At 48.6% G+C, this 68,990-nt stretch overlaps 5 protein-coding genes across 9 annotated transcripts in view; 4 read left to right on the forward strand and 1 right to left on the reverse strand.

The window, feature by feature from the left end:
• The window catches only part of si:ch211-225b11.4 (tRNA (32-2'-O)-methyltransferase regulator THADA), a 14,360-nt gene extending 11,421 nt beyond the window's left edge, over window positions 1-2,939 (forward strand). The window contains exons 25-26 of the mRNA XM_062451790.1: window positions 1-2,444; window positions 2,848-2,939. The exon at window positions 1-2,444 is cut by the window's left edge and continues 1,314 nt beyond it. The gene's annotated coding sequence lies outside the window, so the exon portion shown is untranslated. The remainder of the gene's footprint in view (window positions 2,445-2,847) is intronic.
• On the forward strand, window positions 2,381-12,080 carry pik3ip1 (phosphoinositide-3-kinase interacting protein 1). The gene is made up of 6 exons (XM_062451053.1): window positions 2,381-2,444; window positions 2,848-2,976; window positions 3,581-3,697; window positions 5,106-5,327; window positions 5,447-5,525; window positions 11,864-12,080. The coding sequence occupies exons 1-6, from the start codon at window positions 2,381-2,383 to the stop codon at window positions 12,078-12,080; spliced, it is 828 nt and encodes a 275-aa protein (XP_062307037.1).
• A 1,944-nt stretch (window positions 12,081-14,024) lies between these two features.
• limk2 (LIM domain kinase 2) lies at window positions 14,025-30,781 on the reverse strand. Its single transcript, XM_062451954.1, has 16 exons — window positions 30,374-30,781; window positions 29,769-29,865; window positions 24,565-24,700; window positions 22,232-22,341; window positions 21,824-22,012; window positions 21,488-21,593; window positions 20,672-20,886; window positions 20,349-20,535; window positions 20,046-20,132; window positions 19,613-19,744; window positions 19,009-19,065; window positions 18,459-18,524; window positions 17,759-17,943; window positions 16,659-16,707; window positions 16,394-16,551; window positions 14,025-15,645 (listed from the first exon to the last, which is right to left on the reverse strand). The coding sequence occupies exons 1-16, from the start codon at window positions 30,387-30,389 to the stop codon at window positions 15,456-15,458; spliced, it is 1,980 nt and encodes a 659-aa protein (XP_062307938.1). The 5' UTR covers window positions 30,390-30,781; the 3' UTR covers window positions 14,025-15,455.
• Window positions 30,782-31,137: 356 nt separating this feature from the next.
• LOC134012172 (putative nuclease HARBI1) lies at window positions 31,138-34,829 on the forward strand. 3 transcript variants are annotated; one of them, XM_062451900.1, is made up of 12 exons: window positions 31,138-31,516; window positions 31,796-31,866; window positions 31,954-32,130; window positions 32,221-32,282; window positions 32,365-32,451; window positions 32,539-32,580; window positions 32,649-32,822; window positions 32,902-32,937; window positions 33,036-33,590; window positions 33,660-33,775; window positions 33,872-33,983; window positions 34,078-34,829. In XM_062451900.1, exons 9-12 carry the CDS (start codon window positions 33,119-33,121, stop codon window positions 34,446-34,448), a joined length of 1,071 nt encoding a protein of 356 aa, XP_062307884.1. In that variant the 5' UTR covers window positions 31,138-31,516; window positions 31,796-31,866; window positions 31,954-32,130; window positions 32,221-32,282; window positions 32,365-32,451; window positions 32,539-32,580; window positions 32,649-32,822; window positions 32,902-32,937; window positions 33,036-33,118; the 3' UTR covers window positions 34,449-34,829. The 3 variants fall into 3 exon arrangements, with proteins under 3 accessions (XP_062307884.1, XP_062307887.1, XP_062307886.1); XM_062451903.1 differs by lacking the exon at window positions 33,660-33,775; XM_062451902.1 differs by lacking the exons at window positions 32,902-32,937; window positions 33,036-33,590; window positions 33,660-33,775; window positions 33,872-33,983; window positions 34,078-34,829 and having other exon boundaries at window positions 32,649-32,893.
• Window positions 34,830-36,071: 1,242 nt separating this feature from the next.
• Window positions 36,072-51,032, forward strand: si:ch211-225b11.1 (uncharacterized protein LOC561694 homolog). Of its 3 annotated transcripts, none has more exons than XM_062451835.1 (13): window positions 36,078-36,814; window positions 38,851-38,985; window positions 43,365-43,575; window positions 43,945-44,077; window positions 44,543-44,677; window positions 45,053-45,156; window positions 45,698-45,822; window positions 47,246-47,358; window positions 47,954-48,094; window positions 48,282-48,381; window positions 48,608-48,708; window positions 49,131-49,301; window positions 50,151-51,032. In XM_062451835.1, exons 1-13 carry the CDS (start codon window positions 36,559-36,561, stop codon window positions 50,256-50,258), a joined length of 1,833 nt encoding a protein of 610 aa, XP_062307819.1. In that variant the 5' UTR covers window positions 36,078-36,558; the 3' UTR covers window positions 50,259-51,032. The 3 variants fall into 3 exon arrangements, 2 of the variants coding, with proteins under 2 accessions (XP_062307819.1, XP_062307820.1); XM_062451836.1 differs by lacking the exon at window positions 36,078-36,814 and adding an exon at window positions 41,447-41,569 and having other exon boundaries at window positions 38,852-38,985; XR_009928532.1 differs by lacking the exons at window positions 49,131-49,301; window positions 50,151-51,032 and adding an exon at window positions 48,958-49,106 and having other exon boundaries at window positions 36,072-36,814; window positions 48,608-48,890.
• The last annotated feature ends 17,958 nt before the right edge of the window (window positions 51,033-68,990 follow it).

Consider the following 68,990-nt stretch of genomic DNA (forward strand, 5'->3'; position numbering starts at 1 on the left):
GACCCCACAGGGGGATTCTCCTGTTTCCTGTCACCAGCTCATTGTCTTTCCACTTTGTGAAATCACTTCCATGGTTTTTAATGTTGTTGTTCTTAAATGTAATTATGTTTGTAGACACTGGGCCTGTTTTGACTTACTATGTATTGAATAACATTTACATGATTTATATAATGAAACATGTCTTCTGTATTTTTACTTTTTAAATTTCTGGTGCTTTTCTACTCATAAATCGCCTTCAGGCATTTTATGCAACGCTTTATGATATAAGATTTGTATAAATGATTCATTAATAGGCTTACATGTTCCCGAAGACATGTTAGATATTGGCACAATACATAGGCAGAGATGGTGTCTAATCCTGACGGATTTAGACATGCCTTGAACTATAGCCTGTGCAAAACCTTTCTCTCAGGAGAGAATCGTGCACAAACAAAACCAGTCCAGCAACCATGTTCCGCCACATCCGATTACGTTGGAAGGTGTGCTTTGCAAACACAAGTAAACTTTTGTACAGATACAGTATTATCGTCAAAAACAACCAGTGATATCTTCTTTTGAAAATCGATGATTACTGACCTAAAAACTTAATCTGGAAGTGTTTCATTACTCCTATGATTTCTGTGTTTTTCATTTGCCTCTTAAGGCGTGCCAACATGTTTTTTTCCCCAGTGGAAACTTGGTAGATCATTAAGAGAGGAAAAGCTGGGCTGGTCCAGCGAGGGAACTGAGCTTCCTGAACTGTGGCCTGGTTTCCTGTGCTGACCATCTGGCCTGACGGGAGCGTTCGTTCCCATTCCCTGAGCATCCTCGGTTACCTGGAGACAACCGACAGGCTTTTAGTACTTCTGTGTCCAGCGAATGGAATGATTATCCACTGGGAAGAAGGCCAAGCTAGCAGCTAGCTGTTTACTCTATCTGAGCATGCCAAGCTAGGACCTAGCTGTTTACTCCATTAGGGAACAAAAGATGCTGCCTTTCCCCACTGATGTCAAAGCTGCTCAAAGCTGTTAAACTGGTGTGTAAGGGAAATGTTCTAAATAAAAGTGTTTGCTAAATGAATACGTTGTAAGTGGTTAGGAAAACTGATATGTAGAAACAGAAAACTTCAGTGGTTCGTCACATAATATTGTCTGACTATGTTATGGCAGCAGAATGTTATGTTTGCAGTGTAGAGATAATTGGAGTGTACTGCCTTGTACTTGTTGAGCTTGTATCACAAAGAAACAGGGAGCGTCGTGTGTCACGGGGCACAAAGCACCTGTGCTTTCAGAACAGGACAGAGAGTGCGAGAGGGAGAGGGTGTTTGTGTTAGGAATTTTCTGACAGCAGAGCAGCCATTTGTTTGAAAATCGTAAAGAGTTAACACCAAGTCATGCACCGCCCCGTGGGCCTGTGGCCCTCTGGGGTCAGCAGACAATGCCAGGGGCCTCTCCCCTGTAAGCAGCCAGCTGCCTGGGCCCACAGAGGGGCTTGTGATTAGCCACTGCCCTGGTCCCTCAGAGGCCTGCTCCATCAGGGATGTCAACATGGGTCCCTGACCAAGACCACGGGTGGATTTAGAAACGGTTGATGTGAGATGTTGATGAATATGAGAAGGCAAGGATGGGTGCGTTTGTTGTCAGTAACACACACCTGTGTCAAAATATTTGAGGGGTAATTATTTTGGCATATAAATAGGCTGTTAACTAGTTAGATAACAGGTTAGTGTTTGTACAGTGCTGTGAGGTTCAGTACTTGCCCTCGCATTCTCTAATGTTAAACTGTTGTTTTGAAAGGGAATGAAATGAGGGCAGTGTGGCAATTATTTTCGAGGAACGTGTTTCATGTTGGCATTTATGAGTCCAGTTAATTCTGGAACAAACGTGCAATTCCAGAATGTTCTTCAGTGTCACAGTCTTTTCAGCTTTTTCTTTTAATTTCATCATTGCTTTGTGGTGTGTGTTGTTAACAATTATGCTGTTTGAGGCTAGAGATCTTCATCAAAACAGACGGACAGCAAAATATCTTTTGTAGATTACAACAGAAAAGTAGGTGGTATATTGACCCCCAAAAAATGGGACAACATCTATATAGATGCGGCTCTATTTGCGTTCAGTCAGTAGTGAGGTGAGCGTGTTCTAGGACCTTGAAGACGGCGGCGACTCCGCTACTGCAGAGGGAGTTCCTTCTCAGAGAGAGGCTGTTTACGAAGAAAACTGGAATCGTTCTTCTCTTCGACAATAACAACGGCTGGACTTCAGCGAAGGGAGCAGTTTGACTGAACTATTCAGCATAGGCTCTTCTGTTTTTCAAAAAAATAGTCTATTTCTTTGAAGCATTTTTTAAAAATCGTTCGTGCACTATGTTTCGATTTGTTTCTTCACCCAGTAAACTTAGCAAGATGCTTTTCTCATTGCACTTTGTTTTGCTGAGCGTTGCAGTGGTGGTCGACAGCACAATTAAAGGTAATAAGATACGATACTGAGCATTAGCCTACTTTTATTTTTTTTACTTTTTCAAATCATATTTTTATTCGATAGGTCAAATGTTGTGAATAAAAACAGATGTTCATGTAGTTCGTGTTTCATCTCTATTGAATCAAATAACTGGATATAACCGGATATAACTTGACATGTTTTAGTTAAACTCCCAAAACATCCTAAAGAATATATTTTTTAAACAACTTGATCGACCTTTATTCATGAACCGCATCAGATCTGAATAAAAAAAGAAGTTTGCTTAAAAAATCATCAACTGTAGCTATATAAAACTATATTTCGTTTAAATATGTAGTAGTACAATTTGTGGTTATATTTGTATTTTCCATCGTGTGTTTTTCATTTCCCCGGGCCTGCTTTTCCTCTCCAGACTGCATCACCGCCAGCGGGGAGGACTACAGAGGCGAAAAAAGCAGCGCTTACACGGGACAAACCTGTCTGAACTGGACCAACACAACCAGAGACTATGATGTTACAAGCCGCTCTGACTATGAACATGGTAAACACATTGACACGGCTTTGAATTTGGATCAAGTCTTATTTGTCAAACAAGATGTGACTTATCTTAATATCTGTTCAGTTCGATCAAGTTGACGATTTTAATACAAAATCCAGACAATCTGTCCGTTAGCTTTAGGGACTTGAGTCGTGTCCTTGAGTCGTGTCCTGTTTTCATCTCTGTGAACCCGTCTGTTGGGTTAAACTTTTTTTTTTTTTTTTACATGTGCAACAAATAGTCTAGAACTCAAGGACATCATGAAAGAGAAGCTTTGAAAATACCAGACATGGTTTGAATGTGGCATTTAAATCCAATATAGAATTTGATTAACTGGTATGCATAATGAAAAATATTTGTGCACTGGATGGAATAACGCCCACACTACACAGATTAGATTTGAATCCATGTGGGTAAAAAACACATACATTCTACACATTTCCTTTGTGTGCATTGCTTCTTATCAATTCTACCGTGATAAAGCAGTGTAAAAGATTAATGAATCTGGTCCTGTGTACCCAGACACCAGGACAAACCAGACAGCCTTCCTCCATGACAGAAGAGTCACAGACACATTAATGTGTTTTTTTGTATTCTGTCTCTGCAGGTGTTGGAGACCATAACTACTGCCGTAACCCTGACGTGTCCAGTCAGCCCTGGTGTTACGTGTCCAGCCCGGACGCACAGATCCACAGACTCTCCTGTGCCCTCCAACCCTGCGAAGGTACAATTTAGCTTTCGCCTTCCCAGTCGCGCACAACAAACACAGACACATACACTGGAGAGACTTGAAGTGAGCGCAGGGCGAAGATGCTGCTGACAAAAATGTCAAAAATGTACTTAATTGCACATAAAATTTCCTCTTCCTGGGAGGGGGTCCCAGGACGGACTTTAGAAACAGTCGGTTGCTTCCTGGTGTTGGCTTTGCCCCAGGAGCTGCAAGCTCACTGCTGGGATTTGATCAATCTCAGGGCTTGGAGGCGACAAGTCCTGTAAATATTTGAAAGAGAGAGAGTCCGGGGAGGCGGTATGAAGGGAATGTCCTCTCAGACCAAGAGGCCATCTTGTCTTTCTCCTCTAAACTAGGTCTCAACTAGTCTGACATTTTGGATGTGTTCCGAGCACAGATATAGTCACATGGGAGTTTACAGTTATGCGTTATCCAAGACTATTTTCCGTCATAAAACTAAAACAACTTCCACATTCAGTTGAGAGTTCTGATAAAACATTCAGAAGATGCCCTCGTTGGAGGCTGGGGGAGCTGGAGGGGGGGGATCTAGGTCAGTTTCTCAGAGCTAATCTGCTGTGTTTCCTGGGGTTTTGACCTTTAGCTTCCTTATTGTCCGTGGAGACAGACCAAGTTGAACAACAACAAGGGCCTGGAATCTGGTTCCTGCAGGTGTGTAGGTTTAAAGAGCCATGTGCTGTTAGCAGCAGCCGGTGGTGGAGGTGAAGGCCCCACCCTTCACCTCCACCCATTGGTAGAGAGTCGCTCTCATGCCATGGAGACAGCCCGTGATTGGTTACCGCTGGTTATGAGCCACGCCCTTCAACTTGAACATACTTGGTAAACAACTTTTGTGTGGGGGAGGAGGGAGGCGTTGGTCTGGCTGCTTGTCTGAGCAGGAGCAGATGTGGACATCCTGTCTCGTGCGAACGACAGCTCACGTGCAATGCTGCTCCCCAATACTTTTAAACTTTTGATTAGATTTCGATTCGGTTTTCGATGATGACTGAGTGTAGCTTGTTCCCAGGGCTCTCTGTGTCTGCCGGCATGACCTCAGAGGCAGAGAGGGTGAACCTGACCACAGGAGAGACTGTCTGGAGACCATGTGCTCTGGAGACCATGTGGTCCGCTCCAACATGTCCTCTCCTCCTTACTTTCCTTTGTGTTTTCCCCCTCGAGTTGGATCAATGCATTGATTAGTCAGTCCATTTCAGCCGTATAATATAGTGCTTGTCATGGAACTTAAGCTCACTGTCCGCTGATGCAGAAATGATCACAGCAGTTGGCTCTGTGATAAAAAAAATAATAAGTGGTGAAGAAAACCTGATATTGGTTCCAGAAATAGTCAAGTCAATATTTGGATGCTGGATTTTCAATATCGGTTATGTTCTTCTTGTCCGTACAGAACAAGCAGTGCCTTCAAAGGCCGAGGCTGGTTCAGAGGCCGAGCCTGCCCCCAGCCAGCCTGCCCCCATCCAGCCTGCCCCCGGCCGGCCTGCCCCCGGCCGGCCTGCCCCCGGCCGGCCTGCCCCCGGCCAGGGAGAAGGGGCCGCTGTCCAGCCCGTCATGGGCATCAGCCAGCGCGTACGCACCGGACCAACGAAGAAGAAGGACCTCGGCACTCTGGGTACGTCCTGACCTCACTTCCTGGACCTCCTCACTTCCTGGACCTGCCGGCTTCCTGGACCTGCAGCACACACACGGGCCGCTCTCCCGGGATGGTCACTGTTTCCTTTTGCTCCTCAGGCTACGTGCTGGGCATCCTCATGATGGGCCTCATCATCGTGCTCGGGGTTGGCATCAGTGTGGGGTACTTCTATAAGAGGTACAGTACAGTGTGTGTGTGTCTGTGTGTGTTTTCATTTGAGCATATGCACATGTGTGTGGCGACTTCAAGGCATCAGGTGGCGTTCCTCCCCGGCCCCTCACGTGTGGTCAGGCAGCGTGTGACGCCCCCAGGGGGGGGGCGGGGGGGCGGGGGGGTGGGGGGGTGGGGGGGCGGGGGCGGGGGTGCAGACACACACCACAGCAGCAGCAGGGTTATTTTAGGATGCTCCTGGAAGGGGGCTGAGAGTGCAGGCGAGATAGCACATCCACTGCAGTAGTGTAGCAGAGAGAGAGAGAGAAAGACAAGGGATACAAAGAAAGGGGGATAGAGGGATGGAGAGAGAGAGAGACAGAGTCCCCCTCTCCAGGGGGATTCTGGCAGCAGGCCAGATGCCTCTGGGAATGAGATTTATTTTTGGCTATCAAATCTGATTAGCTGGGCCTGTTGATGTTACCTAACCTGAAGGAGCTCTTTGTTAATGAGCGCTGCAGCAGCTTGGGTTCCAGGCTGAAGGCCTGAAGTCCCGCCCTTTATTCCCTCATGCCCTCGTCCACAGCCCCTCCTGCGTGTAGAGGTCACTGGGGAGGCGTCTGCAGTGAAGGGGGGGGGGGGACCCACATCACAGTGCAGAGAATGTGGGATCATGCGGGGTGTAGCGGAGCGGAACAGAGTTGCGTAACATGCCGCATGGTAGCAGGCGGTTAGGGCAGGCAGGCAGGGAGGCAGGCCTACACAGGCAGGGAGGCAGGCAGGCAGGGAGGCAGGCAGGCACGCAGGCAGGGAGGCAGGCAGGCAGGCAGGCAGGCAGGCAGGCAGGCTGGCTGGCTGGCTGGCAGGCAGGCAGCCAGGCAGGCAGGCAGGCAGGCAGGGAGGCAGGCAGGCAGGCAGGCAGGCAGGCAGGCAGGCTGGCTGGCTGGCTGGCTGGCAGGCAGGGAGGCAGGCAGGCAGGCAGGCAGGGAGGCAGGCAGGCAGGGAGGCAGGCTGGCAGGCAGGCAGCCAGGCAGGCAGGCAGGCAGGGAGGCAGGGAGGGAGGGAGGCAGGCAGGGAGGGAGGCAGGCAGGCAGGCAGGCAGGGAGGCAGGCAGGGAGGCAGGGAGGCAGGCAGGCAGGCAGGGAGGCAGGGGGGCAGGCAGGGAGGCAGGGAGGCAGGCAGGGAGGCAGGGAGGCAGGGAGGCAGGCAGGCAGGCAGGGAGGCAGGGGGGCAGGCAGGGAGGCAGGGAGGCAGGCAGGGAGGCAGGGAGGCAGGGAGGCAGGCAGGCAGGCAGGGAGGCAGGCAGGGAGGCAGGGAGGCAGGGAGGCAGGCAGGCAGGCAGGGAGGCAGGCAGGCAGGCAGGGAGGCAGGGAGGCAGGCAGGGAGGCAGGGAGGCAGGGAGGCAGGCAGGCAGGCAGGGAGGCAGGCAGGCAGGCAGGCAGGGAGGCAGGCAGGCAGGGAGGCAGGCAGGCAGGCAGGCAGGCAGGCAGGCAGGCAGGCAGGCAGGCAGGCAGGCAGGGAGGCAGGCAGGCAGGCAGGCAGGCAGGCAGGCAGGCTGGCTGGCTGGCTGGCTGGCAGGCAGGGAGGCAGGCAGGCAGGCAGGCAGGGAGGCAGGCAGGCAGGGAGGCAGGCAGGCAGGGAGGCAGGCTGGCAGGCAGGCAGCCAGGCAGGCAGGCAGGCAGGGAGGCAGGGAGGGAGGGAGGCAGGCAGGGAGGGAGGCAGGCAGGCAGGCAGGCAGGCAGGCAGGCAGGGAGGCAGGCAGGGAGGCAGGGAGGCAGGCAGGCAGGCAGGGAGGCAGGGGGGCAGGCAGGGAGGCAGGGAGGCAGGCAGGGAGGCAGGGAGGCAGGCAGGCAGGCAGGGAGGCAGGGGGGCAGGCAGGGAGGCAGGGAGGCAGGCAGGGAGGCAGGGAGGCAGGGAGGCAGGCAGGCAGGCAGGGAGGCAGGCAGGGAGGCAGGGAGGCAGGGAGGCAGGCAGGCAGGCAGGGAGGCAGGCAGGCAGGCAGGGAGGCAGGGAGGCAGGCAGGGAGGCAGGGAGGCAGGGAGGCAGGCAGGCAGGCAGGGAGGCAGGCAGGCAGGCAGGCAGGGAGGCAGGCAGGCAGGGAGGCAGGCAGGCAGGCAGGCAGGGAGGCAGGCAGGGAGGCAGGGAGGCAGGCAGGCAGGCAGGGAGGCAGGCAGGCAGGCAGGGAGGCAGGGAGGCAGGCAGGGAGGCAGGGAGGCAGGGAGGCAGGCAGGCAGGCAGGGAGGCAGGGGGGCAGGCAGGGAGGCAGGGAGGCAGGCAGGGAGGCAGGGAGGCAGGGAGGCAGGCAGGCAGGCAGGGAGGCAGGCAGGGAGGCAGGGAGGCAGGGAGGCAGGCAGGCAGGCAGGGAGGCAGGCAGGCAGGCAGGGAGGCAGGGAGGCAGGCAGGGAGGCAGGGAGGCAGGGAGGCAGGCAGGCAGGCAGGGAGGCAGGCAGGCAGGCAGGCAGGGAGGCAGGCAGGCAGGCAGGCAGGCAGGCAGGCAGGCAGGCAGGCAGGCAGGCAGGGAGGCAGGCAGGCAGGCAGGCAGGCAGGCAGGCAGGCAGGCAGGCAGGCAGGCAGGCAGGGAGGCAGGCAGGCAGGCAGGCAGGCAGGCAGGCAGGCTGGCTGGCTGGCTGGCTGGCAGGCAGGGAGGCAGGCAGGCAGGCAGGCAGGGAGGCTGGCTGGCTGGCTGGCTGGCAGGCAGGGAGGCAGGCAGGCTGGCTGGCTGGCTGGCTGGCAGGCAGGGAGGCAGGCAGGCAGGCAGGCAGGGAGGCAGGCAGGCAGGGAGGCAGGCAGGCAGGGAGGCAGGCTGGCAGGCAGGCAGCCAGGCAGGCAGGCAGGCAGGGAGGCAGGGAGGGAGGGAGGCAGGCAGGGAGGGAGGCAGGCAGGCAGGCAGGCAGGCAGGCAGGCAGGGAGGCAGGCAGGGAGGCAGGGAGGCAGGCAGGCAGGCAGGGAGGCAGGGGGGCAGGCAGGGAGGCAGGGAGGCAGGCAGGGAGGCAGGGAGGCAGGCAGGCAGGCAGGGAGGCAGGGGGGCAGGCAGGGAGGCAGGGAGGCAGGCAGGGAGGCAGGGAGGCAGGGAGGCAGGCAGGCAGGCAGGGAGGCAGGCAGGGAGGCAGGGAGGCAGGGAGGCAGGCAGGCAGGCAGGGAGGCAGGCAGGCAGGCAGGGAGGCAGGGAGGCAGGCAGGGAGGCAGGCAGGCAGGCAGGCAGGGAGGCAGGCAGGCAGGCAGGCAGGCAGGCAGGCAGGCAGGCAGGCAGGGAGGCAGGCAGGCAGGCAGGGAGGCAGGGAGGCAGGCAGGGAGGCAGGGAGGCAGGCAGGCAGGCAGGGAGGCAGGGAGGCAGGCAGGGAGGCAGGGAGGCAGGCAGGGAGGCAGGGAGGCAGGCAGGGAGGCAGGGAGGCAGGGAGGCAGGCAGGCAGGCAGGGAGGCAGGGGGGCAGGCAGGGAGGCAGGGAGGCAGGCAGGGAGGCAGGGAGGCAGGGAGGCAGGCAGGCAGGCAGGGAGGCAGGCAGGGAGGCAGGCAGGGAGGCAGGGAGGCAGGCAGGGAGGCAGGCAGGCAGGCAGGCAGGCAGGCAGGCAGGCAGGCAGGCCTACACAGGCAGGCAGGGAGGCAGGGAGGCAGGCAGGGAGGCAGGCAGGGAGGCAGGCAGGGAGGCAGGCAGGCAGGCAGGCAGGCAGGCAGGCAGGCAGGCAGGCAGGCAGGCAGGCAGGCAGGCCTACACAGGCAGGCAGGGAGGCAGGCAGGCAGGCAGGCAGGCAGGGAGGCAGGGGGGCAGGCAGGGAGGCAGGGAGGCAGGCAGGGAGGCAGGGAGGCAGGGAGGCAGGCAGGCAGGCAGGGAGGCAGGGGGGCAGGCAGGGAGGCAGGGAGGCAGGCAGGGAGGCAGGGAGGCAGGGAGGCAGGCAGGCAGGCAGGGAGGCAGGCAGGGAGGCAGGGAGGCAGGGAGGCAGGCAGGCAGGCAGGGAGGCAGGCAGGCAGGCAGGGAGGCAGGGAGGCAGGCAGGGAGGCAGGGAGGCAGGGAGGCAGGCAGGCAGGCAGGGAGGCAGGCAGGCAGGCAGGCAGGCAGGGGGGCAGGCAGGGAGGCAGGGAGGCAGGCAGGGAGGCAGGGAGGCAGGGAGGCAGGCAGGCAGGCAGGGAGGCAGGGGGGCAGGCAGGGAGGCAGGGAGGCAGGCAGGGAGGCAGGGAGGCAGGCAGGCAGGCAGGGAGGCAGGGAGGCAGGCAGGGAGGCAGGGAGGCAGGCAGGGAGGCAGGCAGGGAGGCAGGGAGGCAGGGAGGCAGGCAGGGAGGCAGGCAGGCAGGCAGGCAGGCAGGGAGGCAGGGAGGCAGGCAGGGAGGCAGGGAGGCAGGCAGGGAGGCAGGGAGGCAGGCAGGGAGGCAGGGAGGCAGGGAGGCAGGCAGGCAGGCAGGGAGGCAGGGGGGCAGGCAGGGAGGCAGGGAGGCAGGCAGGGAGGCAGGGAGGCAGGGAGGCAGGCAGGCAGGCAGGGAGGCAGGCAGGGAGGCAGGCAGGGAGGCAGGGAGGCAGGCAGGGAGGCAGGCAGGCAGGCAGGCAGGCAGGCAGGCAGGCAGGCAGGCCTACACAGGCAGGCAGGGAGGCAGGGAGGCAGGCAGGGAGGCAGGCAGGGAGGCAGGCAGGGAGGCAGGCAGGCAGGCAGGCAGGCAGGCAGGCAGGCAGGCAGGCAGGCAGGCAGGCAGGCAGGCCTACACAGGCAGGCAGGGAGGCAGGCAGGCAGGCAGGCAGGCAGGGAGGCAGGGGGGCAGGCAGGGAGGCAGGGAGGCAGGCAGGGAGGCAGGGAGGCAGGGAGGCAGGCAGGCAGGCAGGGAGGCAGGGGGGCAGGCAGGGAGGCAGGGAGGCAGGCAGGGAGGCAGGGAGGCAGGGAGGCAGGCAGGCAGGCAGGGAGGCAGGCAGGGAGGCAGGGAGGCAGGGAGGCAGGCAGGCAGGCAGGGAGGCAGGCAGGCAGGCAGGGAGGCAGGGAGGCAGGCAGGGAGGCAGGGAGGCAGGGAGGCAGGCAGGCAGGCAGGGAGGCAGGCAGGCAGGCAGGCAGGCAGGGAGGCAGGGGGGCAGGCAGGGAGGCAGGGAGGCAGGCAGGGAGGCAGGGAGGCAGGGAGGCAGGCAGGCAGGCAGGGAGGCAGGGGGGCAGGCAGGGAGGCAGGGAGGCAGGCAGGGAGGCAGGGAGGCAGGGAGGCAGGCAGGCAGGCAGGGAGGCAGGCAGGGAGGCAGGGAGGCAGGGAGGCAGGCAGGCAGGCAGGGAGGCAGGCAGGCAGGCAGGGAGGCAGGGAGGCAGGCAGGGAGGCAGGGAGGCAGGGAGGCAGGCAGGCAGGCAGGGAGGCAGGCAGGCAGGCAGGCAGGGAGGCAGGCAGGCAGGGAGGCAGGCAGGCAGGCAGGCAGGCAGGCAGGCAGGCAGGCAGGCAGGCAGGCAGGGAGGCAGGCAGGCAGGCAGGGAGGCAGGGAGGCAGGCAGGGAGGCAGGGAGGCAGGCAGGCAGGCAGGCAGGCAGGGAGGCAGGCAGGGAGGCAGGCAGGGAGGCAGGCAGGCAGGCAGGCAGGCAGGCAGGCAGGCAGGCAGGCCTACACAGGCAGGCAGGGAGGCAGGGAGGCAGGCCTACACAGGCAGGCAGGAAAGAAGGCAGGAAGGCCAAAGCCCCCGTCTAACAGTGTCATGCTGGCTCTGCTGCAGCAGTTAGCAGACCTCAGCCCTTCAGTTACCTGACCTGGACCGGCTAGGCTCCTCCAGTGACACAGCTGTCACCTGACCCCGTCACTACCTCACCTGTCTGGGCCTGAGCCAGCCGGCACTCACAGCCTCCAGCCTATCCTGTTACTCTGCTCCTGGGACACTACCGCTGTTAAAATAACACTCTCCTGGGGCACCTGGAAGCTCACAGGGAAAGCTTACATGCAGTTTTTTCCTACGTCACCCCCCCCTCTCTACATGTCCTGCCTATATCTCCTTACAAAAACCCACATCAATACCGTTCTCTAGTAAACCATGAGTCATCACTGCGTTCCACCCCCTGCCTCTACAGACAGAAATATAAATCCTAATCTGAGTGAGACGGCAGTTGCTACAGGGGGATATCTGGAGGTTTAAAGGAGATTTATGTCATCGATAATCTGACTGCTTCATACTGGCTCCTTCGGACCAGCCCTGAACCCTCTTACCCCTCTCTTCCCCTGACCTCAACCCCTCCCCTCCCTCATCTGTCACCAGTAATCTAACAGCTTCTATCCAAACTGTGTAAAACGTTTTAAATGTTATCTGTGCCATCTTTTGATACACCACTCTATCGATATCTGTTGTATCAATGTGTCTGTCTCTCTCTTTCTTTATCTCTGTCCTTCTCTCTGTCCGCTGGGTCTGACCTGTGTGTTCTCCTGCAGGGGTCGCGACCTGAAGAAGCACCACGAGCAGCGCGTGTACGAGCGGGAGATGCAGCGCATCACCCTGCCGCTGTCCGCCTTCTCCAACCCCACCTGCGAGCTGATGGACGAGAACACCATCGTGATCACGGCCAGAGACACCACCCCCGGCCAGGACGGGGGCGTGGAGGAGGGCGGAGACGCCCTCATGGCCTCCGCGGGCACCCCCGGAGCGTAGACCCCCCCATGGTGTCGCAGAACGGACCGTGACGAGGACCAAAACCAATCCACCCCCGCCCCCTCCTCTCTCTCTGCCCTCTTAGACCCCCTGTTTTACCGAGCTGTGAGGAGAAGGGGAGCTCCAAAGACTGAACTGACGTCTGTGTCGCTACGATATCCTGCATGTCATGGCGGGCTTGTCACGAACAGGAAGTGACACGCGGCGAGAAGCCGTTGTGGGGGAAGGAGAGATGGGTGTGTACAAAAGTGCATGTCTGGGGTGCACGTTGAACTGTTCGATATATATATGATAACTTGATGCTGGGCAAACCTGTTTCTCTTGTAGCTGGTTTGAATGTCTTGTGAATGGGGATTAGCATCAATTGTTGTTTATACTGGGTTGTGATTTTCAGAGAATGGCTGTCTGTGTTAAGAAGGTTTCCACAGCCTTTTCTAGTGTTTTGACTTATGTAATTATAAGATTACACTCGGAGGCGTTCCACGATACAAGGGCTGACATGACGGGGAGGTGCGTCCCTCCTCACTGTTCCTCCTGGGTTGCTGGGACAGGAGTCAGGGTCTAATGTCCTTAGGAAAGACCAGAGAGCTCTTGTGCTGGAAAGCCAGTGTTACTTGTTGGGTGAGCTGTATCATAGCAGTGTGAGGGGTTCTGAGGTGACGCTGGTCTGGAAGGGACAGTTAAACGTCGCCCAGTCTGACCCTGTGATGATGCCCTCCCTGGGGTGAAGCCAGCACTGGCAGGAGTCCAAACCTCCGGCTTCCACAGGTTAAGCAGACAGGACAAAGGGAGGTGTGTGTGTGTGTGTGTGTGTGTGTGTGTGTGTGTGTGTGTGTGTGTGTGTGTGCGTGCGTGCGTGAACCTGAGAAGACAGGCCGTACTCAGAACTGCCGGGACTCGGTCGAGCACAGTCGTCCGGTGAGAACCGGACAGAACCGGTTCTACGCACAGTACAATGGAGCCAGACTGTCTACGAAGCCTGGAGCTTAGATTTGATTTGGACCATTGAATTATGTGAACCATATTTTGGGACACATTGAGGGAGAAATATGGAAGATTCAGAATGAACAGCTGAATACTTTTGGCCGATGATGTGATGCGATGGTAGTTACTGCTGAAAGCACAGAGAAAATTAGAGATAATGAATGTCATCAGCCCATTAATCATTTACGAAAATTTACAATCTAGTAAAGTAGGATATACTTAGTAAATTAAGTATATCCTATTTCTGTGCTACTATTGCAATGTCACTTCAAATGGTCATTTTGGGGTGATTCAATTTAAAAGTTACTTGATCTGCATTACTGGTAATTTTGTTTAGTCGTCTTTTTTTTTGCTTACTGTAAATATTTGATTGACCTTTTGCAATGGATTTAAGTTCGGTTTCTTGAAAAAAGTTTTTGTATTTGTATGTTTGGCAGATTTTACTGCTGTGACAAAGAAATAAAGCTGATCAAAAAGAGTCATTGTATCTTTAAAATTATACTGAGGTTATTCACTCATCTTCAGCCCTGTTTAACCCTTGTGCTGCCTTCGGGTCACATGACCCAAAGGTTCATAAAGAACCACCGTTGTGTTTACCCAATTTTACCCAATACAAAAACAAATAAAAATAATTTTCTTTTAACCATTGCAATGTGGGGGGTCTGAGACAGCCCAACAGTTAAAAGAAAATGCTTCACTTTGTTTTTGTAGGAGGTAAATTTGTCGCAATACGACGGTGGGTCACAATGACTGATGGGTCAGAATGACCCGAAGATAACACAAGGGTTAAAGAAGAGACTCGTGAGGAACCATTACCGCGTTGGCAATATGGTGTGCTAGCGCAACCCTGTGGTAGCGGACGGAACTGCACCCATCAGTGGCGCACTTAACCAGTTGGCCACCAGAGAGCACCCATATAGGCGTTTTGGTCCACAAATGAACACCAGAAAGACAAATGAGCACGTTTTGATCGTTTTATTCATGAAACGCTAGGATGATACAAGCAATAGTGGTTAAAACTTGTAGTCAGTACCTTAGAACACGATTCTAGCAAAGAATACGAAAAAATCGAAAGTTGTAAATCATTCTACAAAACGTCTTCAAACCCTTGATTCCCATAAGAAAATGCCATCTCATACGGGCATATTATTTACATTTCTATACATTTCTTACAGCAAAATTGATACAAATATATATAATCCAGTTCTATTTGTACAGGTCACTTTTAGCGAGGGTGGAGAAACCAGTCGAAATTGTTCAGCAGCTGCAACACGGAGATCTGTTATGATGTTGCACCAATGTCACCTCTCATTCTAACAACCAGTAAACACTTTTAATCAACACTTGATAATTACCGTTTCATTTAATCAAATACTAAAAATCTTCATTGAAATAGTTAAATCCACTGGAAAACATTCAGCTAGTGTGATGTATTTGACCATTATTCGTCAGTAACTCGGTGTCAGTTAAAGCCTTATAATACAAAAGGATTTATTTTGCGTGGTCCACCGGCAAGTAAAAAAGGTGAGTGCACTTACTGTAGTAACACAACCAGTGATAGTGAGTTTGTGTTGCTCTAACCAAACATCTATGATCAGTAACATTTCAAGATGAAGGTCGGTTTAAGCTTCCGAGTCTCCCTTATTCCTGAAGAAGCTCAGCAGCAAGGTGTTTTCCCACAGCGTAACGTCGGTGTTTGCTCTCCTCGCACCCCGCTGTGGTGTAGCCACATGCCTCTCTCTCTTTCCCTCCACAGCCCTGTCCTAAACTCACTCCAACACGTCAACTCAGCCAGACTCACTCCTTTTCCCTGCTCACGGTGATATGGAAGAACCTCTCAGTTTCACCATAGGCAGGAACGGATCTCCACATTCAACACGTAGCATGTAGTGCATCGCTTCAAGCCTGAGCGTGGAGATGTGGAGGGGGGGGGAGAGACCAAAACAACATGGCTTCCTCATGAGGCCTGATACCAGGAGCACAAGGTCGCACCCTCTCAACAGGGAGTCATCTTCTCTAAACAGCGACAGAGCCACATGACTTCAGGAGTAAACAGAGACCAGATGTGGAAGACCTTGCATTTCCTGGTGTGCACTGGGGGGTAAAAGTAGAGGGGAGATTGTGGGGGGGGGGGGAGGGGGAGAAATGCTTCCAGGTAAGTTCCCCATAGTCTTTATTTGAAATGTGGCTCCTCCCCTTATCTCCACTTCACACGTGTCACATGACCACACAGGAAGAGGAGCCAGATCCAGACTGCTCAGGTTATCCAGGTTATAAAAAAAATAAAAAAAACAGTCCAGTCAATCTCCCCCCTCTCCTCTCCCCTGCCTGCCTCCCTCAGGAGGGCCTCTGGAGGGGCTGAGAGAGGGGGGCGGGGGGCTGCGCCAGGGGCTAGGTGTCGGCTGGGCCGGAGCCTGCAGGGGGCGCTGGTGTGGGGCTCGGGGCCGGGGACTCGTCTCTGGGAGGGTGCAGGCGGGACAGGCTCTGCTGCAGCTCGTCCAGTTCCGCCGGCAGAGGGATGCCCATCTCTTGGCTGAGGGCCAGAGCCACGAAACAGTCCTCCAGCTTCTGGAAGGCAGGCCTGGGGGGAGCAGGGGAGGGAGACAGGAGAGACAGACAGACACACACACACAGAGACAGAGACAGAGACAGAGAGAGAGAGAGAGAGAGAGAGAAAGGGGGGGGGGTGACGGGGAGGAATAACAGGGTGAGGGGGGGGGGTAAGTAAAGGTTAGAGGCCAGGCAGACCGAGGGGAACACGGGGAAGTGGTCTGGCAGGGGGAGCGTGTCCCTGGAGGAGGGAGAGATGATATCTGAGCGCTGTCTGCCTGGATACCGTCTCCAGGGGAGAGATGACGCGCTCTCCCTCTAAGGGTCCTGTGGTTCTGCTGTAAACATTCAACCCTCTCCCAGTCCCAGGAACTCTTTAGGTTCTCTGCTGGACTCAACCAACACATTCAGATATATAGAGTTTACAACACTTAGAGAGGTACAATAGGTACGATTTCCCCCCCCAGTAGAAACAGAAAGGTTTTGTCCCCTAGAAACATGTTGTCGAAGCAGAGACCAGCGGAATGTCAACTTCTAGTTTTGGAGCGGCCTTTTACTTTCCAGTCAATTATGTTCCAGCACTGCTTTTCCAGCCAATCGCCTTCAACGAGGCAGGCTTTCCTGCTTGGCTTATTTTGTGATGCGGCTGTCAATCAAAATTGAGCTGAAAGCACTGAAGACAAGAATAGGCTGTTTTTTCATACCTGAATATATTTAATAATGCTACCTATTGTTGCTTTAAGTCCGTTAAACTACCATTTAGTTTCCAGTGAACCTACCGGTTTTCTGGAATCAGATCACAACAAGCCACAGCCAATGGGAAGAAAGCAGGCGGGCAGTCGTCAGGCAGAAACTTCTCCATGAACTTCTCCACGTTCAGGCCGAAGTCCAGGGTTCTGGGAAGGCACTCTGGGTCTGCATTAACCTGCCCGATGATCTGAGACAGACGGGAGTTTAGAACGCACAGCTCCCCAACACCGCGGGCAAAGCAGTCTGAATCCAGACATTAAAGATGGACCCTCGTCACAACGAGCACATTCTCACCTCGCAGAGCACGATCCCGAAGGAGAAGATGTCCACTTTCTCATCGTATGCGTTTACCTGGAGGAAGAGCAGAATGAGTTGAGCGATGACTATCAACCCCCAACCCCGCCCCCTTATTCCCCCAAAATGCTCCCCTTCTCCCTCCCCTCCCCTTCTCCCCCCCCTCCCCTCCCCTTCTCCCCCCCCTCCCCTTCTCCCCTCCCCCCTCCTCTCCTCTCCTCTCTCCCTCCTCTCCTCTCCTCTCCTCCTCTCCTCTCCTCTCCCCCCCCTCCTTCTCCCCTTCTCCCCTCCCTCCCCTTCCCCCTCCCCTTCTCCCTCCCTTCCCTTCCCCTTCTCCCCTCCCCTCCCCCCACTCTTCTCCCCTCCCCCCCTCCCCTTCTCCCTTCTCCCCTTCTTCCTCCCCTCCCCTCCCCCCACTCTTCTCCCCTCCCCCCCTCCCCTCTCCCCTCCCCCCCACCTCTCCCCCCTCCCCTTCCTCCCCTCCCCCTCCCCCCCTCCTCTCCTCTCCCTCCCCCCCGCCTCTCCTCTCCTCTCCCTCCCCTCCCCCCCTCTCCCCCCCCTCCCCCCCTCCCCTTCTCCTCTCCTCTCCCCTCCCCCCCTCCTCTCCTCTCCCTCCCCCCTCCCCTCCCCTCCTCTCCCCTCCCCTCCTCTCCTCTCCTCTCCTCCTCTCCTCTCCTCTCTTCCCCTCCTCTCTCTCCTCTCCCCCCCCTCCCCCCCCTCCCCTCCCCCCCCCTCTCCCCTCCCCCCCTCCTCTCCTCTCCCCTCCCCCCCTCCTCTCCCCTCCCCTCCCCCCCTCCTCTCCTCTCCCCCCTCCTCTCCTCTCTCTCCTCTCCCTCCCCCCTCCTCCTCTCCTCTCCCCTCCCCCCCTCCTCTCCTCTCCTCTCCTCTCCCTCCTGTCCCTCCCCTCTCCTCTCCCTCCTGTCCCTCCCCTCCCTCCTCTCCTCTCCCCTCCCCCTCCCCTCCCCCCCTCACCTCCCCCCCTCCTCTCTCTCCCTCCCCTCCTCTCCCTCCCTCCCCCTCCTCTCCTCTCACCCTCCCCCCCTCCTCTCCTCTCCCTCCCTCCTCTCCTCTCCCCCCCTCCTCTCCTCTCCTCTCTTCCCCTCTCACCGTTCAGCATCTCAGGGGCCATCCAGTAGGGGTTCCCCACCACCGTGTAGCGCTTCTTGCGGTCAATGCGCCTGAACACCCTCTTCTTATTGGTGCTTTTCTCCGGAGGCGGGTGCTTCACCTTCTCCTCCACGACGAGCCGCGACAGCCCGAAGTCCGCCACCACCACCGTGTTGTCCTGGAGACCACCAGAAGGTCAGAGGTCAACAGAATCAGGGACGGCTCCTTCCCGGGTCAGACCGAGGGGTTTAGCCCAGTGGGTAGAGAATCTGACAGTAGATCGAGAGGTTGCATGGTTCGAATCCCCCCCGCCACCTTTCCCCTGTACGTCGCTGGAGCTGACAGGCAGAGACTTGCTGAGGCTGAGCGTACCAGAGCAAGGCCTCTCTCAGCTCTGGCTCACCCTGCGTGTTGTTGTGAGATGTGGGGCTTGTTGCAGCAACACAGCCCGTGTCTGGCAAGCTCAGACAGGACTTGGCCTGGTCACAAAGAAGGGTGGCTCCCCCTGTCACTCTCTCATCAAACACACAGAGCGAGCCAGCTCACACCCCACTGAGCCCTGCGGTGCTGCCCTGTTCAGCACACCAGCGCTCCCCTCAGCAGTTACTTGGAAGCTGTTGAATCGGTGTAGCTGTGAGAAAAGGAGGGGTCCCATTCTGCTCCTCCCTCCGTTCTCCCATTGAAGACACCTACCAGTTTAATCAGGCAGTTGTGGGAGTTGAGATCTCTGTGGATGATGCTCATTGAATGAAGATACGTCTGGGGGGGAGGGAGAGAGAGACAGAGATTAATTTAACACATCATCTTGAGATCCTGCTTTACATGCCTAGATAGATAAGGAGGGGGGGCTGAGATGAGAGATTGAAGAGCGTGAAGAAAGGGACTATGGACTACAGTAACCATGGGGCTAATCGCCACGGCAACAGCACAGGGGGGTCTCTCTCGTGTCGCCGGCGCCAGCCTTACGACCCCCCCCCCTCCCCCTCCCCGCCCCCATCAGAACCAGCCAGTAGGGGGACATGATGTTTCCATGAGATAATAAACAAAGAGGGGAGAGGAGGGGGCGCTAATGAAACACAGGCACACAGGACAGTTGGAGTTGATTGAGTGCGCCGGCCCTTTAAGCCTGTTGTTCGAGTGCTCCATAGACCCCCAGAACACAGGGAAGATAGTGTCTACAGGGGGGGGGGGGGGGGGGGAGGGAAGGTCCCATCAACCAATGGGAACGTTCTCTGGAACTCACCATTCCAGAAGCGATGCTCTTTGCAAAGCTCACCCTCTGTTCCCATGGAAACTGGTCCTGTCAAAACCCAGAGGAACAAGCAAACAAGTCATGAATAGGTGGGACCCTGACTAGTGTTGATGCTCACACACACACACACACACTTATTAACACAGAATGTCTCATAAATTTGTGTGTCTGTATGCATGCAAACCTGATTGTTATTAAAAAAAAAAGTACAGCACAGACCCTGAACATGAACAATAACCAACAAGTGAGGCCCAACAACAGGGTATATTAGATCAGCCCACAGAGCTAAGGAGAGACCGAGTGCTCTAGCAGAGCCACGTCCCGTTGGCTAGGAGGCATCTATCAACACACAGCAACAACAACCTCTTCAAAAAACCCTGGGAATGTTTGCTACATTCACTCCCCGGCCACTGCTGGTTAACATGCAAGCCAGGGCCACCCTGGAGCCAAGGGGCTTCATGTGCCTAGGTTACCCCAGGTCCAGGCCTTCCCACACAGGGTCCGCTGGTAAACAGCAGGCCCTTAGACCCACGCAAGGATATTTCAGGACCTGGGGAGGCTGGGGGGTTAAGCGAAGTAAGTATTCTCTACGCACCATGTCTCTAATAAAATCCTTCAGTGTGCCTCCTTCGATGAATTCAGTTATTAGATTCAGCCTCTTGTCCTTATAGAGGACGCCGATGAACTTCAAAACGTGGGGATGGTCGAGGCACCTCATGACTTTGACCTGGAGCGGAGAGAGAGAGACAGAGACAGAGAGAGAGGGAGACCCAAAACAATTAGATTTAAATGTAAAAAAAAAAAAAGAGAATCTTAAGTCCACATTTATTATTTCAAACCAAACCGCATAATCTCTCGTAACATTTTCCACATTTGGGAAACGCTTTATCCGAGCTGGAATCAAAAGCACCCCTCCCCCCCCTTCAGACTGGAGGTACCCCACGTCCAGCTGGGGCGTGTGTGAGGTCTGTCTGGAGACAGGCTGGCTGTTCAGACCCCGGCTGGCCAAACCCTGCTGGACTACCCACCTCCTTCAGAAAGGTCTTCTGAGTCTCCTCGTCGCAGCGAATCAGCTCCTTCATCACCATCACCTCTCCTGTGGCCTTGTGGGTCACCTGGAGGAGAGCAGGGAGAGGACAAGAGCTCAGCTGAGGGTGTGTGTGTGTGTGCCTGGCTGGGGGTTGAACTGAGATCCGGGTCAGAAACATTCTGCTTTGGTGGGTCTGCTGTCCAGGAGCAGGTCTGGGTGAGCCAAGACGAACTACGCTGGCAGTGTGTGAGACACAGACCGACGGGTGGCTGTGTGTGTGTGTGTGTGTGTGTGAGCTGACCTTGATGGCCTGGCCGAAGAAGCCCTTCCCCAGCACCTCTCCGTGGATGAGGTCACAGGGGCGGAAGATCCTATGGGAGCAGCTGCTGGAGGACCGCAGCGACTCGGAGCGCCCGATGTCCCGCGACAGGAAGGGGTGTGCCCTGGGGGAGGTGGGGCCCGGGGACTTACAGATGCTGTTGCTGCGTCTGCAAACCAGAGGAGGAAGTGACATCAGCTGGGCAGGAAGCCACACACACACACGACAGCACAGGAAGTAGACAGTTTTTCCCCTCCTCGTATCTGGTGGGCGGGGCGTGCCGTGATTGGCTGATGGCGCCGTACCTCAGAGAGCGTCTCTTCAGAGAGCTGTCGTCCACCTCGTCCGCCCGCTCCAGGACGCCGTCCGGCGGAGAAGACAGGCGCATGCGTGAGGTGGCGGGCACGCCCAGACGGTTGTGGGAGGAGCCTAGCCTGAGCTGGTCCAATCGCTGCCGGACGGGGTCGTACTCGATCAACAGCTGCAGCGTCTGACTGGTCCGATGGATGAGGTCATCCACCTGCGAAGGACCAATCATAAATCAGCTCAAACTGACACACTTTTTTTTTTGCGCCCTTGAAAAGAAAAAAAAACATGTCCAGACTATCATAGGAGGACCAGGGATTGGAATAACATGGAGATAGGCAGGACTCCAATCATAACAGGTTAATGACAACCCTGAACTGGCTAGTTCCACAACATAAATCTAGCCTGCTGAACTGTGATTGGAAAGCAGCTTGAGGGTAAACAGGAAGGTTAAAGCTGACTTGTGAATGAATGCTCTGCTGGAATGCACGCCTCAGTTTTAAGGTGAGACTGCGCTGGAGAGCTTCCAGAGAGCTTCCAGAGAGCTTCCAGAGAGCGCCCCCTCCCAGCGGAGGAATGCGCTCACGACGGGAGGAACGGACGGAATGCGCCCGTCACATGTTCCCCCAACATTGTCGTGTATTGATGGCGATGCGATGCTCTGCGTTTGAGCACACTTGTACAACGCTGATGCGATGCTCTGCGTTTGAGCACACTTGTACAACGCTGATCGAACACCACTGTGGAGCCCCCGCAGAGATACGATCCGTTTTCGCGAGCGACCGGCGGCCGGCCGGCAGCCGCAAAGAACCCACCTCATCCTCCATCAAGTTTCCGACAGGAAGTCCATTGATCTCCAGGATCCTGTCGCCAACGTGGATGGCGTTGCGAACCTCTGGGCTGATGTGCATCCCTCGGACCCTGGAAGAGGACAGAGGTTAGAGGCAGGGGAGACCCACGAGCTGTCAAAAACCAGGCCGCGCAGTCAGCGATACGAACATCTGTTCCTAACATCTGCTCCCTGTCATCACGCCAACCTGTAATCACAAGTCTTACATAAGGCCGCTACACCCCCTCCCTCCCTCCCTCCCTCCACCCCCCTACCCTCCCTCACCATCCTCCATCCTCCACCCCACCCCTCCCCCACTCACTCTTTGACCTGCAGACTGGCCGTCCCAGCGCCCACGTCCCCCACCAGGGACACAGAGAACCCCCGCTGGCCGTTAGTGGCCGAGGGCATGGACAGCAGAGTGACGGTGTGGGGCAGGGACTCTGGGCCGGAGTCCGGAGAGCGCTTCTCCAACATGGGTGTTAGCACCACCTGCTTGTAGCACTTCCCACTGGGTACAGGAGAGAGGAGGGAGGTCAGGGTTTGGATTTGAAAGCCATGAGAAAAAGATGCCACAATGCCTTCATGTCTCACAACCTGCCCCAAATAAACATCCACATCTTAACACAACAGACACACATTTTTCTCAGGCATTTATAAACCAGAAATGACAAGCAGCAGCAGCAACAACAACAGCAGCAGCAGCAGCATCTCCAGTTGGGTGTCTCACCAGTAGAGTTTGGAGCGTTCCACCAGAGCGTACGTGTCCCTGTCCTCGATCACCACCTTGCAGCTCAGACACACAAAGCACTCTGGGTGGTACTTGTACTCCCCGGCTACCTGGTGAACACACACACAGACACAGCGGGTCGGTTTCCAGCTGTGTTCCTCACAGGAGCAGCGTACAGAAGCAGGGTTGAGAGTGGAGGCAGAGACTGAGGTGTGGAGGTGTTAAGCTGAGGTGTGCGTGCAGCCCTGCCCTCCGAGGGGGGCGGGGCCTGTAACACCTGCTCTTGTCTGTGACCCGCGATGATGTCACCTCTCCAGCCCCGCCCCCTCTTCACTTCGGATCAGTCGGTCGAGTCAGACGTTCACACCGTCGCTACAACACCCTCTGGGCCGTCTCACGCACACAGCCTGATCCCCTCCCCCTCAAGGTTTCACTCCCTACAAATCACATTACACACTGCACGTCTGGCTAGCTGTCTGGATGGCTGTTACACAACATGAGACAATTCGATACACCCACAGAATACATGCTCTCTCACAGACACCGAGAGATAAGAGACCAAGTGGTGTGTTCTGGGACCCCAGCTCAGGGGCATCTGTGTGGGGCGTAGGTGAGGTCTGGACAGTGTGGAGCTAGTCTGCACCAGCGCTAACAGCCCGGGCTCTGGTGGGGAGCCCTCGGGACTAAATAAAGAGCCCGGGTGCTTCTCTGTGGCTCACATTCCCCGGTAAAGCCATGTTACCAGAAGATGTGCCAGAACTTGAGCTCCTCGCCAGATGTGAAGGCCGGAACGCGGCACAGAGGTGAAAACCTTCATAACACCTCGGTGGTTTGTGAAGAAGGGCTTTTTCCACTCTCTCCTTTCCTACCCGCCCCCACCCCCTTCCATGAGGCAGGTTATGAGTCAGTGTGACAGGCCTTCGTGTGTAGTGATGTCACCCTGGCTGAGTGAGAGATCCTTGGAGGACGGGAGCCATCTCCGTCAGCGGGGATCCCCCGAGGCAAGTAGGGTGAAGTGCCTTGCCCAAGGACACAACGTCATTTGTGGCAGCCGGGAGTCGAACCGGCAACCTTCTGATTACTAGCCCAATTCCTTAACCGCTCAGCCACCTGACCCCAGATACAGGAAGTGACAGACAGTGACAGGAAGTGACAGACAGTGACAGGAAGTGACAGACAGTGACAGACAGTGACAGACAGTGACAGAGTGACAGAGTGACAGAGTGACAGAGAGACAGAGAGAGAGTGACAGAGTGACCGAGACATGAGTCATCAGGAAGGAACATTTGGGATTGACGACTGGTGTTCTCTGCAGCTCCAGACAACAATGAAACTGTGATAGAAAACAACCAAAAACAGGTCGCTACATCCTTAAAATGTAACGTGTCACTTCAGTCATCCTTACTGTTCAGAACAGTTGAAGGGAGCTGCGTCGCACAGCGCTGCCATCGCTCTGCTGGACACCATCGCTCTGCTGGACACCATCGCTAGTGCGGCTGGGGAGGAGGAGACTGCCAGCTACAACTTTGCCAAAAATCCTTGGCACCCCACGTCCGGCAAAACCAAGACTCAATAAAAGGGTCCATTATGTGTTTCGCTTTACTGGCAAACTCATGTGGTCAGAGAAACCCACATTAGTCCAGTCCAGAGACAAAAGCTCCTCATATGACAACCCCATTGTTGATTCGGTCAGATTTTCTTACTGTGAACTTACTGGTTACGTGCCCCAGAAGTGGACAAATTAGCCTGCATTGAAAACGCAGCACTTCCAAGTCAATACATTGGCACTGCATTGCACAGTACTAACAAACCCCAAACCCACATCCAGCTCTCCTCTCCACATCCAGCTCTCCTGTCCTCCTCCATAGCATAGCCATGAGCTCATGCTTGCAGCTTAGAAGACAAACACAGCTTTGACACATGGGCAGTGGAGCTTAAACATTCCCTTAATAACAGATGCTTGATCTTCCAAAACCACCCGCAACAAACAGGATGATGCTGGAGCAGCTCTGTGGGTGGGGGGGGACCTCCTGCCCCCCCACCAGGACAACCTCCAGAAGCACTTCATCTGCTCTGCAGAAGACCACTAGACCCACTGTCAGTCGCTTACCGCAGCCAGGGGTGGAAAGCAGTTACGTTAGCGCCGCTAGCCAGAGACAGGACTGCAGCGTGTCGTTAGCGCCGCTAGCCAGAGACAGGACTGCAGCGTGTCGTTAGCGCCGCTAGCCAGAGACAGGACTGCAGCGTGTCGTTAGCGCCGCTAGCCAGAGACAGGACTGCAGCGTGTCGTTAGCGCCGCTAGCCAGAGACAGGACTGCAGCATGTCGACTCACCATGGCGGGCCCGGTCATGAGCAGAGAGCAGCCCTGGCACAGTCCTCCAAACTTCTCCCAGTAGTGTTTACGACAGAACAGCTTGGCATCTCTCTCGTAGTACCAGGTGGTCAGGTGATCGCAGCACTCAGAGCACCTGGAGGGAGACGGGACAAACAAGCAGCAGAAGACTCGATCAGCCCTGAGGAGAACAAAGGAAGGCTTTCAGCAGGGAAGAGCAGCGCCTCAGAGAGACCGCACTTCAAGGTGAGCGGGATGAGTGTGGGGTTTTATTTAAAAGGCCTGCAGACAATCTGAGAGGTATGTGGATGAAAGGGAAATTATCTAGGGACTGACCTGGTTCTCTCTCCCCCCTCCCCCCCTCCTCCCCCTCTCCCTCTCTCCCTCTCTCTCTCACCACCTGGGAGTCTGAAAATCTCTCTTTTTACAAGCAAAGTCACAGAGGGATTCACGTGTGCACACAGAACAGCACCTAAACCAGCCTAAACCCTCACAGAACATTCCAGACCCTTTAATGTGTTCCAGTTGTTGGAGGGACAGGAGACTAGACCACCTCTTAGACAGGAACCTTGACGACCAGCTACACTTAAGGGGGATCAGGGGGATTCATTTTTTACATTTAGCTCACAAGCAAAGCTAGGGTCCAAGGATCGGTCGTTTTAATCGTCATTTTGGGAAGATGACCCGAACTCCTCGTAAAAAGCGGTATTTTGTGAGAACTAACGTAACTGCTAGAGCTAGCTACTGGAAGTTGTTGACCTGCTTGTGCAATATGCGGAGTGATGCGTGCATAGTGGGCGCATGCAAGTTAACACGGAAGTGTCAGTTGGGCTTCCATCAACGTGCCAAGCGTAACGATCGTCTTGATGAATTAAAGGCAAAATGTTGTTTTAAAATGTGTACGAATTTTAATAACCATTTACCAACCATATAGTGGCTATTATATATATATATATGTATATATATATATATATATATATGGTTGGTAAATTTCGATGTGTATTCATTTTTCATATTTTAGTTTTCATTGGTTTGGCGGCCCACCTGCATTACCCTTGCGGCTGTTCTAGCACCAGCAGGTTCTAAGAGTTCAACCAGGTTCCAAGAGGCAGGGTCAGGGTCAGCCCCAGGACTTTGGCAGTGTGGCTAATCCTAGTTTAGCAGCTTTAAGACTCAAAAAAAACAATCCTGGAAAATAAGCTCTCTAATAAAAGTTGAGAAAAGTATATTATATGAGAACTTATATTGTATTATTTAACAGCATGCTGTTTCACAATGACAATGTATATATATATATATATATAGATCCATACTAAACTTTTCTTTTTGGAGTGAGAAAAGGAGGAAATGATATTTGAGTCAGTTCTGGTGGAGGTCTGGGAGGAAAACCCGCCCGGTGCTGAAAGGACGTCCAGATAAGGATCCCATTAGCGAGGGAAGCTGCGGAGGCAACAGCGAACGGTGCCCTCCCATTGGCCAGACATGGACGGTGCCCTCCCATTGGCCAGACATGGACGGTGCCCTCCCATTGGCCAGACATGGACATCCGCTAAATTAGAGGCTTTTGTCCGGCGGATCACACACTCTGGCTAGAACGCAAGATTTACTGTGAGCCAAGAAGGAACGCTGTTTAAATGGCATGTTTGAACAACACCGACCCAGATGACAAGCCCAGGCTACAGCGTGCATCTCACACACACACAGAGAAAGGTACACACACACGCAGGCCTACTCAGACACGTATTACTGTGTGAGAGAAAGACCTGAAGAGAGCCTTACTGAGACACAGTGTGTCCTCTGTCACGACCAAACAGCCCTGGTGTGGACTGATAACTGACTAAATGTAAATAACTGCAGCTCACAGAAACGTGGCCCTGACATCGGGATCCAAAACAAACAGCATGTGGCCTCTGCTTGTAACCAACACCTGAGAAACCCTCCAGTCAGCTGCAGACCAGACTGGGAACACATCTGCTGAGAAGAAAGAGAGCGAAGAACAAGAGGGAAGACATGTCATTAGAAAGAAAGAGAAAGAGAAAGAGAAAGAGAGAGAGAGAGAGAGAGAGAGAGAGAGAGAGAGAGAGAGAGAGAGAGAGAGAGAGAGAGAGAGAGAGAGAAAGAGAGAAAGAGAGAAAGAGAGAAAGAGAGAAAGAGAGAGTGAGGAACAACTGGTTGTTAAAAACAATGAACTAACCTGTCTACACAAACACACCAGTGGGTAAACATTACTCATTTCCTCAGATCCAGATTAGTTGAGGAATTCCAACTTGAATCCTTTGTTGGAGTGTTCTCGACACACAGGCCTCGCACACACCCTGCCACAGGGACGGACTGTGTCTCTCTCTGGACCTTTATCTCAAGGTGTGTGTCTGGTTCTCAAATGTTCATTAATTCTATAGGGAATACTACATTTCAAGATTGCTTGTCCTTTGTATCGTGTAGTACACCTACGGGTACATTCGAATTACGGAATTAAGTATATGTGTAGTAATTATGGAAGTAGTTAGTATTAAGTGTTTACTGCAAGCACATTTATACAGCGCCAAACTGTTTCAAAGTGCCATTGGAGAAAAACCTAGCTATAAATACATGTAGGTTGTTTATTTTTGCGAATGTTCCGTTTGTGAAACTATCTGCATTTGCGAACATCAATAGGTTACTGTCTGCTACACAGTGTGTGGATGTAATGAAGGCATGGCAGCAGGGGGAACTCGCATTCCTCGCCTGATTAGATTGGGTGAAGTCAGGGGGTTGATCACTACTGTAGGTGCACGCGAGATCCAAAACATTCAAGACCAAAGCCACAGCGGGGTGACCTCAATAAACGCACAGCGCCCCAAAGGGACACAGAATGAAGATCAGCAACAACACATTCAGATGACATCATCGGCGAACACCGCTAAGTAGGAAAACAACATCACAGCGTGAGATAGAAAAGGGTGAGATCTTCTGATACACGACGATCGTTCCGAGACAAGCCAAACTACTCTAGATTTCCCCCCGGAGGAGAAGGCTCACTGCAGACTGCAGAGTTTGGGTAACGGGGCTGTGAATCGCCGTCTGGGAATGCTGAAGCAGGCTGCACGCGCTGCTGTCTGGAGTCTACCTTCATGTCTCTCAGCCCAACAGCGGCTTTACTGGAACACAGATGACGTCACCCTTCAACCATGCGTAACTTGGAGAAGGTGGAGGAAGGGATGGAGGGCTGGATTATAGACAATGGCCCAAGACGGCAGGGGGTTGGGGGGTGAAGATGGGGGTTAAAAAAATTGGAACAAGGAGTCCGTACGTTTCTTTAAAGTGAAACAATGACCCCCCCCCCCTCCCCTCCTCCCGTTTTGGAACGGGAAAAGGAATTTTCACTCCGTGACCAAAGAACGAACACGAAAACCAGACCTGGGTGAGAGGAGAGAGGGTCTGGTCTGGGATTACAGCAGGAGTGTCTCTCACCCCTGTCAGGGATTAAGGCTGGTTCTGGACCAGGGGGTCTGAACGCAGAGAGCTGGTCTGGACCAGGAGTTCTGAACGCAGAGAGCTGGTCTGGACCAGGGGGTCTGAACGCAGAGAGCTGGTCTGGACCAGGGGGTCTGAACGCAGAGAGCTGGTCTGGACCAGGAGTTCTGAACGCAGAGAGCTGGTCTGGACCAGGGGGTCTGAACGCAGAGAGCTGGACTGGACCAGGGGGTCTGAACGCAGAGAGCTGGTCTGGACCAGGGGGTCTGAACGCAGAGAGCTGGTCTGGACCAGGGGGTCTGAACGCAGAGAGCTGGACTCCTGCTTAGCTGGCTGGGCGACAGGACAGAAGTCTGGAACACCACCCTGGTGTACAGCAGACGCTACACCCACCCTGGTGTACAGCAGACACTACACCCACCCTGGTGTACAGCAGACACTACACCCACCCTGGTGTACAGCAGACACTACACCCACCCTGGTGTACAGCAGACGCTACACCCAAAAGGTTTATGTGACAGAAGTTGAGTGAGTTGCTTTCAGTCACGCATGAGGCAGGGGAAGAGACTAAGGAAGAGGAGGAAGAAGAGGAGGAGGAAAATAGGGCAAGTTACACAGCTGCATCAAGGACTTGGCATGTGAACTGTTGAAGTGCAGCTCAACTTTATAAACGCCAATTACAGACAGAAAGAGAGAAAAAAGAAAGAAAAAAGAAACCAAATCCTAGGTTATGCAAGGACATTTTGCTGCTAAAAAGCTCTGCGTGAAATATAAGCTCTTGAGCTCATTTCAGCAGAGAAAAGATGGATGACCCATAAAGTCCCCTGTATTTAAATTCAGACGTTCTCGGAAATGCCTGATACAGCAGAGCTCGATCCCAGCCAGTCACCAAAGGCTTCTCCCTCACCCAGCTAATAAAGCACTCAGGAAGGATCAGACACACACACAGTCTCTCACTAGTGACTGCCTCTCAATCTAAGATTCCCCTAACTTGAAAATCCTGCATTGCACTTGTTTATCTGTCACAATCATGGCGAAAGTGTGTGTGTGGGTGTGTGTGAGCAATCCAACTCGTCCTGTTGACATGTGTTCACCTCAGGTTACAGGTACAGACACTGGGCCGGGCACAGAGTTAATATCACGATCCATCCAAACAATGATTAAGCCCAGGGGCAAACACAGACTATCAGGAGCAAAGTCCCCGGGGTTTCACCCACAGAAAGAGGTTCGACATTCCAAACCTGACTTCCTGATCCTAAACGAATACTGTGTGACTGATATCTATCTCAGCCCGACTGAACAACAAACCATCTAGCCTACACCGACACACTCTGTACCGCACCACGCTAGGCCGTATCTGGGCATCATCCTCATCTCTGGAACCTGCAGAATGTGGATAAAGAATGTTGAGCAGGCAGGAAGCTAGGGTTTGGTTGAGACACCGCACTAGAACCACCCAGCCGTCATAATAGCAGCATTCCACTAGTAGAATATTCTAAGAATACACACTGAAAGCTTTGTAGCTCAGAATAGCATACCTGTTGACCACACAATGCCTTGTTTAAATGCTGCAAATTCACTAACTGAACAATCCATTGTCTCTCGGATGACATCAAAACATTTCCTGATGCTAAAATAACCCTTAAAAGTATGTATTTTTGTCAGATAAACACATAGGTAGGTATTTTTGTACCATCATGTAAACAATACGAGATTTACACCTAGCACTGAAAGCCTAGATGGAGACTTACTGAAAGCAGGAGTTGTGCCAAGTATCTTGGAAAACTGTAACATGAAACGAATCTAGAATTTTTCCTCCACATCCAACACAGTGGCGTTCTTCAGAACCTGTGGATGAATAGGAAAGTGGATCAGCGTTCCCATCGATGCGCTACAACATAAACACAGTTAATAGCAAGCTTAACACTAGGGTAATCGTGCGGGGCATGTAGGGTTTATTTTGTGATGATGTACTCTCTGATGCATCCAAGGTCCCCTACAAGGTGGCATTCAATTATAAATTTCAGCGCATTTTATTCTCGGTTTGAAATATGTACTAAGTAGAATGAATGGCTTCCTTCGGTTCAAGTGTGTACTATTAAGACGCCACTCACTACACTTTCGCGGATGAGTGCAGCACTTGGGAAGATTTACTAACGTGTCGTGTTTAGATACTCTGTCAAATTCCTTGGCGTTTGGCAAGTCCATAACAATTTCAGGAGATAGTCGGACTTGACAAAACAAAGACCGATGCCACTCTAAAGCATACGACAGACTAACTCTCCCACAATTTTATCATGTTACCAAATAATGGGCAAGTAAGACACTTGACAGAAGAGAAAGTCTGATTGCTCACCCTCCAGTTCCTCCATGAAGATAATTGCAGAGTAGGCTACGTCGTCGATGTTTTTTTTTCTTTTACTAAGTTCGCATGCTGATGCAGAATGACGAGTTATATTCAGAGTATTTCATTCCACTCCGCCTCCATCCAAAGTTAAGAAATTCCACTTCTGGACCAAGTAAAATGAGCTAGTTTCATGAGAAGGAAAAATCTCAACTTTTTAGAATTGAGCTTCTTGTTGGTTGAATAACTGACGTCATGCTCTAGAAATTCCTGTACGGAGACCGGAAGGGAACATACAGCAACACCTGGAACAGGAGAAAAGCATTGAAGAGACACCAAAATTCACCGAAACCGCAGCACCATCTGCTGACTGAAATGAGAGACTACATATGAAGCAAAAACAAGGGGCGGATACACGTGAAGAAATCTTGGATAAATAATAATAAATATCGACTCCTAGACTCCCTCCTCACTTATCCATAGTGACGTACAACTCTTGATCTGTTGTCAAATGCTCTACCACTGAGCGACTGTCGTGAATCCAGATAACTCATCAGCATCAACGGAGATAATCTGTCCGATTTTTTTTAAAGAACTCTTCACTCAGCGCTACATGTTTTTACTCATCAGTGCGAAACTGCTGGTTGCGAGTGACACTCTTCACCACTAGGGGGCAGGCTTAGTGTGAGTAGGTACCGCCTAGAAGTTGCAAACACAGACAAAAACATACATAACCTATTGTGGTCAATTAAGATCAAAAAGTATAAAACCGGGGGCCTGTTGCACAAAAGTAGAATTAAGACATCCGGGATAAATGACTCAGCTGAGCTCAATGAAGCCAAAACATGTGCGTCCAGGCTTAATTGGTTGCACAAAGACCAAGCCAGGATGAGCAGACACGGATTCATTAAGCCAGGTGAAACCAATCCTGGATAGGTGCGCGCTCACGGCTCACTCAAATAGACCCCGCCACAGATCACAGATTAACTGATTTACCATGGCAACTAGAGCCGCGTACTTTTCCCCGTCGGAAGCACAAATCCTCATGGAGGCATACGAGGAGGTAAAAGATATAATTAAGAAGAAAGGCAACACCGCCACAGTGATAAAGCAAAGAGAAAAAGCGTGGCAAAGTATTGCAGACCGCCTGAATGCGTAAGTAGTGCACAATTACACACTCACCGCTCCGCTGAAACATCACAATTACAATTCAAATATTTAATTCACATCTCCAAAAATGCAGTTGTACTGTAATTATGAAACGGTTAAATTTTTAATTGAAATGCACTGCAGATATGAGTGAAATTGTGTAAAGTAACTCCATCACACTGTATAAAGCTATGATAAATTTTTTGATATTTTTACTGAAAACAAGACAAAAATACCAAGTAATTTTTTGCAGTGTGACTCCATTAAATGTGTGTGTGTGTGTAGATTAAACATGAACGGGCCAAAACGGACATGGCAGCAGGTCAAAATCAAATACAAGAACATTCTGCAGAATGGTATGGTCCCTGACTAATATTTAACAAAGCACAAGCATATATTGTACCCAGAAGGTGCCTGCTCACACATTGTCTGTACTGTTTTAGCAGTGAAAAAGAATACCCACAGACAAGGCACGGGTGGTGGGTCACCAAAGGCTGACCTTACCCCAGCAGAGGACATGGCCTTGGAGCTAAATAAAGGCAGGCCCGTCTTAGAGGGGATCCCTGGGGGGAAAGAGACGAGCATAGGTTCCTCCCAAGATGCCACCCGCTTCATTCAAGGTATGTCCTTCCATCTCTACATGGGATACAACCACATTCATATTGAATCAATTTGGACTGTCTGACTTTGGTTTACCTATTGCCTTGCAGTGTCTGGCAGCACTGTGTTCCTGTTAGAGCCACCAGCACAAGCACCAGACGATGCTGATCCAGTGAGTACTCCATCAAAGGCATACTGTAGGCCTGGCATGTCTTGTCTACTAGCTTCAATATGAATCCGATTAAATGTGATAGGGTGAAGGCCCCAGTGCAGCAGCAACAGCACATGATGGAGACGATGATGAGGAGGAGACCATCTCTCTGGATTCCAGAAGGCATGAGGTATCATGTTAAGACTGTGAAAGTACTATTTACTCTACAATGGTGAGGAGTCCTCATCAAAATCAAAAAATCTAATTTCTTTTACAGGACCCAGATGCTATACAGTGGGAAAACCAGCCTGGCAACATAGTGCGTATTAATAAAAGGACACCACATCCTGCCAAATTCCAGCTGCGCTAATTGTATTGTGTTCACAGAGCTCACAAGCTATCAGAAAGTTGTATGGCAACCACCTCCGGCGCCAAATAGAACTGGCAGACATAGACATTCAGTACAAGAAGAAAAAGATGGAAAATCTTGCACTGGAGTCCGAAATAAAAAAGAGGACAATTAGGAAACTGGACCTTGAAATAAAAAAACTTGAGAGGGAGGTGAGATATGCCTTCAATGTACACTGTATGCTAACTGTAACACAAATGTATTAATCATTATTTTTCTTTCCTCCCCCAGCTCCAAGAAGATGACACAGCTGAAAATAAAAATTAGGTATATTCTCGTAAAGTCAAGTGAGCCATGACATATGAGCTCTTATTGTGAGCACACAGGACGGTGGCATCTTTCTAAGTTTTTTTTTATTTTCCCAGCAATCAGTACAACCAAGTCATCGTTATAAGGCATCGCCCTCTTTTGCCCACCCCCCCAGCACCAGGTGTGGCCACTAGCCTATATGAAGGCCCAAAATTGTGTGTTCCTTTCTGCTCTGACAATGGCATGCCCATTCGTGCGAGATGTGGTGGATGAAGAAGCACTTGTGCTGAGGAGAGCCTTCAGGCGAGAAAGGGTCTTCAGGGACCGGTTGGACCCACTGGCCTTCCCTGATGACCATCTATATGAAAGATACAGGTTTTCTGCAGATGGCATCAGGTATCTATGCAGACTACTGGGTCCCAGGATTAAGCACCGCACTGCACGGAGCCATGCACTGAGTGTGGAGCAAATGGTTTGTGTGGCCTTGCGCTTTTTTGCTAGTGGAGCCTTCCTGTACTCAGTGGGGGATGCAGAACAGCTGAACAAGGCCACAATTTGCCGCACAATAAGGAGTGTGTGTCTGGCTATCAAAGCATTAGCAGATGTCTTCATCTCCTTCCCTGGCCACAGAAGACTCTGTGACATCAAAGAGGAGTTCTATAGGATTGCAGGTAAGAGGATCTACAAATTACAGGACAACTGTTAACACATAGTAGGATACTCATTACTTTGTGTGACAGGTTTCCCCAATGTCATTGGTGCAGTGGACTGCACACACATAAGGATAAAAGCCCCCTCAGGTGCCCATGAGGCCGATTTTGTGAATAGGAAATCCTTTCACAGCATTAATGTTCAGGTGAACATAACTTTTTGATATTGTCCATTGACGAACACTCTGCATTGCCAGTGATGTGCATTGATTGGTGTAATATTCCTCATCTTATGATTTCAGATGGTCTGCAATGCTGACTGTGTGATCAGCAATGTTGTGGCAAAATGGCCTGGCTCAGTCCATGACTCCAGAATCTTTCGGGCCTCTGAAATCTATCAGTGCCTATCACAAGGTAAGCCACACAACCCCTATTTATAACCATCATGGCTGTGTCAAGAATATCACTGTGTTTATGAGGTAGTAATGATGAGATTTTGTGTTGACAGGTGAATTCTCTGGTGTGTTGCTGGGAGACAGGGGGTATGGCTGCCAGCCTTTTCTCCTGACACCTTTCACAGACCCCCAGGAAGCACAGCAGGCCTACAACCATGCCCATGCCAGGACCAGGGCCAGAGTTGAAATGACCTTTGGCCTCCTGAAGGCACGCTTTCACTGCCTTCACAAATTAAGGGTCAGCCCTGTTAGGGCATGTGATATTACTGTGGCTTGTGCTGTCCTCCACAATGTGGCCTGCCTGAGGAAGGAGAGGGCCCCCAGAGTGCCACCAGCCATGGACTGGGACAATCCGGCAATCTTCCCTGATGACGACAGTGGTCGGCTGCTGAGGGACCAATATGTGTTGAATTATTTTAGTTAGTATGTGTGCTTTCAATTTTGGTTAAATATGTCCTGCGGTGGCAGAGGAATTTGGGTTTTTTTGGGTTCGTTTTTTTACGAATTTGGCCTCTTATGATGTTTGTGCGGTATACTGTGTGTAATACAAGGCTGCAGGGAGGCTACTGCATCCATTCATTTGTCTGTTCAGTTGATGTGTATGGATTTGTCCTGCATTTATTTTAGTGTGCAGACATGCAGGGTGTGTTATATACAGACCTTTGAATGTGTATGTATCATTTTGTATAATATGCTTGGATTCTGTGCTTTCCATCTTGTAGAGTCACTGTGACTTCAGTTTCGAAAGGAGCTGATGGTTTACCTGCTTTGTTTTGTCCTTATTCAATAAAGGAACATAATGTTACACATTGTGTTTTTATATTCATATGGAATGTGTATTTGTTTATATGACAGAGTACTAGGGCCACACTGAAGAAAAAGGATAAAGTCATACATTTATGAGGCTGGTTCTTTCTGCAGAAAAGCTACATATTGTTTTTACAGTTTTGATACTTATGACAATGTGATACTTAATATTCTGGCACATCAGCATGTCTTTGTTTATGAAACCATACTGAAGTACAATTTCACGAAATGCCCCACATCTGTCATTTTAACAACTGTCCTCCTTTAAAACAACTGGTTACAATATTATGACTTGTGTTTTTTTCCCCTCTGTGGCCCTAATATTCTATCATTTTATATATAGCCTTATAGTCTATGGGAAACTGTAAATTATCTAATGATAGCAACATCATCTAAAAATCATTTTTTATCCAAAATCATTGAAATTAATGATCACAAACGTTTAAATAATGACAGTGGGTCTAGTTGTATGTGATAACAATGTATAGTGAGCAGTGAAATAACTATTGGTTTCCATTTGTGGTGACTGCTGACTGACATTAGGGATGAGATTAAATAGATCCTGGAATTTAGCCTGGTCTGGAGCAGGCTAGCTCCACAGAATAAATCTCCATGGTAATTTATACCATAACATATCCTCCTGCCCCCTATCCATCTTTAGTGCAACCGGATTACGGATCAATTGAGCCAGGATCACCAAGATATCCTGGCTTAATCCCTTATCCTAGTTTTGTGCAACAGGCCCCGGATGTAAGTTTAAAATAAACACTTGAGAGAGAAATAACTTTTTTTAATGAAGGTTTTTCGACAGTATTGCTTTGAGTTTAGATAGGCTACACTGTAGATACAAACTCCAAAAGTAATATATATTTAAAAGTGATTTAAAATCAGTAGAGAACAAAATATCAGTTACATTTCTATGTCCTTTTTTATTTTTTTTGTAGTGGGCACTCTTTGCTTACGCCCGTGTATAAACATGCATGCACCCTGTAGCCTACATTTTGATGTTATACAAATTTAAAATGTCACATATCAAAAGTGCTTTCCTGTCCAGACATCAAACACTGCGCACCGTGGCTTTGGCACACCTATTAAGCAATTGTGTACTATTTTTAGCTTTTTGAGCTACGATTTTAAGTTGTGCGCCAAATGTCTCGCAGTCTGAAGTTCATTATCAAAAGAGGGGAAGGGAGTCACTTCGTGGGCAATTGGTTTACAGTAGTGGCAGCCTACTACGACACGGGGGGCGGGTTACGGCAAAAAATTGTGTAAGGCTGGATCGCTGACTACATAAGCACCGCTACATAAGCAGGTAGTATGACATTTGCAGGACACCGTGTCGAGGAGATCAGGGACTCAGGGAATTGTATTGGAAGCGGGTTGGCACTATCTTAACTAGAGAAAACGCTGTCGCGGGGATAGTTTTTATTTATAGCTGTGTAAACTAGGCTATGTAAAACGTAGGCCTATATAGATTTGTAAAATATATTTTTTGGGGGGGGCTAGCATTGGGTTATAATTTCGTAGACCGGTGCAGAAGCCGTACAATTTATAGGTTAGCGATAAAGACCATCCTTTGTGCAATTAAACTAAAGTATTTGGGCTCCTCGTGAATGATCTGTATTTGTTCTTGTGTGTGTTTTATGAGATTTGACCGTACGTTTACATAATATAGGTCAATTTAACAGTTTTCGGTTTAGATAGCCATTTCTAGAAAGCCATTTGAAATGGGGATAGGAGCCGAAAATTCGTCTTTGACCACTAAACTGCCCAGTCACCAAGGGGGATTCCAGGGTGGAACCGATATCGCGATAAAAGCCCCCTCAAATGTCGAAGTAATGATACCTGAGAAAGCGGACAACGTCCCCGCAGAAAGAGGTGTTTGGAGTCGGCGACTTGAGTTCGTCCTTGCATCCGTGGGTTATGCAGTTGGACTTGGGAACGTATGGCGGTTCCCGTACCTGTGCTACAGGAGCGGTGGAGGTAAGCACGTGCTTTGTCTGGTTAGCCTTTTTACTTCTCAACTAGCTACACATTGTTCAGTGCCTAAGCCCAATATGCATAACTGTGACTAAAGTGCTTTTTTTCTACCTGTCTCTTCCATACATTCTTGTTTTCTTTTCATTTACAGCTGCCCCTAAGAACTGTCATGTGGCAATAGCCTGAAGTGTATGTCCACACGAATGCGTCCTTGTAAAACAAAGATCTTACTGACTTATTCATTGAAAGAGTTACTTCGGGCCTAGCCTATTTAAAGCTTGGCACTTCATCTCTTGCTTTACACTATAAACCTTGTTTGCCATACAAATGACAAGGTTAAGGATGAACATTACATTTACATTTTACATGTAGTCATTTAGCAGACACTCTTATCCAGAGTGACTTACAGTAAGTACAGGGACATTCCCCCAAGGCAAGCAGGGTGAAGTGCCTTGCCCAAGGACACAACGTCATTTTGCACAGCCAGCAATCGAACCGACAACCTTCTGATTAGTAGACCGATTCCCTAACCGCTCAGCCACCTGACTCCCCAATGAGACATTAAGACAGGGTCTGAAAGTCCCGAGGGCTGTTGGCCTCACAAGCTTCCTCCTCACAGTTCCTTGTCTCTCTCAACCCGTGACTGAACTCAGAACACTGTAGATACCATGGTACAGTAGGTTGATTTATAATTGATGTAGTTTCGCCTTCCGTCTGTATGTTACGGAAATGATACAGGAATGCCTCAGATGGTATGACAATGTCATCCTTGTTCTCAGTTATTCTAATATTTGTGGTTATGTATGTCATAGCGTAGCATTATGTCATATTGTACCACACATTCAATAACCCAGCTCAGGACACCAGGAAGTCTGTGCTAAGTGACTCACCAATGAGTAGTGAATATTTCTCAGCCTATTTTGTGTCTGAGAAAACTGCCTAATCATCATGAATGTCCTAACTGTCACCCTGTCTCCAAGACATATAGTTGACCAGGTTTTTGAAGTCAGTTGAATTTGAAAATGTAAAACGTGTGAATGTAAAACTGCAATGTAAAAAAAAAAAAAAGTAAATAAATAAAAATATCTAAAAGTGTCTCTGAGCAACAAAAAATAATATTTTTATGCTTTTACTTATAGCAAGCAACAGGAGTTGTAGTGATAGTAAAGTTGCTTATAGACAGCCGTTTATGACCGTTCAGTTGATGTGTGTTGTGTACAGTCCCCTCAGATTTATAGCCAGGCTGCAACCCGAGCTTACAGTAGACTGTTTGGAGAAACGGTATCTAAGGAGAGGGTGTGGCCTCATTGTTCCGTAGACCTGAATGGAAAACGACTACCGATGGTAGTTCTTCCTTATCCAGTGTTTCCCCTACCATTATATTAGGGGGGCGCCCCCCCCCCCCCCCCCCCTGGAAGGTCAAGTTAATAAATAATATTTTTTTTATATATAGTGCCCGATCACAAAATAAGTCATTTAAGGTTACCTTTCCTATAAAACAGATCTATAGCTTTCTCTTTTATTAACCCTCGTGCTGCCTTCGGGTCACATGACCCAAAGGTTCATAACGAACCATCATTGTGTTTACCCAATTTTACCCAATACAAAACCAAATAAAAATACTTTTCTTTTAACCTTCGCAATGTGGGGGGTCTGAGACAGCCCGACGGTTAAAAGAAAATGCTTCACTTTGTTTTTGTATGCGGTAAAGTTGTCTCAATACGACGGTGGGTCACAATGACTGATGGGTCAGAACGACCCGAGGAGAACACAAGGGTTAAACAAACTAAATGGCCTTATGTTATTTATCTTATTTACACAACGGCATGTCATTTCTGTCTACATGGTCGGGCTGATTATCTGGGCTGATACTGATTATCTGAATGTCTGACTTAAACCAGGTCAACAATGGGTAATCTGTAACCGAGTAATCGGTGTGTGTCATCTGGGCGCATATTGCTTTAATCATTAAATCGAAGAAGAAAAATGGTGTTAAACGTTGAACATGGATTCACACTAATCTGTGTTTGTTGTTGCAGGGGCCTTCCTCGTGCCCTACCTCACTATGCTGCTTCTCTGCGGCATCCCCCTACTTTTCCTGGAGTTTGCCCTCGGCCAGTACACACACCTGGGACCTGTACTGGCCTTTTCCAAAGTCTGTCCTTTGTTGAAAGGTGAGTGACCTCACACAGGCTTCTAACACCTCAAACACAAAGACAGGAAGATAGAAAAGAGGATTTATGATTTGATCTCTAATCTGTTTTTTTTATTTATGTGTTTGGAGTCTGCGGGGAACAGTCCAGCAAATAGGCAATGATGCCCTGCTATGTGAATGTAATACTGTATCTCGGAGTCAATGATACAGCATGAAACCACAAGGTTGACCTAAAACTGCAGTCTTGTCAGATGACGGTATGCACCATACTCTGACTAAACATTTTCTACACATTTGTAACCTGTGGATGGAAACCTGAGGTGGGATCCAGCCCTTTAACTTTATGATCTTGTTCTGAAGACATCCAGCCCACCCTCTGTAAGGATGGACTGAATGTGTTCAGATAGTAAAAGATCCGAAAGTTATCAATTAGACCCCACCTTATTAATGAGAATAGTTTACCCATAGTCACTTCACCAGATACATCCATCATTTTAAACAGAATACATGTTGTTGAAATTATATATGAAACTACACTCCTATGTTAAACAAGTATTATAAAGGTGATGACACACACAACATACTTCACCCCTGTCCTTCATCATACTTTATTTACAAAAGGTCATATATGGTTATATACACACCTATTATTTTCTTGTCTTTGTGTCACAAGGTGCCTACGTACTGTACAAACAGGATTAAGTATTGTTGAACATCTATAGCATACAGGAACTTTGACGTGGAAAGGATCATCACCATATTCGTCATTTTCTTTCAGTACACTGTGAAAACAAACTTTCAAAGTATTCATCAAGCAGGCTCCATTTTGGTGTTTCTACATAGATCTTTCGAAAATTTCCAAAACCCTTCAAATGAATGACAATGGCCATTTCACAAACTACAATTACAGTAGTTTTATATTATAAGGCACTATATATCATATATTGGCACAATTATCCTTAGAAACCTGTATTGTACACCTTTCATAACCATCTATTTCAGATAAGGTAATGAGAAAATTAATAAATAAACACAATTGTAAAAACAATTTTATCCAGTCCCACATGATTAATCATTTTTCTGTGCAAATAGTTCACTCTACTTTACAAACATTGCCAGCTGTACCCAACAAATAGAGCTCAAAGATGACTAGGTCATAAAGTACACAGAGTAAAACAGTAAGCTGTTTTAAATTCAGATTAGTTAACAGGTGGTCTGATCACACATTGTATAGTGTGGTTATCGAGAGGCCATTTTAAGATGTAGTATTTAACAATACAATCACACTATCCTTTTGTTGACTTTGCTGCTTGTCCAGCTAAATAAATACCTAGTAGTATTGACACGATTAGGGTGAGAAATCATCCTAATCTCATAATCATGAAATGTAACAAAGAAATATGTAAAAGGAATCTGTTCCAAACCAGCCTCACATGTGGGTGATCACACATCCAAGAAAAGTAGGTACTTTTATGTTTCAAAACATCCGTTTCTTAAAATCAGACCTGACAATACCAGACATGGCAGATAGATCATGCTGGGGTTAGGCTTATAGAAAGCTTTATTAATTATTTAATTAATTTTTATTTTATAGACAGAAGTGTGTGTGGTCGTCTACAAACAATGCACACATGCACAACGCACACATGTAGCCAATCAGAATCGAGTATTTAACCAAGCCATGGTACATGTAGAAACACCGGTGAGAGTCTGGGGTTGGTGAACGTTAACAATATGCAGCAAACATGAGCATGAGCATGGAAGCCATGTTTTCTTGTTGTGGTTGAATAAACTTCTTCAGTCTCAACTGTTTTCTCTAACGTACAGTACTTTCATTTATACATTGTGTCTTCTAATTTCTCTCATACAGCACATTTGTCATTTTGCTGGACTGTGTTTAATGGTGGACACATTATGGTGATGTCTATTCAATCTGACTGCAGTGCATTAACTGTCATTATGTGAAATAAAACATTTGTAAAAACAAATCAAAATGTATTTCAAATCTGCTGATGGCTGAGACCTTGTACTGTGGGACAGTCCCTTTAAGTCAACTGATCAAATTTTTCAAACTTAGTCTCTGGATAATGTTAAACTCCAGACATCAGTGAACAGCTACAGTATCTAGCTTGATGAGAAATGTCTGTGAAATTTGTAATATTTGAGGAATTTATGCAAACATAGATTAACATAGTCAACAGCCGCATTAGCTACAGAGCAGAAGTCACGTGCTGATTGTGCTGGGCAGTGTTTGTTTACCCAATGACATCATTCAGCCCCTTTTAAGTTGTCAAATTAGTTATCTAATCTACCTTTATTAACATTGCGTTGATAATTGACCTTGAAGTAGTCGTTTATGACGAATGAGTAAATCCTCAGGGAGGCAGTAAACAAGCCCCCAGCCATCAGCGGTCCTCTCTTGGGTTTGAATTTCAACGGCATTCTATCACCTGTTCTAACGACAGACCTTTTCTCCATAGTTTTTTTTTTATCTCCTGAAAGACAGAGATAGTCTACCCGGTCAAAACTTACGAGTTCGTCTCTTGATATATCGCTCATTTCAGCCTGGTTAAGGCTCTGTGCAATGCGAGGTGCATACCCAGGTAGTTCTTTCTGCATATTCTTCTGAATGATATTACTGTGACACATGGTAGCTGTGATCCCTATATGGTCAGTTATTCAAATGTACATAAACATCTTCACTGCTGTTCTGCAGTGTGCCCACCTCTAACATCCCTGTAAAAACAACTGTCACCTGTGTTTAGCATTTACATCCCTGGACTGTGTTTTGATATATTTCAAACCTTCTCAGTAATGCACACACACAGTAGCATGCACTACAGTTGACTAAAACCATAATTTCTTGTGTATGTTTTGGCAGATTGTTTTTTCCCCGCCTTTTTGTGGGATCACACACTCACATGAGGCCAGGATGGGGAGGATTACGAGGGGACGAGGGGATATTAAGTCAGCTCCGTTGTGACTTAGTGATGGCTGGTTCTTAACTGTTCACATGATGAGTTTACAAACGACAAAGAATGCGTCTGGTTCCCGGCCCGGCTTGTTATTGAGCACGGCAGAGGCAACAGGACCTGACAGGGAGAGAACGCCGACACCAGAACGCCACTCTGCGTGTGTCTCTGTGGAGCCAATGGGCTGGAACGCCAGCCTAATTGCATGTATAGGGCCAAACACCCAGTCCAGGGAGGACAAAGGCAGCAGGGCTTTGCGTGAGCCCAGGTTGAGGTTGCAGCTGATCCCCTGGGCTCAGGGCGTGCAGATGAGATTGGACCAACGCGGCCGGGCACGGAGGGGCTCGTCCCCCGTTCTGACAGCCGTTCCGGAACAGCGGGTCGACCCGGGCACACAACATTCCGTTGATTCCGATGCCAGAAACCCCCCCCCCCCCCAAAAAAAATATTTTGAAAAGTTTCTGATACGCAGAGTTGCAGCAAAGCGTTCTGTTTTGAACACTTAGTGAATGAAAAGCTTCTCACATGAACATTTTGTGTCACACACGGTTTGAATCTCTTCAAGATTCTCCCCTCCCCTCCAAAATATTTTTTCCAAGTTAGAAACTATAGTGGCTCACATTTCCCTCTGCCCTTCGCTGTCTTCGCCTGCCTCTCGGCTTTGCTTATAACAAGAATCACTTCTGTTTATTTCATTACGGACGAAAATCCCCAGATTTTTGACTTGAGTCTGTAATTAACTGGAAGCTCTGTTTGTTTTGTTTTTCTTTCTTTTTTTGCATTTCAAAATGTTTTTGTTTCACTGAGGCAGCAGGCCCATGTCCAAACCTACCGTAGTGGATCATGACTTTATTACCCAGACATGTAACATAATGCTCTATAAACAAGAGACTCCTGTTTGGACTTCTTGTAAACATACAGTAGAAGAATCCTCAATAGAAACTGTAAAGTTTCTGGAACTTCCTTCTCCCTATATATTTTACTATCTAGAAGTGGTTCCATGTGGAATTTTTACGAGAGGGCTCCTTCATGGTTCCGTTAACGACGGTGTAGACGACACTAGTACAGTAACACCTGAGAACTGTCCACATTGCCCAAATCCTCAGTCCTTCTTGTCACCAACAACTCTCTCATCCTGCGTTCTCACTTTCAAACTGACCTACGGTAAGTCAGCAGTGCCACAGAAGCGAGGTAAACAAACAAACAAAAAAATAAAACCAAAAAAACCCCCCCAAATGAATACTTCTTCCACAGCATGAAGGGAATGGGCTCTCCAACATGGTGATTTACACCACCCTACGTTCACAGCTCCACCCACATGAAGGAGGTGCACACATAGCAGACACCAGAGGAGGAGGCCAGTGTTGTAGCTAACGCCACAGTAGGGAGGTGTCTGATTGGCTGTCCTTTGCCCCTCCCCCCCCAGGTGTGGGCCTGGCTACAGTGGTCATCTCCTTCGTGCTGTCCACCTACTACAACGTGCTCATGAGCTGGGCCCTCTACTACTTCTTCAACTCCTTCGAGGCCTCGCTTCCATGGCAATCCTGTAACAACACCTGGAATGCAGTCGGCAACTGTTCGACCGGATTCCCTGGTAATGCCACGCACCTGAAGTCTGCCAGCCAGCAGTACTTTGAGTGAGTAGAAATAAAACTTGTACAGAGAAGACTGTTTCTGTGGCCCGTTGTGAACTCCCACGGCGTAAATAATGTGGGGAAAAAGTCAAACTCAATCAAAGCTGAGCTTTGGAAGGATGCATGGGCGACATCTCTGACGTGTGTGTGTCGTGTGTGTGTGTCTGTCTGTCGTGTGTGTCTGTCTGTCGTATGTGTGTGTGTGTCTGTCTGTCTGTCTGTCATGTGTGTGTGTGTGTGTGTGTGTCTGTCGTGTGTGTGTGTGTGTCTGTCGTGTATGTGTGTCTGTCTGTCGTGTGTGTGTGTGTCTGACGTGTGTGTGTGTGTCTGTTGTGTGTGTATGTGTGTGTCCTTCTGTTCTTAACCCCGCAGTCACAAGCTCCTGGAGATAACCGGTGGCATTGAGCAGGCGGGGGGCGTCCGCTGGGAGCTCTTTGGCCTCCTCCTCCTCGCCTGGGTCATCGTCTACCTCTGCATCTTCAAAGGGGTCAAATCCACCGGCAAGGTCAGAGGTCATTCTCTCACCAAGAGAATGCAGCTGCCCCACAGGCCTTAGGAGCTGGCACTGAATGTGTGCGGCTGTTTGGAAGAAAAACTGGTTTGATAACTTGTAGAAGCAGGGGGATTTAGGCTCCATGTGGATTGATCCCAGCGTGGGATTTGTTACCTGTTATCGCATCGCCTCAAGGCCTCGTGTTACCTCAGGAATGTCAGCAAAGCCCAGATCTGAGTCTTGTAAAATGAAAAAACAAAACAGCGAGATGTCCAATACCACAGCATGTAGGAAAGAAAAGTCCTTCTCCCACAGACCCACACAGTAGGAGATGCTGTTTTCTTACTGTGATTGAGACCGAAAAACTGGTTCAAGCTTATGTTCACCTAGAGAAGGCACTAAACCAGGGCAGAGTTAACTTTTTGGCAGTTTGTTTCTCCGCCACGAAAGGTCAAGTAGTTTCCTTACTTCTGGCAGGTTGTGTACTTCACTGCCACGTTCCCGTACTTCATCCTGATCGCTCTGCTGATCAACAACGTCCAGCTGCCCGGAGCCAAGGACGGCATCCTCTTCTTCCTGATGCCCAGGTGGAGCAAGCTGATGGAGGTTCAGGTGAGGAAGATGAAAGAAATTCTTTTGAAGCGCCACAAAAGTACACCCTAGATGACAGCTTCTCTCAGGCCTGGCCATCGGGGCCCTCTGTCCTACATGTTCTAGATGTTTCCCTCTTCCAACACACCTGGTTCAGATGAACGGGTCGTAACCAGGCTTCTGTTGAGCTTCATAACGACCCGTTCGTCTGAATCAGGTGTGTCGGAGCAGGGAAACCTCTAAAACATCCAGGGCAGTGGGCCCTGAGGACCAGGGCTGAGAACCTCTGGCTTAAAACATAATTTGAAGTTTTAAAAAGTCATTTTTCTTTCCATACATGTCATTCTGTGGTTAGCTGTTAGCACCTCAGGATCGCTGATTGGCTTTGTGTTGCAGGTGTGGGTCAATGCTGCAGCCCAGGTGTTCAACTCTATAGGAATAGGGTTTGGGACCATGGTCTCCATGGCCAGTTACAACAAGTTCAACAACAACATCCTCCGGTTAGTTACCCAAGCCTCTGCTCACTATCGGATCCCAGAACCCTTTATATATAATCCAACACCTCGCACATCTTCAACGTCACGTGAGCACTTTACATGACTAAGACATTGGCAGACACTCTTATCCAGAGCAACATTTAACCGCCAGATAATTGATGTAATTACAGGAAGAATGTGTTATAGACCGACAAAGCTCAGAAGTAAACACTCCCACAAGTAGAAAAGGGACCAATCGAAATCCCAGGGATGGTTCCTACACAAGTGCTTGGTTACATCCCCGAAGCAACCAATCATGTCATTCCAGTTCATGTGGAACCCCTGGATCTGAGGACAGTGTTGCTGAGATGTGGTTACTCTGCAGTGAGGATAGTGTTGCTGAGATGTGGTTACTCTGCAGTGTGGCTAGTAGACACAGCCCGTTCTTTGACTCGGACCTTATGTGATATTTGACTCTATATGTCCTATTTGTACATCGATTTGCATGTAAGCGTTTGCAAAACAAATTTAAAAATGTGAATGTGTTGCTGTGCTCTCCTTCCAGGGACACGTTGATTGTCTCACTAGCAAACTCAGCCACCAGCATCCTGGCAGGTTTTGTGATATTCTCGGCCATCGGCTACATGGCTCACATCCACAACCTCCCAGTGGACAACATCGCCACGGACGGTGAGAGCTTCCTGCTGCAGAACGATCGCTTTGACCGCAGCTGTTTGTTTGACTGAAATCATATCTCCACATCCACTGTTAGAGGTTTTTGGGGGTTTTTTTGTGACGTGAGCACCAAGGTTCGGATGAATCGTTTCTCCTTGATTCCATACCGACCCACATTAGTCTAGAGCTCGGACTGGATCTTCAGTCGAGTCGTTTCTTTCAGCTTTGGCCTTTTCCACCGGCATTATCTGTTCCCCTCCCTGAGGACGAATACAAGCAATTCACAGCTCTCAGAGAGATTCCTTCAGAGGGTGGAGAAAGGTGGAGTCTGAAGGGCATCCATCCAGAAACTCTTGTTAACCCCCCGCCGCAGGCCGCCAGGTCTGTAGGTTCTGTGTTCTCTGTCTCTCTCTCTCTGTGTGTGTCTCTGTCTCTCTCTCTCTCTCTGTGTCTCTGTCTCTCTCTCTCTCTGTCTCTCTCTGTCTCTCTCTGTCTCTCTCTCTCATGGCCCACCTGGAGCGTGGTGTGAGGTGACACAACAACAACATCAGTCTGTGTCACTGTGGGTCACGTCAGGGCAACTCTGGGGTTGTTTGGGGATTGTAACCAGGCAAACCACACACGTGTGAGTCAGTGCCTTACATTTGTGGTGGTTTCTCTCTCTCTGTCTGTCTGTCTCTGCCTCTCTCTCACTTTCTCACTCTTTCTCACTCTCTCTGTCTCTCTCTCACTCCCTCTCTCTCTCAAAAAACAATGCTTTGTGCCTCGTTACTGTACAGCCACCTGTACTCCTGTAGGGAGTCAGGTGGCTGAGCGGTTAGGGAGTCTGTTGTGTCCTTGGGCAAGGCACTTCACCCTACTTGCCTCGGGGGGAATGTCCCTGTACTTACTGTAAGTCGCTCTGGATAAGAGTGTCTGCTAAATGACTAAATGTATGTACATTTCAGTTTAATTCAGTCTCTGAGGCCCCAAGTCCATGCCAAGCGACAGTGACTTCCAGCAGGAACAGCAGGCTGGGCTCATCTGTTGCTGAGGTACTGTGCGCCTGTAGAGACGGGGATGTGAGCCAGCAGGTTTCACAGTTTATTTACAGGACAGGGTCACAGCCTGGCTGGTTTACCAGTGTTTACCTACATGTTGACCCTGCCTGTTCTCAACTTCCCATCAACAGGCAGTACTGTACGTACGATACTTGAGTTCGATGAGTCATCAACACTGTCACCAGTCATTGTCTTAACGACTGTATTAACTATTTAGGTTTTGGAAAGGGATCCTGTGTTGTGTGTGTAGTTTTGGATGCTGCCGACAGGCTGGTGCTGAAGGTGTGTGGAGGAGGAACACACCCAGGGTGGGTTTGCTGGCGTGTCACATGGTTTCCTCCGGGCTGTTAATGTGACCTGTGTGTGTTTGTGTTTGTGTGTGTGTGTGTGTTTGTCAGGTCCGGGCCTGGTGTTCGTGGTGTACCCTGAGGTGTTCTCCACCATGCCCTTCTCTCAGCTGTGGGCTCCTCTGTTCTTCCTCATGCTGCTCTGCCTGGGCCTGGACAGCCAGGTCAGTCACACACACACACACCAGACAGCCAGGTCAGTCACACACACACACACACACACACACACCAGACAGCCAGGTCAGTCACACACACACCACCCCTCCCTGACACACACACACACCAGACAGCCAGGTCCGTCACACACACATACACCAGACAGCCAGGTCAGTCACACACACACCAGACAGCCAGGTCAGTCACACACACACCAGACAGCCAGGTCAGTCACACACACACACCACCCCTCCCTGACACACAGACCCACACCACCCTTTCCTGACACACTCACACACACAAACACACAAATTAAAGTAGCTATACCAGATGAGAAGTCAAGGTAAATCAAGGATCGATTCAGAGATCTGTTGAATGATAATGAACAGCATGTAGCTCATGATGAAACATCCGTCATACACCAGCGCAGGCCAGAGTGTGTGTGTTACAGTGTGTGTGTGTGTGTTACAGTGTGTGTGTGTGTGTTACAGTGTGTGTGTGTGGGTGTGTTACAGTGTGTGTGTGTGTTACAGTGTGTGTGTGTGTGTGTGTGTGTGTGTGTGTGTTACAGTGTGTGTTACAGTGTGTGTGTGTGCCCTGCAGTTTGCCATGGTGGAGGTGGCAGTTACGTGCATCATGGATGGATTCGGACCCCAGGTGCTGAGAGTGTTCAAGAGGCAGGAGGTGCTGGTGCTGGTCATCTGTGTGGTCGGGTTCCTCCTTGGGATCCCTCACGTCACCAGGGTAGGTTAGGAGGAGGTGACCCCTGGTGACCCCTGGTACCACCAGCTGAAGCCTGTCTGACCTCCACGGATTCCTGTACATTTCTCTTATTGTGACGTGTTGCTTGTTTGGTGGTTGGGCCCAAGTTGAAAAGTAAATATATTTTTCTTTCTCTTTTCTCTCGTTCTCCATCCCCCGCTCCCTCCAGGGGGGCATGTATGTGTTCCAGCTGATGGACCACTACACCGCCGTGGTCTCGCTCATGTTCCTCGCCTTCTTCGAAGTTCTCTCCCTCTGCTGGATCTTCGGTTTGTGCCCCCTCCCTTCAAGAAAACCATATTAAAAACCAATCCAGCGATTAAATCGAATCCAGCGACTCCTAATCTCTGAATCCTTTCAAGGAACTTTGCCCTCGATTTCTTTTTCTGTGTAAATGTGTACAGAGGAATCCTTCCAGTCATAATAATAATAATAATAATGATAGTGTTCGAGAGTGGGAGTCTTGAGAGGGCTTAACCAGGGTTTATGTTCCAGGACTGAGGCGCATCTCTGTCATGGTGACGAGGATGCTGGGAAAAGCTCCCAACATGTACTTCCGTCTCTGCTGGTTGGTGTTCGCTCCTCTGCTAGTTCTGGTAAGGCCTCCTCCCTTCCCTTCTCTCTCTCTCTCTCTGTCTCTCTATCCTTCTCTCTGTCTCTTTCTCCCTCTGTCTCTCTCCTCTCTCTCTCTCTCATCCGGGTGAAGAATTAGGATTTTTCAGTCGTATAGTAGCCATTAGGACTAAAACGCTTTATAAAAATATAAAATCGTAATTTTGTTTTGTTATTCAAATCAAATCAAATGTATTTGTATAGCCCTTTTTACACGCAAGCATGTCACAGAGGGCTTGTTATTGCCTTTTAACACAGTCATCGCACAAGTAACATTAAAGTCTTAATCCTCTCATAGCACTGTGACTTGTAACCCCAACACTAATATTTACTCGATACTCTCGAGTCAACCAAGCGCCGTTTTCTATTTGAGCCAGCTGTTGGATGTCTCCTCCTCTTCCTCCAGGGTATTCTGATCTCCAGCATAGTACAGTACACCCCCGCCCGCTACGGGAAGACCTACACCTACCCCGCCTGGGCGGAGGTGGTGGGGTGGGGAATCTCCCTGGTCTCCATCATCTGGATCCCTGTGGGGGCCGTCCAGGAGCTGTGGCAATGTGAGGGGTCGCTGTGGCAGGTCAGTGGGGGACGGGGGGGGGGGGGGGGGGGGACGGGGGGGGGGGAGCACGTCGCTGCAAAACACTCCTCAAACATGGGTGTCTAACGGGGTAGTATCAACAGGCTGGGGACTTTAACCCTTGTGCTGCCTTCGGGTCACATGACCCAAAGGTTCATAACGAACCATCGTTGTGTTTACCCAATTCTACCCAATACAAAAACAAATTAAAAATAATCTATAAAAATAAATAAAAAGGTCTGAGACAGCCCGACGGTTAAAAGAAAATGCTTCACTTTGTTTTTACATTTAGTCATTTAGCAGACGCTCTTATCCAGAGCGACTTACAGTAAGTACAGGGGCATTCCCCCCGAGGCAAATAGGGTGAAGTGCCTTGCCCAAGGACACAACGTCATTTGGCAGAGCCAGGGATCGAACCAGCAACCTTCTGATTACTAACCCGCTTCCCTAACCGCTCAGCCACCTGACTCCCACCTGACTTTTTGTATGCAGTAGAGTTGTCGCAATACAACGGTGGGTAACAATGACTGATGGGTCAGAATGACCCGCAGAGAACACAAGGGTTAAGGCTACGTTGAGGTTATTTACTTCGTTTTATCTTTTATCCTAAGCGATGTACGAATACCGCTTTTGGAAAGTGCAGCAGAAGATTAAGGATCTGAAGTGCGTAGATCTAACTGGGTTTTGGTGGTCAGAGTCCTGGAGGGGTTTTTTATGGATGGAACATCCAGTACGACACTCTGATATGAAGTTATGCCTGATAAGTTCAATAGCGATAAAATGTCCTCAACCTGTTCCGCCTCTGCTTTACTGTATGTGTGAATGTGTGTTCTCTGTTCTGCCCACTAGAGGCTAAAAACAGCAATTACACCCACTGTGGACCTGGACCTCATCGATGACAGTCAGGAGAAACAGATAGCAGATTATTCAGAGACCTTGTTTCTAAACTCCCAGTGAGGTCAAACACAGTCTGCTTTCCCGTATGTCACGTTTGTCTACCACATGAATCTGCTCTTGCAGTCACTGATTTCATATGGCCCAGATGGATCGGATAACATTTTTATTTATTTTTGCCAAAAAAGAGCTCACCCTTTAAATGAATGCAAGTGTCTAAAAATGTTATGAGAAGAGCTTTAAACACCACCGACTTGTATAAAATGGTGCGAGGAGAATTTGTTCTGAAGGATATTACTGGTTAAGCTCTTTAGCTAGTTTCTCATTTCCTTTGGATCCAGTTTCCCTGATTCTCTAACGTGAAATGGATGCATACGATGTATGACTGGTGCTGTCAGTGAAGGTCTGCTGTCGACCCAACCACCACTGCCACCTAGTGGCCAGTTTAAACCACTCCCAATCAACGTGCTTTTATAAAGTCAATCTTGGGTTGGTCTCATTGAGTCGGTTAAAATTATGTCACGTTAATCTTGTGGGAAATGAAGCTACTGAAGGATATGGGGGGGGGGGGGGGGTGATTGTAGGAGGACACGCTCAGCCTTGCTCTTGCTGGTTACTATGGTAACGCACAGTAGAAGTTCACTGCATCTGGACTGCCTTCGGTCATTCCTTTACAATCTGGTGGTGAACTTCAAAGTTTGTGTTTGTTCATAGCAGGTTCTGCAGACAGCAGAGTTGCTGGGGCTCATGAAGTCTTTGTCTGATTAAGATTAATTTTACACGTTTTTATGGCGATTGCTTGTTCTTCCTACTGAATATCAAGTGTCCTGTGTCTTTTTTTTAAATTGTATTAACTATTCCTGTTGTCATGGTCAACAGGATGCTAGCTTCGTAGAGATTATAAAAGTTTTGTTCTATGCAGTGATATGGGAGATTGTTCATAGTAAAAGAAATGCTTGGATGTGAATGGGTCGTTTTGAAAATGCAAAAATCATACTTTTAGAGTACAGTTTACATCATTCTGAATAAGCAAAACAAGATCAAATTGCATCTGCTGTGATGAAGTCAGTTCAGTAGGTACAGTGCTGCTTTTGAGCTCTAGAGAAATCTAAAGAAACATTTAGAGTTGTTTCAAAAACACTTTAATAATTAGCTAAAACTGTAAAATAATGTATGTATTATACTTTTGTTACTCTATGCAGGTGTAGGATGTCTGATGTTTTGGTATTATTTCTTAGTGTTTTCTACTGCGGAAGAGTGGAAATATGGTGTATGATGTCGGTTTGTCTCACTGGTCTCAAAAGTAAAAAATTAAATCAACTTTTTTAAGAGGATTGGATCAGGCTAGCTAAGGAGAACATCTTCACTAATTAAAGCTCATTCTTTTTTGTAGTGTTATGATCATTATCCAGATCCCAGACCAAATATTTTTTATGTTTCGTTTTGTTTTTCTGCATGTACTTAAGCAGCCTTTACTAGTGTTGATACATACTACCAATACACAAGTGGAACTGTTATTTATATTTCCTATGCTCTCAATGTTTATGCTTTTGATTTGGGTTTTTTCTCCATATTTTGAAGATGCCTGTTGAGTCTGTTGTATGTCTTGTAAGAACACTGATATTCTCTGTTAATTCCAACGCACACAAGCATATGGTTTCTGCAGTAAAATATCAATAAGTTAAAAAAGCTATTTATCTTCCCTTTTGTTGTTTACATAATGTCTCACAAAATATCGCAATTCACACACAGAAAATGTACAGGCCTCTGAGTAAAGTTTTACACTCAAGTATATTTGTCCATATGCTTATTTATATTTTTACAAGGGTAATCTCATAAAAACTTTTGCAAGGAAATTATGGTTTAAACTTTGTGCCTCAGTTCATTGCAAAATGATGTTTTAATAAATTGCAAGACTGGCTAGACCCATAAGTGTCTGTGTTCATCACTTGTTTGTAAAATTTGGTGTTTTTTCCTGGTGTTTCAGCAATACAGGCTAATACCACTAGATGGCAGTCTAGCACAGGGGTAAAATTAAGGTGGCGAGAAATAAGTGAAGATTTACAAATTCCCCCGTTCTTAGATAAAAGTAGTTGTTTTGTTTTCTGTCTGGTTACTACTGGACTATGGAAAGGATGTACAGACGGCCATGCCACAATACTAACATCATTGTTCTGCTTGCCAACAAATTGGAAGCACCTCTTTTGGAAAAATATTATAAGGTCAACAAGAACATAAAAGAACAGTCTTTATATGGTAACATCAATATAAAGCAGTTGCATGCAGTGTATCCACGAACTCTCAATTATGTATTTGAATCATGGATGATACTGTATACCAACGTCCGTTCCGTAGCTGTTGCATAATCAACGGCTTAAATCATTCGAGACACATCTCTTGAAACTCTGAAGTAGGAGAGGTGTGTGTGTGCGCTTTGCATGTATACGTGTGGGTGTGCGTGTCTGTGTGTGTGCGTACATACGTGTGTGTGTGTCTGTGCGTACGTGTGTGTGTGTGTTTGGAATCAGAGCTCATTAGGCAGCAGCAGTGGCTGTGCAGCTTCGTTCAGACGAGGCTGTGCTGAGGGTGGACTGCACTCTGATCGATACTCTCTTCCGCTCCCCCCTTGTGACAGAAATGTATTGTGGTCACTAAATTACTGCAGCCTGCAGCATGGGATCAATAACCATAGAGTCCGCGTTCGTGCGTGTGTGTGTGTGTGTGTGTGTAGGCCTGGGCGATGCGGTATTTTGAGATGAGGCTTCCTGTGGGTGTGTGTGTGTGTGTGGGGGGGGGGGGGGCAGGTCCACTTCCCGGCCTTTTGGAAACTGAACACTGAGTCTACAGAGGTGGGGAGGAGGTCAACGTCACAGAAGAAGAAGATGTCCGTTCTCAGAGTATCTGATCATCCGACTCCCAGCGGCCAGGCGCTGCGTTCAGCAACTCCTAGGGTTCACTTTGGAGAAAGACGACACAGGCCACCAGCAATAAATAGGAAGATTATAGACGGAGCTGCCCTTTTCATGAACTTCAAACGCCAGTGCTTTCATGTTTTGGAGAGAAACACAAGCAGGAGAAGGGAGGGGTTTTGAGAAATGGATTTGCTGTCAAAACAGAGGATAAATCAGGACGTGCAGGGCTCATCGTGTTATAGTTGTTTTTACTGGCTTCAGGTCAAGACCTTCACATAGCCTGTCCTGGGTAATTTGCCACAAGGGTTATAGATTATCAATGTGAACTGATGAACTAATTAATAATAATTATTTGGCTGACTGATGTTTTGTCGGTGTCGTCAGTTTAATTGCATCGGCAACAAAAACAAAAGAACGGTGCAGACCAACATGCCATGGGGACGAAAGCTCTCTCTCAGCGACAGAAGTAAAATTGTGTATTAAAAAAAAGAAAAGTTTTTCCCCTTAAATTTAAAGCATGTTCAAGTCCCAATGTAACTCATCCCAATGTACGTCATCCCAGCCCAATGTAGCCTAACTATAAAGCTGAGCGAGAGGGAATGTCATGTTTTCGCCCACCCATGGTCATTTGGTTGGCCACGGCCGATGGATCCATGTTTCGACGTCACATTTTCAGCCTCCAAGCCCCGAGGAATCACATATAGTATCTGACAGCTGGGCCACGTAGGGCGAGGTGGACATTGACGTTAGTCTAATCTACGTCATCCTCTTGTCTTCATGTTTCCATGTTCGATACGGCCGTCGTTTCGGTTGAGTTTTGTGGAGCAACTGTTGTGTGCAAACGAGTTTTTAAGGGGTTAATGCGTTCACTTGATGAAATCATAGTCCGGTCTTGTCTGCCTGTTTACAGCAATGAGCACAAACACTAGCTTACTGCGGCCACATTACCTTCTAGTACAGGACACAGTGTCCTCATAACTAGTCATTAGCCTGCGTGGTTCGATGTGTGCCTAGCCAATGAGCATCCATGCGGTTTGGAAAGGCAAGGTTACCTTAGGTAAAGTGGGACACAGCAAAGCAATTGCAAGGGAAAACATCTCAAACCAAACGCTGCGTTCACCACCAGAGACTTAACCGTTCAAAGTTAAGGCTGGGATCTTTGTGGCCTGCTGTTAAACTCAGCCCGCCGAGCTGTGAACAAATGTTCAGTAGGCGGTGTTCTTCATCTTCATTTTTCAGCAAATATCTTGCATTTCTGAATAAGCATATTTGTTGATTTATGTAGGCTACAGATTATATGGGGTTTTTTTCCAATCCATTAACATGCTAATTAGCCAAGCCTGGCAACCATTTATAAGCAGATATTAGCTTTCGTGTGCAAGGCTCTCCGGTACTCCTGCAGCACGTTCTACTACTTTAATGAGGTTTGTGCTTGTTTTCTTCCTGTTTGGGGATCTGCATCCACAACAAGTCCCAAAATAGAGTTTACCTCCCGTTGAGTAATTAGGGCACAGCTTAGGGTATAGTGAGGTCGTCATTAACACATACAAAATGAAACCACTTTAGGTTTGTTTGTGTCGCCTCACCTCCAATGCTATCACCCTGAGCATGTTGGCGTGTTTGGCCGCACGCCATCTACGATATTAGCTGGTCTGTGTATGTTTGCGACGAATGCGGTGGGCTGTGCTAGAGGTTTGACTCCACTGGGTAGCAAACGCACAAGCCTTTAACTGATATGAATAGATTTAATAAGTAGAAGGAGATTTGAACTTATTTTGACTTTGAACTTATTTTGACTTTTTAAGCTGATTTACCCAACTGCGTCAAGGGGTTTTAGTTAGGTTTAGCTTCATTTCTGTGGGTATATGTGACGCCTTCTGTGACACTGCTTGTTAAAAAAAGGCTAGGCTTACACAATTCGATTGGAAAGCAGGACCCGTGTGATATTCTAGTTCCCCAGATCGAGAGAGCGGAAGGGGAGAGCTGCCCACCGCGATAGACCGTAGCCTAACACGCATGGAGTTCTCGGTCCAGAACGGACGTGCCTCCAAATAATGAGAGCTTGTGGTGGAGTGTGAGAAGCATTCATGAACAAGGAGAGAAACCATAAAATGGACACGGTGGGTTTGTTTTTGCACGCATGAACTACAGCTGGAGGGTGGAACTATAAGGGGTGTGAGGCAAACGCCAGAGTGTGGGTTTGCCGTCTTAGGTGTGTGTCGGAGGAAAAGGTTGTGTTTGAACCAACCTGTCCTTGGTGTTGTGTTATCTGGTGAACTTCCGCCTCCTCTGAGGCGGTCGTCCCAGTCCGTCCTGGCAGAGATGGCGTGCGGCAGGAGACATGGTCCCTAAAGGTGGAGTCAGGTGGCTGAGTCAAGTGGCTGAGCGGTTAGGGAATCAGGCTAGTAATCAGAAGGTTGCCACTTCGATTCCCCGCCGTGCCAAATGATGTTGTGTCCTTGGGCAAGGCACTTCACCCTACTTGCCTCGGGGGAATGTCACTGTACTTACTGTAAGTCGCTCTGGATAAGAGCGTCTGCTAAATGACTAAATGTAATGTATGTCACTTGTACTGAGGCCTGAGTCACCCAGACTCAGAGCATGTCAGGAACACTCAGCACGATGGGCTGTCGACACACTCACTCCAACTGTTAGAAAATTCCCTGACTGAGTTGAGTGAATAAACCCACACACAGCACCTGTAAGCAGGCAGGGTTCAGTGATCCTGCCTGTTAACCTGAGTGGAAATACATACCCTGCTGCAGATGCTGGTTGATGTGAAGCTGCAGTGAAGGGAGAGATGCTCGTGTCTCAGTCTCAGCACTGTGGCCAGTGCCAGGCGGGCGCCGGGCCTCTAATGGGCTGGTGTCCAACTTGAGGCAAAACAATCCGACACCGTGCAATTTCCCGTGGTGAGACGAACCTCAATTATCAGGATGAGCTTTTGTTACCAGAGCCCAAACAAACAAGTGACGCGTACGGTGCGAGACGCTCTCGTTTATTAGCGGCTTCCTTGACTACGCGTTGTGTAATTAAATGATCAGGTGTCCCTTTCCACAATGGAAGGTTGTAGCCTAATTTAAACAGGGAACCGGTTGGCAGTTGGTTAACATAATTCTGAAGGCATTCATAAAGTACATTGTGTGTGGGACTCAATGTTGTCATATGAGTGCCTGTATAGCTCAAGAACAAATCCTAATTGTAGGCTAGACTGTACAGACAGACCATATATCTGTTGTTTGTCACCAATGGTTTTCATTACAATCAGCAACTTTGCAATCGTTCTACTGCTCAGAGATGAAGGTTTACAAAGGCTTAAATGTTTTTATAAACAATTGCTACTGTGTGTGTGTTTGTTTGTGTGTGTGTGTGTGACATCTTTGCGCTCAGAAAGAGAAACCACTGCACCCAAATGTGGTTTAGCAGAAGTGGAACACCCAAGGAATGTTCCTGTTTGCCTTAACCCTTGTGTTATCTTCGGGTCATTCTGACCCATCAGTCATTGTGACCCACCGTCGTATTGCGACAACTTTACCGCATACAAAAACAAAGTGAAGCATTTTCTTTTAACCGTTGGGCTGTCTCAGACCCCCCACATTGCGAAGGTTAAAAGAAAATTATTTTTATTTGTTTTTGTATTGGGTAAAATTGGGTAAACACAACGATGGTTCGTTATGAACCTTTGGGTCATGTGACCCGAAGGCAGCACGAGGGTTAAACGTCAAGCCTTGCTTAAATATGCTGATTATTTGATATTTTGCAGTGCATGTATGAAGAGCAGGTGTCAAAAACATGTTGCAAACGAAGCATGAAACTTTCCACAACCTTTAGACAGACTAGCTGACATTCAAAGGTGACAGACTTCTGCCTTCACATGGGGGAGGCGAAAAGTCTTGTCTCCATCCTGTAACTTGTTCAAACCATGTATAAAAAACCTGACTGTGAAGCTCTCAGACAACTTTGTACGTCGATCTGACTTGTCTCCATGCTCCATGCGCATGTAAATAAAACTTCCTTGACTTCGACTCTGTGCACTACTTGAGAGATAAAGAGAAATATACACATATTAAATTGACCTTAAAGACATACTGTTGTATGATACATACACTGAATATTTCCTCTGTCTGTGGAACTAGGTTTGGGTAGTAATTAAGAATATTGCACACAACAAGATTGATCTTCCATGGGCACATAGAGTCAGAGGAGCATTTTAAATCAAAGATGCATATCTCCATTACTCCACAACATACAACGATGCATATCTACATTATTCCACAACACACAACGAGAAGATGTCAGATATTGCCCAAAACCATGCTGCAGAGAGAAGTCATGTTTGGGAAAATGTTTACTCACAGCCCTGTGGTCTAATAGCCAGTTTTTCACAGCGAATGGCTTTATCTTGTGAATATAGACAAACTGGAGTCTGGGTGGGAAAGAAATAACAGGCTTTTACTGTCAGTTTGAAAAGTAACGCAGACAGCGAAGAATAGGTTGCGTCCTGTTCAGACACATTTGCCTTTTGTATATGTTTGAATAAGTCGTAAGCCCAATAATAAATAATGTGACAGTTTTTTGTTGTTTTATAATTAAATAATAATTCCAAACACTGGAAGTCTTTACACAAAGCCTGAAAGTGAAGCAGAGAAAAACTGATTTCTCTGCACAGGCATTTGAGGTAGTTTAATAATAATATGTTCATTTAAAAGATGCTTTTATCCCAAGGGATGTAGAGGGGCGTCATTCAATCTGTGACTTCTTGATGTGCTGTCAATTGCTCTCCCACTGACCTATACCTACCCCAGTTTAACATGAGAGCTCTCCAAAGGCAATGGTCAAATGACTTCAAACACTTATTAATTCGTATTAAAAGTATACATTTCAATGTGACCAAATTGCCGATTCTGTTTAGTGAGTTTAACACCTGAAAAAGGTGTGTGTGTGTGTGTGTGTGGACTGAGAGGGGAACTAAGAAAATGACAGTCCGTTATTGCGCTTACTTCCTTAACTGATATGACTTCACCTTCCTTTGGTCTGCCGGGATCCCTGTGAACGATGTGAACTTATAACCTGACCACCCTGATAACGTATCTTGTCATAATGTGAGTGGTGTCGTAACTGGGTGGAGCGACCTGGCCTTTATAGTGATTGTGTTGCTGGGGCCCAGGGCTCATACAAGAGTCCACACTCCCACCTAGAGTATAGCCTAGCCCATCTGGACCACGTTAGATAACAAACACACTCTCTCTGGTTCATCTACAGGACACTATAGGTCTTCAAGCTCCCATTGTTTGGCGATGATGAAACCTCGTCGTTAGAAACATCAATTGCTGTGTACTAGAAATCATGCCTTTTTGGTCATCCCTGCCAGAGGGAATCCATTGACATCAGATTTAACAATGTGGGCAACAGTGACAGATCAGGGGTGCGCGGGATACGGGGTTATTGACCGTAACTTCCCACTCGGTATCCGACATTACAGAGAGAGCCGTATAGGCGCAGAAGAGCTAAAGGCTGAACACTTAAATTATCTAATTGTCAACATACCGTAGGCCTACCTGATATATCTGATTATCGTTGTTGCTGATTATATTCAATAACTTAGGACAGTTTCATAACGTGTTCATATTTCCCTGCTAATTAATTAAACATTTGGCTTAAATAATGCAGGGTCTATTTTTCGTAGTTTTCTGAGACAGCCTGTTGAATTATTAATGCCACCGGTCTTTACCCGGTCTAATAAATGTGGGTTGCTATTTCAGTGAAGCCAAAGGCCTGTTTTCTCGATTCTTCTGCTCCCCAGTAAACACAGTAAGTTTTGGATCTGTAGGCAGATATGCAGCAGGCTACATAACCTTCAAGATTTGTTTTCGATATCAAGTTTCCCATTGGCAGGTTACAAGCCTACCGACTGTGCTATGATGTAGAAATTAAAACAATAAACAAATAAAACATTAGGCTATATTAGCGCTGTTAGCGCACTGCCAGCATATTGGGATGCTGTGATAGCCTACGCCATGGGACAGGATACTAATCATATTACATGCTCTGACAAAGAGATGGTTTCTATGAAACACTAAGCATTTGGCTCTGAACCACACATACCATCAAACAGCTTAAGTCGATGCAGAGAGAGCTGAGCACATAAAGCTTTTGTTTGCGCTTCTAGAGATAAAATCATCCTAACAGAAAGCCGTGCTCCGGGGTTTGTAACCTGGATCCGTGGCCTGTCTTAATGGCTTCCCATAAACGGCATTGTGTCCGCTGTGTCTCTGTTGGTCTGCTTTTGCAAACAAACCGGTGTGAGGATATTGGAAGCGGTAACACAGATGCTTGAAAGTGAAACTCCAGGTGCTTTTCTTTCTTGCTCTTCTTCAGTCTCTCCTTTCTTGAGCTCTCCTTTCCCTCATCTTCTCTCTCTCTCTGTTTCTCTCTCTGTTTCTCTCTCTCTCTCTCTCTCTCTGTTTCTCTCTTACTCTCTCTTCATTATGAGTGCAATTATATGGTTTGACGAGAAAATATAATCCCCTTAGTACTGAGACAACCTTCCGACTGTGAAGCTCGAATGAAATTGTTTTTTCCATTATCCGTTTTCCTTACAATCTATGTTTATAGTCACAGCTTGTTAAGATAAAACATCATGTATACATCCCAAAAGAAATTCAGAATGGACCAGTGTGAATGAGAACCGCATGACTTGGACTTTAATGAACCGATTACACGACATTGTATCCCGTGATGCTGCAAAATCCCTGCATATATCATTAAACTGTGAGGGTCATTAGACGCAACACGCAATTCTCAGCACAGAGCGACAAAGCAATCGGTAGTCACAGCAACGTCTTTTGGGAATATGGTGAAAACGACACAGAGTTTGAACATGAACGATGTGGGGTCACGAGTGTCCCGTGCTGCCCTTTTGTGTGACACATCTCGGTAAGGACCCAAAATACATCTGGATTCATTGCTGTAACCTTTAGTTCTGTCACGTGAAACAGAAACACATTTTCTTTTTAGTTAATTCTATGTTATGAAATGATGATCAATAACCTTCATGGCGATTTGTTTGTGTCCGTATTCTCTCTTGTTCCGTTGCTGGAAGACGCTCTGAGTCAGTGTGCAGATAGGTGTTATTATTCACCTGTTTGTGTTCATTGGGGGTTCTGCTTGGGTTTATGTATGGATAGACAGTCTTAAATCCACAGCCTTCAGGAAACATAAGAAGATTACTCTACAAGTCCCAGATCGTCACTGTAAATAAAACCTTCACAACAAAAAATGTGTGGGTGGAAACAGTGTGATGGTGTCGGTGGAAGTCCCGCTCTCATTGTAGGCTATACATGCGAGCGCGTGCACATGCATGCGCGCATTTAAAATCCACAAGACGAGATGTATTTAAGGAAATATTGTAAATTTGTTTCTGGAGCCTTTTCCACAAAGAATACGTTGTCTCTGCCCCTGTTCCTTTACCAGGCCTGTGTACTCCCCAAGGATACTATCTTGTAGAGGGAACTTGCGTGGAAACAGAATAGCGTGCTCTAAGGACCCCTTTTAGAAGTCACAATGTTGGGACTATTAAAATGCTCAGGGGGATTCTATGTCACGTCCGTTACTGTAGAAGAAGGTGGAGTTACTGACATGTCATTGTTGCTTCTGTGTTGGCGGCTGTTAGGGTGTTGTCCACACAACACTATAGGCCGGGTCCCAAGTGACTAATAGAGATTTAAGATTAAGTTCTACATGCCCACAGTTGCTTTTAGACTATGGTGTTTTGGAAAGCTTAAGTTACATATGGTAGCAATTACTGTGTCTGTTTTACAGTTTGAAAAAGGAGGACAGCAAACATTTTCATCATTCACGTTTTTTTTTGTGTATTTTCTTTTACAAAGTATGAAAGCTTTGAACCGGAACAAAATAATCTGAGACAGTAATGAGGAACCCCACATTGTACCTACACTCGGTTCTGACATCTCAGACAGTGTAGTACAGGCTGTCTCATAATTAGACATCAACATATATACCCAGAGCGCGTGAGTCTCCTTGATCATTGTCATCATGGTGAAAAGGGACTGATCTTTCAGCCCTTCGCTTTGCGTGCCGGCAGACGGGGAGATATTTAAATTCTGTGTGTGGAGTGTTCTCAGCATTCTCAGCATTTCTTTTCACACAAATTTCCCACGTAGAGCCCTTGTCCACGCCATAAAAGCAACGCTCGGTTCATGACGGAGGTTTCGATTTGAATGCTGATAAGTACAATCCTACTGTATATCACCCACATAGTCGCTAGTTGAAAATGGTATGTTGCTACTGTATGAATCGGTGTGATTTGCAACTCATTTCCTAGCAAACTCTGAATATGTGTGGGATATGAGTCCTCCCAAGTAAAAATATAATGACTTCATGATTCGGAATCACGTAGGCCTACACATCTACAGAATCTGTCTTGAACACATGTGACGACTGAGTTATGACTCCTGACTCTTCAGGGCTGGCCACTGACCCTGCAAGGCCTTCACCTACACCTCTCCACTCTGCTATTTATGAGTACTTGTGTGTGTTGTGTCTGTTAGCGTTATGTGTGTGTGTTTGTACCCTGATCTAAGACAGAGCCCTTGTCAAAAGCACATGTATGGTTTTAGGGCCTTTGATACGTGACATTTACTTCCTCTAGAGCCATTCATGTTTATGCCCCCTTTGAACCACCCTGAGGCACATGGAAGGACCCCAACTTTCCCAAATACCAAACAACTATGTAAAGGTAGTTTAATCCCCTAAACTGTAACCCCCCTGCAGGCTTTAGAATCCGTTTGTACAAAGTGCTCTGACCCTACATGCTTCAGCACTGGAGTTATGTCACAGAGCCCTGCTTCGAGGTCACGGCTCCGCTGGGAGGCTGGCCTCTGTCTCCCGGCCTCTGTGAGGGGGAAGCTTATGGGAGGTGACAGCACCAGGGGCATCAGACACACAGGGGGCTTCAGCATGCAACATCCCTCCCCCTCAGAGATGCTCCTCCTCCTCCTCTTTTCCACCTCCTCCCCCTTCTCCTCCTCCCTTCTCCTCCTCCTCCTGTGTCTCCTCTTCCTCCTCCTTCTCCTCCTCCTCCCCCGCTTACCCCTTCTCCTCCACCTTCTCCTCCTCCTCCTCCTTCTCCCTTCTCCTCCTCCTTCTCCTCCGCCGCTTACCCCTTCTCCTCCACCTTCTACACCTCCATCCCTTCCTGCTCCATCTCCTCCTCTTCCTCTCTGCTCCTCCCCCTTCTCCCCCTGCTCCCCTGCTGGTCCTGCTGCTGCTGGAGCAGCACTGCGTCGTGTCTCTGTTGCATCAGCATCTTATAACTCGCAGATGTAAGTACATTTACGTCGCAGATGTATGACCAATTAAGATGTTTGTGGTTTGTTTTTTTGATCGACAAAACCAACGACAACCACAACAAACTAGTCAAACACAGGATAAGATCGATTCTAGCTGACAAGCATTGGTCCCTATTTATAACACTGTAAACCAATTGAAAATGTTTAGAGCTATTTCTGGAACATGGAATATTCATACTCAGCTCTGACTTACAAATAGGCACGCTTACACAAGCAATTTGTTTGGATGTCTCTGTGTTTGTGCCTAAGGGCCTATAAGGCCATGTTTGATGTTGTTGCTGTGTGGTATTGTTTGCCATGTCATAATTTGCAAGCAGAGTGTTTAGTCCATGATCATGGAGAGCATTTGATGCAGGAAGATGTGTTGATTCTGGAGTCTGGCCCACAGCCTTGGCCTGGTATCTTCTCTGATGGTCTCCCTGTGACTGTGGGATAACCTGCACCTGTTTGTAGTTCAGTGTCTGTGTGATAGTTTCAGTTTGGTCTTTAGTTTGAGTAAGGTTCACTTGTGTCTGGTTTGGTCCTTGTGTGAATGTATGGTCTCTTCTCTGAGAGAGAGAGAGAGAGAGAGAGAGAGAGAGAGAGAGAGAGAGAGAGAGAGAGAGAGAGAGAGAGAGAGAGAGAGAGAGAGAGAGAGAGAGAGAGAGAGAGAGAGAGAGAGAGAGAGAGAGAGAGAGAGAGAGAGAGAGAGAGAGAGAGAGAGAGAGAGAGAGAGAGAGAGAGAGAGAGAGAGAGAGATCTCACTGTGATAACATTAGGTTTTCAACAGCTGAACCAGAATAATATTCAAATGATGAGATGGGTGAGGCCAGCACTGTGCTGTGTTCTGGCAACAGAATGAATAGTGATGAACTCAGTGGAATGCCAAGACAATTGGCGCTGAAGCAGTAATGACAGATGGAGAATAAAATCAGTCAAAAATTGCAACCAGACTAAGAAATCACAGCTGTGCCCTTGGGTCAGAGGGTTTTAGACAGATGTTTTAAAGGTTTTTCTCTTTTCTTTCAAGATGAAATGCACCTTGTGAACGGTGAGAGGACAGGTTGTGACTAGGGTGTCCTTGTGACAGGTTAGATTGCCCACACAGAAGACCTGCTCCAGCTGCTTAAAACCCAGGTTTTAGTTTACCAGGTTCACTGTCGGTTTCTACATCAAACAGATTTATCCAACAGTGTTGTGATACTAAATATCTTAATCAAACCGAAAGCGGGAGTTTGTCCAAAGGATTATCTAAAATGAGGTGACCACTATTGATTCAAGACTTGCCTACTACTACTAAGAATTACTACTTTAATTTCCTTTTTAAAATCCGTTATTGTCTTACAGTGTGCCTGTATAAGGCCGTGGGGCAAATGCATAGGGTGCTGTGAAATGCATAGTCACTGCGCCCTTTAGGCCGTCGGTATTGCGGTGTCTCTTTAAATACGGCAGGCAGTGCTGTGGTTCTGTGTATTGAGAGCAGCGCGCGGAGACTGTTGTGGCAGGTTACTGAGCTCAATCCGCAGGATTGAAATTGACTGGCGGTCAAGAGACTGAGAATAGACAGGTTGCTCACCGCAACGCGCGGACTGCATTATACAGAGAACCGACTTTGACCTAAATACATGAGTGTCGGTTGGGAGAGGATGCTATTCTCTCACCGTTCGCGTTTTCACGGTTATGATCATTTGATTAGCTTTGAGGGCCATATTCCTCCCGTGTTACCTACTGTGGGCTATAGCCTCAACGTGTAGCAGTCGCCTCTATCTACTGTGAGCAGATCTCAACCGGACCGGTATTGGTTACGATATTAGAACGGGCGAGTAGACATTATAGTGAATTAAGAATATTTTTACATTTACCTCCGGTGTGTTACCGTTTTGATGTCCAACATTTTTCTGTTGGGTCGACAATTCTCAGGAGTTGCACTACCCGCAACCCGAACAAATTGTTTGGTTGGCAGAAGATTTCTTAAATCGACTGGAACGGATTGTAAGAAATAACGTTTGGATTCCTCGGACAACCGCCACATGAGGTATGGGTTAAGTCATGTAAAAATGCGTTTTGAGTTTACAGGGATTGAGATGGATAATAATAAACACATTACAAAACACAATAGCAGCCTTAAAAATGAATTCTTTTTTAAGAAACTCAAATGTATTGGCCGAATGAAGGATACCGTAGCCTATACGAATAGCCTGTTTGACTTATTCTTGGTGATAGGATAACCGGGTGATGGTTCTGCAGATGGCCACGGTACCGCAGCTTTACAACTACATAGACTGGATTTAAACTATTTGTGTCTAGGCTCACGTCACTACGTTATTCAACCGTGTGCAATTAAGTCCCCAATTTAATACACACACAATACAGCATTCTGTATGTAACGATTCAGTTACAAACCCTAATTATTATATTGCATAAACCCACCAAAGCAATATGTGCATTTAAAGGGGCCAATGAATCTCAAAGCAATTAAACATTCGTCTGTCTGAGTTAATGAATGTTAACCCAGTGGGCGTCTTTGCCCCAGGGCCATGCTGCTGAGACGTAATTGTGTGCATCCTGTGTTTTGCTCCATATAAATGTCAGGTGGCCACGAGAATCAACACATCCCTCAAACTTGTGAAGCTTCTGGAGTTCCATTAGCGTCTCTGTGCTAATGTTTAGCCAGCGGAATGACTCGGGAGGGGAAAAATCCAGCTCAAAGCAAACCTTGATGAGGAACGTTTAGCATGCGTCCGAGATGCAGTGCAGAATTGGTCTCTTAAGGGTCTCGAATCAAAATGGCAGAACAGGATAGTGTAGAAGTTTCTGAGAGTACTGATGGATATTCTGTCCTCCCAAGCAGAAGGTCACGAACTGCTCTTCAAGTGGAACTTCAAAGTGTTAAATCACAGTTAACGTTTACTTACTGCGAACCAGACCCTCTCTAAAACACAATAGAGTTGAGACATGATATTCAAATGACAGTACCAAAAACCACAGTTACTAAATTTTGACCAAATGGCCTAGCTGTTTCCCCCCAAACATCCTTCTGCATCAACAGAGGATTATTTAGCCCTTTTCAGAGGGAGGGATTTCAAAGTGAGCGCATCTGTTATGGCAACAGCAGATTGTTTATCGTCAATGTCAAAACAATTACACGAGATGGATGGACTTCAGTCACTGTCGTTATTTGACTGTGAGGTGGTTGTCTTGGGTTAGGATTGGTTGTTGGTGCTTATGTAAAACACTCTACGCTACATTATCCACTCTCCACAGGTGGAGAAAAGACTTCAGACAGGAAGATGATTATTATTATTTTCCCTTCGTCCCCATGGCAGTTAGATCAGGGAAGTTGTGGAAACGGGAGTTAAGGCTATGGACAGAAACCAGGGTTATAATATAACTTTTCTAAGAAGCTTTTGCAATGTTCATTGTTTTTCCATATTAAAACCTTAAGCTATAAGTACAGCTCTTCGGATTGTTTTCCATCACCCTGTGCAGTTCAGATAACACATGGCCAGTGTTTGTTCAGTCCAGCTTGTGAGAAATCTTGAGAATGTTTTCGTTTTTTTCTCCTTTTCGTTTTGACTTTGGTGGAAGTTTATCAATGGCTAGCTTAGCACCCTGCCCAGTGGAGCAATATAAAGCTGCTCAGATAGCTAGCTAGCACCCCTGCGAGAAGGCATTGAATTCCTCCTTAGCTTTATGTGCTTTTCTCATCCCTTCATCCTCTCCACAACCTCTCAGTGACTTCAGATTGAGGAGACCCTGGGGTTTGAAGATCACCTGGAACTGACATGATTGGAACTGCCGGCATTGATCTGGTCGTACTTAGAAAACCTTCTCAATCTACAGTGGTAAAATACGAGCTAGTGCTATGGACAGTATGTGTTTGAGGATGCACTCTTTCTTTCTGTCGCTCTCTCTCCCTCCCCCCTCTCTCTCCCTCCCTCCCCTCTCTCTCTCCCTCCCCCCTCTCTCTCCCTCCCCCCTCTCTTTCCCTCACCTCTCTCTCCACCCCTCTCTCCCTCCCTCCCCCTCCCTCTCTCCCTCTCTCTCTCAAATCGTTATCATGAAAGGAAGCCAAGATCCTTGTTAGAGCCCATGCAGAAACGGCCTGCCTATGAAAATGGGAGTTTAGCCAGCCAGTGAAGAGCTGAAACGAGCCCTGGCATGTGGACAATGACTCTCCACTCTCCCCTGGAAGCAGGCGGCTCGCAGCCTCGATGAAGAGCCTGGGCTGGAGGAGGACTTCCTGGGTTTAGCTCTCAACAGGACTCCCAAGCATCAAATGCTGTTTGAGTCTAAAGAACCTGTCCCATTCCAGAAGACAAACTGTCCAGTAGGATCCTTATTCTCCCTGTCAGTTACACCGTAGTTTAACAATGTTATTTCAGGAAGGTCTTTTGTGGGTTTGTGTAGGAAATAAAAGGGTAAATGGATGGAAATGGGTCTCCAGCCTAGATGGCCAATTAAATAAAATTATTAGAATTCCTTTTATGACCGATTCAGTGCTGGACAATGAAATCATTGTGCGCGCTGTTCAAAAGCCTCACAGGTCCACAATGAATCACATGAAATGTTAATAGTGATAGCACGAAATACACAAACACATTGAGATGGGTGTAGTTCGGTGGCAGAGCATTTGACCAGAGATTAAAATCCTCCCGTCTCCTTTATTTCGCTGTGGATAAAAGATAAATGAAGTCATTATTATCCTTTTTATTATTCCAAGAGCAGGAGGGAGCCTTATTACTGGTTCCCAGCGTGATGTAAACCTCTAGGAACGGGGTAGATTTGTGAGTAAACAGCGTTCTCGGTGACAGCCTGTGTTTGTAGTACCAGCTCAAGAGTACAATATCAAGTCCTACAGGGGGTCCAGGGAAAATAGTAGAAAAAAGATCATCAAAAAATCAGCCTGTGAAAATACATCTCCATCAATTCAAGCGCATGTTTTCCAGTCCCGGTTAGTTGTTCTGAGGCAAATGCTCTGTTAGTCTGGAGAAGTTTTCTCAAAGGACCAGATCAGTTTGGAGTAGGGATTATCCGCCAGGCTCTTTGATCAGTTGCAGTGGTGGCCTGAGGAGTTGGGGAGTTATGCAGCATGCATATCTCAGCCATATTTTAAGCTTAGGCCAGGATTATCTGCAACACTGGGCTTTTTCAGGAAATAATTGTCAAGTAATGGCTGGCTGAACAGGTGGCAGGGCGTTATTACCCAGAGAGAGAGACCAGGAGATGAGGAAAACCCTAAATGTCTCCTCAGGAGTCTGGATGCTTGCTGAGGCGTTTCCTGCGCCTGCCCCGTGTGTTTGTGTATATTTGTCCTCTTCTTCTCTTTGATATGTCTGAGATGTTTTCTGGATATCCTCTAGGCCAGCTGCTCTGTCAGGGAGGAGAACTACAGCCTGCCCACCCACAGGAACACATCTCCGGACTGCGGAGGAACCCCTCCCCTCCCCCCTCCCCTCCCCCCTCCCCTCCCCCATCCTTCCAGCGCTGGCATTGGCTCGGGGGGGCTGGGGGGGTGATGGATCAGCTGTGCTAGAGGTGTCTAGTGGGGAGGAAGGGATGAGGGAAGGGAAGGATGAAGGAAGGCTAGGGAAGGATGAGGGAGGGATGGATGGATGATGCATGGATGAGGGACAACGTGGGGAGCCCCGTGACTCCGCCCAGGTCAGCGCTGCCACACACAGCATCTGATATGTCACCATCACAGCCATTAGACAAGGTCATTACTGCAGCACTGCTCTATAGAGAAAGGCCGCAAACACTTGTCCGTGAGGGCATGGGCGTTTAGGCCAGACTGGATGAAGCAGCTGCTGTGAGATCTGGATGAAACCGCTGTCTGTGTGCCTTGTCAGTCATCGTGCCCTCGCTACCTTAGTCTTGGGATCGCCTTCCTTAACATCCATGCCAACGTTGATGCTCCCCGCTGTCTGCCACGCCTCATTGGTCGTGTTTGTGAAAGCCGGAAAGGAAAAACTGGTCAACTGAAAGATGGACTTAACTCTACCTTCCTTCCTTCCTTCCTCCTCTCCTCCACCCCTCCACTCCTCACCGAGACTCTCGTGTCCCTGTGAATAACCAAAACTAGCTGCCTTCAGAGTCAGAGAGCTTGACACTGAGGTGTGAGAGGGAGAGGGATGGAAAGTGAGAGAGAGATGGATAGTGAGACAGAGAAAAGTAAGACGTTGTTTTACTTTATATATATATTGTTTTACAATATATATTGTTTTATTATTGTTGCTTGCTTTTTTTCCACAGGTACACTTGCACTTATAGCAGTTCATGTTGTTTAATTGTAACTTGTTCAACTACATGCTCTTATGGTTCTTCCCTTTGGCACTTATTTTGGTTGTTCACAATGTGTGCTTCATGTTTTGGCTACTCGCAATGTTTTGTGGCTATCTCGTTGTTATGATCAGTGACCTATGCACTTTGTAAAGCTCTCTCTTGGAAGTCGCTTTGGATAAAAGCGTCTGCTAAATGAATAAATGTAAATGTAAGATGTGATAGTAAAAGAAACACAATAGATCATTCAA

Source organism: Osmerus eperlanus, chromosome 25 (assembly GCF_963692335.1).
Source record: "Osmerus eperlanus chromosome 25, fOsmEpe2.1, whole genome shotgun sequence".
NCBI classification, from domain to species: domain Eukaryota; kingdom Metazoa; phylum Chordata; class Actinopteri; order Osmeriformes; family Osmeridae; genus Osmerus; species Osmerus eperlanus.

Bases quoted from the DNA above. Each gene is read 5' to 3' on its own strand.
- pik3ip1 (XM_062451053.1), top strand. From the start codon at position 2,381: ATGCTTTTCTCATTGCACTTTGTTTTGCTGAGCGTTGCAGTGGTGGTC. The intron at 3,698-5,105 runs GTACAATTTAGC...TTGTCCGTACAG, and splicing joins TGCCCTCCAACCCTGCGAAG to AACAAGCAGTGCCTTCAAAG. The intron at 5,328-5,446 runs GTACGTCCTGAC...TTTGCTCCTCAG, and splicing joins GAAGGACCTCGGCACTCTGG to GCTACGTGCTGGGCATCCTC.
- limk2 (XM_062451954.1), bottom strand. The intron at 20,887-21,487 runs GTGGGTTCTTTG...GGTCCTTCGCAG, and splicing joins GAAACTTGATGGAGGATGAG to GTGGATGACCTCATCCATCG. The intron at 19,745-20,045 runs GTGGGTAGTCCA...TCTCCGCTCCAG, and splicing joins AGAAGACCTTTCTGAAGGAG to GTCAAAGTCATGAGGTGCCT.
- LOC134012172 (XM_062451900.1), top strand. From the start codon at position 33,119: ATGAAGGCCCAAAATTGTGTGTTCCTTTCTGCTCTGACAATGGCATGC. The intron at 33,591-33,659 runs GTAAGAGGATCT...TTTGTGTGACAG, and splicing joins GGAGTTCTATAGGATTGCAG to GTTTCCCCAATGTCATTGGT. The intron at 33,776-33,871 runs GTGAACATAACT...TTATGATTTCAG, and splicing joins TTCACAGCATTAATGTTCAG to ATGGTCTGCAATGCTGACTG.
- si:ch211-225b11.1 (XM_062451835.1), top strand. From the start codon at position 36,559: ATGGGGATAGGAGCCGAAAATTCGTCTTTGACCACTAAACTGCCCAGT. The intron at 47,359-47,953 runs GTCAGTCACACA...TGTGCCCTGCAG, and splicing joins GCCTGGGCCTGGACAGCCAG to TTTGCCATGGTGGAGGTGGC. The intron at 48,382-48,607 runs GTTTGTGCCCCC...TTTATGTTCCAG, and splicing joins CTCCCTCTGCTGGATCTTCG to GACTGAGGCGCATCTCTGTC.